General features: G+C 42.1%; 1 protein-coding gene across 1 annotated transcript; it reads right to left on the minus strand.

Annotated features, from left to right (window-relative positions):
- Window positions 1-3,441: 3,441 nt before the first annotated feature.
- On the minus strand, window positions 3,442-37,840 carry AMOT (angiomotin). Its single transcript, XM_009587239.1, has 12 exons — window positions 37,674-37,840; window positions 35,298-36,216; window positions 28,459-28,912; window positions 26,485-26,629; window positions 24,993-25,085; window positions 22,170-22,315; window positions 11,549-11,698; window positions 9,573-9,763; window positions 7,188-7,310; window positions 6,274-6,506; window positions 5,194-5,418; window positions 3,442-4,119 (listed from the first exon to the last, which is right to left on the minus strand). Exons 2-12 carry the CDS (start codon window positions 36,167-36,169, stop codon window positions 4,019-4,021), a joined length of 2,733 nt encoding a protein of 910 aa, XP_009585534.1. The 5' UTR covers window positions 36,170-36,216; window positions 37,674-37,840; the 3' UTR covers window positions 3,442-4,018.
- Between the last annotated feature and the right edge of the window lie 14,231 nt (window positions 37,841-52,071).

Raw genomic sequence — 52,071 nt, forward strand, 5'->3', positions numbered from 1 at the left:
CCCCCCGCCCCCCACCCCTGCCACGGAGCAAAACCATCGGCCGCGGCGTGAAGCAGCACAGTGAATCCCAGGCTAACCTGTGCCAGCCCTCGTGGGGAGGGAGAGAAAACCAAATCACCCCCAGGGTTTTGCTTGCCCTGACTGCACCGAGTTTGTATCGCCACCATTTTATAAGCAATGAAAAAAGCACATCGGCTGGCCACGGTCGTCGGGATTCACTGTACGGGTGAAAAAGCTCACGGGACGCGGTTGTTACACGTCTCACGCGCTGCTGGTCATCGGTGTGGGCTCCTGGAGCAGGAGGTGTCCTTGGAAATGATTCTAGCCTAAAACTCTGCAAGTCCCCTCACTCAGGCAGCCTCAAAAACGAAGCAAAGCTAATGCCATTTTCAGCCTCTCACTCTACAAACTTGCCAACAGAGGCAGAGACCACACAGGAAGAATTTCAGCCCCCTGACAGTACTTGCTGACCTCAGCCACCCTTTGCAGAACTCCTGAGGAGCAATTCACAGATCCCCATGAGTCCTTAGACCACAGACCGAAAATTGCTGCTCTAGACTCCACAAGAGTTGCCAGGTAGGAGCTATTTGAAGTTAATGACATCGGGCCAGATGGGAACAAAAGCCTCTAGATCTCTGGCAGTTCCCTGAACCATCAAATCCCAAAGGAACTGCCCAAGGGAAGGACTTGTGAGTTTGGCCATTCTGTAAGCAGTGAAAAGAAAGAGGAAAAATAACTAAACTTGATTTTCTTGTTTTGCTCTACAAAGAAGAATATGTGGCTTTCTTTATAAAAGCTACAATTCTGCTTCTAATACCCGAGTTTAAGAAAAACTCTTAGTCTAAAATTTTGGTTTGCAAAGAAGGTCATTGCAATCATTGTGTTAAAAATCACTTGCTACTAGAAATAAGCTCTACAGATGGAAAAGGAACTAGGTGTGCAGTTTGTCTCCTTAAAGCGGTTTCTGTTTAAAAACAAAATAAAAATCTGTACAGAGAGACTGAAGACTATAGTACATATCTTCCTCAAAGCAAGCAGCTCTTTTACATTCACATCAGGATGGCTCTGAGGAAGCTCGAGGGAAAGAATACATTCCTGATGGCTCCTGGTTTGTCAGCACAGGAAGATGACCTCAAACTTCTATGTCAAAAGTTTGGGGGGTTTTGCTTTTGGAAGAAATCAAAACTAAAATAGGGCAAAGAACCTGACCTAAACAATGTAAAACTGCACCATCTTCTTCCAAATCTAATTCCACTGGCATAGAACTGCTAAGGCTCCTGCAATCCTGATGGCTTGGACTGTCAGAAACTGCCTGGCTTCCATTTTTGGAGGAGACAGTTGCTGCCCATAATCTGTATTTTATTCACAGAAAGCTATTATGCCCTTTTTTCTTTGTAAAAATAGATTACAGAGGCATTCAGTTTGAAAACAATGAGCTGCAAGGAGGATAAACAACTTATTTTTACCTAGTTCAGCTGAACAGCTAATATCGATTGCAGAAAATCAGTTTTCCAAAACAGTTTTTATCTGTAAAGGATCCAAATTTTCCTAGACGTTTTAGAATTAATGTGAATCAAGTGAGTTGGAACTGTTAATCTAGAACCCTACAGTTGCAAAACATCTTTCCTACTGCTGAGAAGTACTTGTAAAGATGGAATATAATTTTTCCTGACTTTAAAAGAACAGAAAAGCACTCAAACATCTCTCCCCCTCTCACACAGACACTCAATGGCATTTATCTCCCTTATTATTCATTCTAAGCCCAAACCACAAAATACAATACAGGAAATTATGCTGAAATGGCAGAAACATGGACACCTTGAGCTAATGAGAAAAGCTTCTCCTGCATTTCCAACAACTGTGGAGGAGGAAGAGAAATCACTTCAAATCATCCAGAGTGGGCATTACTTCATAGAACGGGATGGAATTAAGCCAAGAGAAATAAATGTAAGACATTCTCAGGGATGAGAACGAAGAGGCTGTGAACAGTTTGTCTATAAAAGGGTGGAGAATTAATTCAGACAGATTATTAGAATACACTTAGGGAAGGTCTACCGCACTGTCCAGAAAGACGTTGTCCCATATGGCAGAGACAGTCAAAGCTTTAAAGTGCAGCTCTGAAGTGTCCTAAGTAGCGGTGATGGAAGGGAGTTTGTGCTGCCTATTAGAGCAGTCACTGGTAAAGCCAGGCTATTTAGACTTAGTTCATATCATACCATATGCATTTTGCCATCTCTAACTTCTGTGGGTCTAGGAATATAGCCTGAAGAACACTAACAAGCAGCAAATCTGCTAGAAATGATGGGAAGTGTTTTCTTTGTTTTTTACATGATTATCACTAGAAGATGAACAGAATCCAACTCACAGCTGATCTTTAGGCACCGCTAAGTCATCCGTGCAGCAGACAGAAGGCACCTCCTTTCACGTCCCAACCCTCCATTGTGAAATTCATGTTGTATCTGTTGATCTGGTAAGGCCGTTTCAATTGGACACTGTATCAGCAGTGTCAACTAAGTAGGAATTGAGGACATTCACTAACTGTTCGATGATTAATTGCTGATTTTCCTTATTTCTGGGGTGAAATGATCTGAAATTAAAATCTGGCTACTCTAATGCTGCACAAAAAGCTGAGGCTAGCCAGGTTCCCAACATGTGACCACTGGCTAATTACATATTTTAACATTCAAGTAAAAAAAAGTAGTTTTTAACAGAAATTAATATTTAAGTGTTTTAATAAATGCAAAGACAGTAACAAAAAATACTCATTTACTTTGATTGGTCTTAATATGTCCTTATAGCATCTGCAACCAAAGCATTGCTGCATCTGTGCTAGTTCCCAAAAATCTGAAACTGAACCTGGTGACTTAAATGTGTAACTTTCTTCTGTAATGCCTCTGGGACTTTCTTTAAGCTGCTCTCTCCAGTTAGATGAAGAAAAAAAATATTTTGGAAGGAAAGAATTTGCCATCTGAAACTTTACACAGAGCTTCTCTTTAAAGCTCTATCTCTGAGGCTTTGCTATATGAAAAAGAACCTAGTATCTCCGAGAAGGAGCAACATAGAAAGTAGAAGGGCATTTGAAATACAGAAAAATCTGCTACAGAGAAAGATCTCCACAGATGCAGTAGATTAAGTTGCTAACACTGAAAAGCAACAGGGCTTGCCACTTGCACTATGGTAAATTTGGAGTAGTTCCACTAAAGCCAATGGAATTACAACGGCAGAAATCTGATCTAACAGATCAGGACTGAGCCTGTAAACGCTCCTTTTTTAATTTACGTAAAACATGAATGCAATATATTATTTACTATCCACTGTATAAATTATTGAAAAAGTACTTAAGTGTAAAAGTGTGGCAAATCTTTCAATGAAACTAAAAATGTGAAATGCGACATTAATCACCGGAGTCATTTTTTTTAATAAAGACATAACACAATTTGAGAAGTAAAAAAAAAGAATGTTACCACACTGAAAATGGAAATCTTTCCAGCTTATGAATGTGAAATACCTATTCTGAGTTGTTATACTGAGTGTAAAGAGAAATATCCCTTGATCACAGCTCAAATTTATAAAAGTTTCTCAGAACACCTCTATTCTAAAACCATTAAGTGATGCTCACAACTAAGTCCCTGGTTCTGATCGTTATAAGGCCATTATGCTCACCTTACTGCCTTCAAGCTAGACATTTAACCAACAGCTGTGAGAGCAGGTACTTCTGTTTAAAAATACTGAAATGAAATATCAGATGTAGTGCACCTAAGTTCTTGTTTTTTCTCCAGATGTCACCAGATCCAGTATTTAAAAAATAAAGGGGGAAACTTTCAAAGAACAAGTGTTACGGGTTTTTTATAATTTAGAACAAATTATAAATTAACCTGTCCATACTTTTGAGACATAATATACAAGAGCAAACAGCTGAGTGTTCTTTTATTACTCAGGTACTACAATTTTTTCCCAAAAAAATGTCTTTTAAAAATTTCTTGCTACTGTATCCCAGCTCAGATCCTGGTACAGTGTTTCAGATGAGGTATTCTACCATCTCTCCGTCTGGGAGGTCCTGCCCCATGGTCTGAACAGGGGCTTTTCTTTCAAGAGTGCTGGAGTGGAAGAGTGGCCCATCTACATGATGAGGAAAAACAAGAGACAGACAATCAAAGCTGTAACTTCAATGAGGTTAGAAAAATGATGTTAACATTTTAAAAGTCATTTACTATCATTGGCCAAAGACAGCTAACAACTCCTTATTTCACTTTAAAAAATTCAATTCTTCATGTATGTAGTCAGACAAATAAAGGTATTTTTATCAAATTCCCTCTGGGTATCTCCCACTGATACACAATGGCATATAAAACTGGAGTGACCGCATTTAAACCAATGTAATCAGTGTAGACTTTCACCACAAAACCTGTTCCCCTGTCTCCCTTGATACCCATTAAACAGCATAGCATGGGCAAGATGCACAGCAGACCAGCCAAATTCACTCTTCCATAAAGAACTACATAATTGTAATGTGTCTGTAAGTAGAAGAGGCAAGGTTGTGTAATCTGCATTGATTTGGCAGAGTGGGCTGGAAAATGAGCAGCCCTTGCCAGCTTGGAGCTCTGTGGGAAGCAAATTCAGCTTCTGTGACAGTCACTGTCAACTGGATCTACTTGTGCCAAGGCTGAAGTCGGTCCTGCAACTGGGACAGTACAGTAACGAGACAGCTCTATCGTGATAGTTACCTTTCCTTCTTCTTCCTCCCCCTTATCTGAGTCCACTTTGCTTTGAATACCCACTAAAATGCAATGGGAGTTTCTACAGCCCATTTTCATACGCTGTTTAGGATGCTACTACAGTGTACTACAACTACTACAGTAGTTGCATGCTACTCGCAATTTACTTCAGAGTAGATGCTACCTCAGAGACTATCCTGTGATTTGCATATACCTGCTCCAATTCTTAAATCTCGCTATACCTCTTTACCCAGCGTGTCCATGCTTATGCTACCACTCTTCAGGCTTTTTTTCCTTCAGAGCGTTTGAGACCCCTCAGAACGTTGTCAAGCTTGCCTCTGAAACCCATCTGCCCTCACAGAAACTAACCCCAGTTTTCCTGAATGGAAAAAGGGACGGCGGGGCCTGCCCCACAGAGCAGAACTGATGGCGAGCCAGTGGTAGGGGCCCCTCTGGGAGAGCAGCTGAGCTTTGTTACCTGTTTTGTCTGCACTGTAGGCCAGGTTGGTACTGGGGAGTCGTCCTGGTGTGGGAGCCGCAGTGGAAGGTGCAGCTTTGCTTTGTTCGTTCCCCCGGTCAGTCTGGGTGCTGCAGTCTCTGCTGCCTGTTTTCGAGTGGGCTGACAGCAACGGTGTGGAAGGAAGGACAGGAGACGGGGTGGAGGGAATGGATTCGGAGCGATATTCTGTTCCCAGCAGAACACCTTTGTGGAAAAAGGGAAGGAAATTTCACAATCCCAGTTAGTTACAAAACTAACTGGTATTAGTCTGCACCCCTCTGTAGTACTTGCTCTAGGATCTGGAAAGCTCTCCATGCTTCAGACAGCACTGATTTACCTTTCTATCACACCTTTCACCACTGGGTGCTGAAGTACCTGAAGAATAGCAGTATCCTCATGTTGCTGCACGCAAAGATACGCAAGTGGGCACTAACACCTTACTTCCCTGTCTCTAAGCAGTGGCCCATCTATGGCCGGGTAAATCTGCACACTCTGAAATCAGCTGCAACAGATTCTCATTTACATTTCAGGGTCTTTTAGTTTCATAGGGAGGGCCTTTGGGCCTAACATCCTCCCAGAAAAAAAGAAAAAAAATCATCTAAGATTTGCATTGTTACAATTCATTTTCTCTGAACAATGGTGTTGAGCCCTTCCAGACAGGAGTCATGTTAGTGCAGGCACAACACTACAGGACAGCAATCTTGATTAGTACCTCTGCTCCTATTCAAGGAGGCTTTACACCTTCAGACAGCTGTAACAACCCAGCTGAAAGCAAGTGCTTGGGAACTCTGAAAACTGTATCTCAAATATCCCTAAACTCAGGTACCAAATTGGGAATAAAGGCTTATATATTTTAATGAGGGAGCCTGAACATCAGAAGTCACTATTTCCCAAAAGTGATTAAAACAAGCAGTTGTTCCAAATGTGTCCCATCTTGCTTTACTGCACGCTAGGCCAGCTGATCTGTCTGTCCAACATACCTTCTTCCTTCTGCTGCTCCTGCCTCCCCTTTAAGCAGTGGCTTGCATATCTGAATTGCCACTGTTATTTAAAAATTACCTAGGCTGCCTTTCCAGCTCTTGTCCTCCCTCTTCTCCTCCAGGATGGGAGTGCTGCTCAGTGTTGACGAGTGGGACAGCAAGCCCGAGCCAGCATTCGAAATGGACATCAGCGACTTGGCGGGTCTCATCGAGGAGAGCTGGTCTGTCTTACCAGGCTCCTTCCGGGAGCGCTGCTGCAGGACTTTGATCATGGCATCCTTCTCAATGATCTGAGCGTGCAGAGTCTTTATCCTTTTTGAGAAGTACAAAGAAGAACAATGTACTTGTACTCCTGTCTCCTTGGACTGAGGCCTCAGTGCCCCCATGGCTGTGACTAGGACTCCCTTAGGCATTTGGGGAGGCAGAGAGAGGATGCCAGTGAGCTTATTGCCCTGAATACTGGCTGCTCACTGGTCCACCAGAGCAGATCATGCATGAGACTTACTGTATATGTGCATGACAGAATGGCACTGAGATACCCACCCACCTTCGGCTACTGGAAGCTGCTCTAAACAGCCATGGAAGGGGCTTTGAGACAAAGCTGAGAGTTATGAGCAGGACATGAGACCAACAGAAAGAAGAGGATTAACACGCTCTGGGGAGTCTGCACTGGACCTAAACCCAGGGAAAACAGTTCTGTGAGACTGTTAAGAGGTGGCTGGAGCCTGGGGACTGATGAATATGCTCTGAAGAGAGAAGATGAACAAGCTAGATGCAAAAAACCTAAGACAAGACTTTTTTGCATTAGCCCTCAGTATCAAGACAGGTTTTGGATTGCTATGTAGATACCTCCTTGGCCAAATAAGCGTCTGGCATCCTACATCATTGCTATTGGTGAAGACACAAGAATTTCTGGTTCTGAGGCGTCTACCCAGACAATTAATTTAAAATCCCTCTCCTAAAGAAGCCAGATAGGACCAAATGGCATTTTACCTTCCCTCCATGTCGAGACATCTCCTGTTGGCAAGCAGGATCTCTTCTTCCTCCTTCTGAATACGAGCTTCCAGCGAGGTGTCATAGCTAGGGTTAGGCGAGTGGCTGATCACTGTCGTGTCCCTGAGAATAAGCAGTAGAGCAGATAAAGGACCAGCTAAGTTTGCTGCTTTCCTCCTAGCAGCACAAAATTATTGCTCAAAAGTAACAAACAAGAATATCCACTTTTTTTGAGTTTAGACTGGCTCAGCGTCTTCCAAAAATCCAATTCCCCGTCCTAATGAAAGAAGGATTACAAAAATATGCAAGTCATTACAACAATAGTCAATCTACTGTCCATCCCAGGCCAGTCTATAATCTAACTGATTCACTGTACTATTGTAAACTGATGAGGCAAATCCAAGGACATGGGGAGGGGGAAGGATGATATAGAACACTCGGCACTTTTCTTCAATTGAAACAGAGCAAACTTCGCTTCAGATATAAAGCTTTTTCCCTTCCCTTTCCAACAGTATTATACAGGAAATCTGAGTATCAAAGGGAACTAGGCATGGAAGTTTCTTAAGCAATCCTAAGCAGCTTGGTCCAAAAAACTTGGAGTGGGCTGAAAACAGTTTTAGACTGATTCCATATAGTGCCTGATGTTAACACTGCGATAGTTGTTCAGTCCACTAACCAAAACATAATGAGTATTTCATTCTACTTGTTGCTGTTCAGTCAGAACAAAATCACTGTGCTACGCTCTGTATCACTGTATAACTCATAACATTAAGAGCATGTTACTAACATAGCTATGCATTAACATAACTAGAAAAAACCAAACGCATAAAAAAATTTGGCGTTACCAAGAGCTCCAATTCATTGTAATAAGAAATCTGTTCTCTCAGACCCAGCAGGTCTAAGAACTGTCTGGTAAATGTACCTTTAACTCTGCAAAAGTTCAGCTCAGAAACAGCAAAGCACCAATGTGAAGGGCATAAGAAGGTCATTCATCAAAGAAACTTAACCTGACCCAGATTCCTGCCTGTGCTGTAAAGCATCCTTCCTGCAACCTCAATTGCCTAAGGGATGCTATTTTCCACTACCAAAGAAAAGGGAAAGAAATTTGTGCACAGTGTAGATGAGGTTGCCACTGAAATTAGTGGAATCCCTCACAGCCTATCTTTTTGAAGGAGATACTATAGGTGCCAACTGCATACAAACTTGCAGAAGTATTGACGCTAATGGAATACTTTCTTTTAGGGGAGAAGCAGCTAGAAGGAAATGGAAAAATGGCTCTTTCCTGACTGGAAGGCATTCTTGTTCATTTAACAAAACCTGAACAGGCCTAACACATCCCCTGTCATTCCATGATAAACAATAGACCAGACCCCTACTTATCAGCACACGCTGAAAATATAACATGGCCTTTAAGGACAAGCAGTAGCAAGAGCCTTTAGAGAATCTCTGGGGAGGCGGAAAACAGTGCACAAGAAGCATCAATACCCTAAAATAACAGCCTGCTTCTGGAGCAAGATAAGATAAGTCTTTAAACGCTAACACAGCAGATCTGCAACTTTACCCCTGTAATTCTAGTATGATCTTACGAGCTAGGAAGCCAGTTGCGATAACATCCCTATTTTAATCTGGTTCATGAAACAATCTAAAATAAAATCTGCTGTCAAGAACCAGCAACTAGTGAGCAATGAAATTATATGTAAGCAATACCTAACGCTAAAGAGTTGCACTCAGTGACAGCTCTTGTTTACCAACTAGTTGAAGCACTTGGGCCTATTTACAGACATAGTAAGTGTTTCTGTACAGTTGCCTTGGAATGTGAGCTTCTTACAAATTTCAGACACCGTTCCCTTCCCACCCCAGAAGCAGTGCTCTCCATACACAGCAGACTGTTTTGAGCAGAATTTCCTAGTAGATGTTTCTGGTTAGTAACCATGCTGAGGACAATACCGCAAAGTAATTTGCAAAAACATTCTGGAGAACAAGTAAGCCATTCAGGGTGAATGATGTGAATCACCAAGCTTACCCCATCTCACATGACTTCAGCGAGGACTGACTCCTGTTTAAAAAAATAAAAAAACAAAACACTCCTCATACATCTATTTTTGAATCAACAGCTTCTAGGAATGGCTCAGAACAATCCTAGTCTGGAAAATGGCTCCTGCATGTGGCGGAATCTTCCCCTGGAAAAATGTTTCTAATTGCTGGCAATTGCACAGTTCCCAGGAAAAGGAGCCAAGCTCCACTTGCATGCAGAAGTCTGAGAGGCCGTTCAGACCACAAGGAGAGGTATCATGGGAGGGTGGTATGACAACTTTCCTTGGTGGGAAATACGACATTCAACTGGAAAAACAAAATAATCCCTGTACTATGAAAAGTCTCATTTACCTCTGAGCAGCCACAGTTGCAGCTGCATCCAAAGCAAACTGTCTCATCACACTCTCCTCCAGGTATTTCTGTTCCCACTTGGTCATGTCAGCTTCCAGAGCAAGAATCCTTTCTTCCTTCTCGCGCAGGAGTTCCATAAGCGCCGTGGCATTGTACTCCGAGACGTTGGCAGCCTGAGATGTACCCTGCCGCTGATTTCCAAAAGCAGAAAAAAAAAAAAGTCGTCTCAGGATGCATCTGTAAGACTCAGGGTTGCTTTGTTTGCTTTTTGACTGAAGGACAGAGGCTGGTCCAGAGCAGCACTGGCTTGACGCAAGAACCCCCCCAGAGTGAAATGCAAGTGGCCTATACCATGTCGGGCAGACTAGGTGATGGTAAATGGTCTCCTTTAGAGCTCAGTCTGAAACATCTGCAGGGGCAGTTCAGCCCCACTCTGTCAAAACCAGGAAACAAGCTCATATAATGCAAGAAAGTCTCCTTCTGTTTTCCAAATGTCGCAGCTCAAAAGTCATAAAACATCGAGCACTGCTCCCAAGAAAGACAGCTTAACTCACAGCACCCATGCTAGAGTGCTTCCTGGTGCCATTCCAGAGCTGGTCGATACTAACAAGCAAATACCTGAGATGGAAAATACTCCTCCTAAGGCCTTTTTCCATGTGCAAAGCCCCACATGTGCATCCAAGACCTAGATCACACTATTCAGTCTGATGTCTACAGCCCATCCATAATGCCTAAAGTGACACAGACTTACTTTCAACACTGTTCCAGCAAAACATTAACTAGTATACAAGAGTTATCACACCTTTCAAAAAAATACATCCAAAATATTTTTAAAGGATTTGGTTATTAAATCAATATGATCAGTGTATACCTGTGGATTAAGTAGCCGGGGATTAAAAACAATTCAGTTCTAAAGCAAGATTTGGAAGACAGGCAGTGTTCCCTTTCAAAACAAGAAAGAGTGGAGATTTGCTGAGCTAATAGTTCAACAGATAAAATGCATAGTTTTATATGGAAGTCTCATCTGAGATTGGCAGGATATTAAAAATAACAAAAAAATAGTTTAAAAGAAAAGAAATTGGGCAGACAAGCTATTTTATGTTCAGCTCAGAATTTTTAACCATGAGAAGAAAGCTATTTTTTTGTGTTGACTCAGGCTTAATGTCAAAAATTGTGGGGTTCAGAAGGTAAGAAAAGTTTATCAAATTACTGTAACTCCTACTAAAACCAATACAAAAATACAAGTAAGATTTAAATATCTGTTCCTATGCAGAGGTGGAAGTTGGGGGATAAACATAACCTGAAACTAAATGCAATTTAGAACACAAGTCTGCATCCTATTTCCAGTAAAATTTACAAACCTGACAGTTCATCTATGTTTGACATAGGTTGAAATAAAACTAAAACTTCACATCCAATTCGTAACACCACTGCACAATCTACTTCTCATTCATTCTTTTCACTGAAAAAGACTCACATTACAATCATAAGAATATACTCTGCGTGAAGCTCCCATCCATTTCCGTCAACTGCATGTATAGAATTTGTTTTGCTGTTTTGGTTTTGTTTGGTTTTTTTAAATGCAAAAGCTTTTTGAAGGGCTTCTTTTCAGGTCAGTTGTTAATGAATTTTATACAAAATCTCAAACTGTGAACAATATTTTAAAAATAATTTAAAAGTAAATATAACCAGGTTACTTAAAGATAGAACACCATCTAGCTATATGGCTATGTCTGAATCTTGTCACGTGATGGATCCCCTATTGCTCTCTTACCTAAATTTTCTGGTTGGAATGAAAGAATTAAATCAAGTAAAAACAATACAACGGCCAGCAAATCCATGATTCTAGCTACCGAAAGAAAAATTTGTTAATTTTACAAGATGGAAAAAACGACTGCCCTTCTTTTATGTGTGGTGTAGGGTATAGTGTACAATCCTACAAGAAACCTAATATGGCACAGGGAAACAGTGGCTACCTGCTGCATCCGGAGAGATTCCAGTTCTCTCTCGAGCCGGGTCCGCAGCCTATGTTCCAGCTGTTCCCGTTTCTCACACGCTGCCTGCAGCTGAACCAAGGCCTGCTGCATCTTCTCCACCTTCTCAACATAGACCTGCTTCTTTTTGAGCTGAAACAAAGGAAGAAAATGCAACGTAAGTTAAATAATGAGAAGTAAGTGAACTTCTGGCTTTGTACACATTGCAGAGCACAGAAACGCCAACGGGAAGAACATGTCCAGATGACTGCTGTCAGTGTGCCTTAGACTCCTACTCTGGACTCCACACTCAGGATGTTACAGGTCTTTCCCACCTCTGCCAGTTTTTTTGTCCTCAGCAACCCCATGGCAATGATGGGGAAACTGAGATAATTATTTGTTGCAAATGATTGAGAGCAGCGATGGGCTAGAAAGGGCATCCGGGTTCATAACAGAGAGTATTTAAGTGACTTGACATGTTACCAAGGTAACCGTAGCAAAGACAGCATTTAAAGCTGGTCCACAAGTTGGGAACACTTTTCAGTGGAATACAAAAATTCCTGGCAGTGTTTTTATGAGATTAAGCAGAAACTGAATCAAAACTTGCAGGATCCTATTCCAGTCCCATAACAATAAAATGATTAATAGGATCAAAGCATACACTACACAGGGCCTGTGCTCTCTCCACACTGCAGCCAGGTTTATTCTAGCAGTCTGGACATTCATCTTGGTCATCTCAGCCCAGTGTGACCTGAGAGGTCCTGCTCCTTTCCTTGCCCCTGCCCTTCCGCCCTCCTCCACTGTTCATCCTGCAAACCAAACTGCTATCCTGCCTCATGATAAGCAATGAAAACTACCGTGCTGAGATCCCCAATAACTGTCTTAGGAAGGTTAATCCACAGTTCAGGCAGAATAAAACCAAGCTAAAATACGAATTAAAAAAAAAGAATAAAACACACCCAGGGCCCAGCTCTATTCTAATATATAGAATACTGCACACCTATGGACATAATTTTCCGTTAAGGAAAAGACTAACAATCACAATTAGCTGGCCTCCTGCAGCAAATCTGGGGCATTGCTTTTTTAGCTATGATCGTCATCATAAACCCTGAAATACAAAAATAGCAGGAAGAAGGCAACTTTTCCCAACAGTCAGAGCCAAAGTCTAGAGAAGCACCACAATGCAAAACACAGACTCCCTTATGCGAGTTCAAAGAGCTACTCTACAGCTTCATGGAAGAAAAGTCCACTGAGGGATATCAGAGACAAAAGACACCACTTTTGGCTCAGGAAGTCCTTCTTGGAAGCGGAAGGTATTCTGGGAAAGTATCGCTGTTTGTTGGCCCCATTCTGATAGTGTTCCCTAGGAATCTGCTGTAAAAGTTTCGGCGGAGACAGGATACTAGGCTCGCTGGGCTTTGATCTGAACAACATGAGCCGTTCCTACATTGCACCTTCCTTCGGAAAAGGTCTTATCATGTGTTTCTTCAAAATTTTGCCTTTTCACACTCCTGTTCCTTGAGGCAATCCAGAGACTGCAACGTGAATAGCAGAGAGAGAAAAATCTCCAAACACTATTAATCCCAGACATGGTATCCTTTTCTTCTCTTCACAAAGTCGGCAGGCATCTAATCTCACAGCATGAATGTTGCTGCCCTAGAGGATTTTCCCCAAACAAGTATTTTATAATAAAAGTTACAATAAATAGTGAGTAATCCAGCCAAAGGCCTTCCCACCAGTGCATGTACAGTAGAAAGGTATTCTTCGATTGCTCAAGATTTCAAGCTTGATTGGAATGGGAGGGACACGAACATTTTAATACAACTTAATATTCCACTGCTGCTCTGCAGAAAATCACTAAAAAGGTTATACTTAATAGACCTTTTTATTCCAGATCATAGTGCTTAATAACACTGATTTAAGCTTTCTCAGACTCCAGTAAAGTGTACATTAATGCACTAATTTTACACTTAGATTAACAGCAGCTCATAATAGTTATGTAACTAGACAAAAATGATAAACTATGAGTCAGCAGCAGAACCTAGAAATGGAGAGCACCCAGTATCTTGGTTTTGCATATGAGCTTACTGACCTGGGCAACAGTAAGGAACAACCTAATAAACCCACTAACAGTGAAATATCATGCATCAAGCTGAACAATAATCTTTTGAAAATCATCCCTTCTCTCCCACTCTTCTACATAAAAAATTAAGGAAGGAAGGACAGACATTTGGTCTCTTATTACCTACCACAAAGCATTTAAATTTCTGAAAAGTTTTTTAACACACAGGTAAAATTCTCCTTGCAAAAGGCAGCTGCTGACAACATTTTACTAGTTTCATAATTAATAAACCTGAGTATGCATATGTGTGGATTAACGTTTTGGCCTGCATTCAAAGAATGCCAAGAACCCAGCCAAAAAAGAATTAGGACACAGAAATTCCACTGAAACGTTCACTTTGAAAGTGCTCCCATCAGCCGAACCTGCAGGTGAAACGTTGCAACACAAGCTGTTGCCCAACTTACCAGCACTGCCTGCACATGCCTAACTCATGCACCAGACCTAAAGTACAGGCATGGCTTGTTCGGTGGCTTTTCATAAAGACAACATTTTTTTCCCCCTTCACAAAATACACTTCATCTTCCAGCATAACAAAGAATTAGGAATGTTAGAAAATTTGGGGGTTGTGTGTGTATATTTTTTAATGGCTTAAACCCAGAATTAATTCAGGAACCCCTCAAATAATTTTCAGTTTTTTGGAACACAGATGTTCAGTAAGCTTTAAAGGCATGTATGTGCTCCAGACAACTCAGCTTTCCTAATGTGTCTTTTGACACAATTATCCTTTATGTATGAGACTGTTTCATTTCATGCACTCGCTGCACTCAGTCAACCCACTGCATATTCTGGCAGTGTCATTCATTTCCAGCTCTGCCATCTCTGCTGCTGCGAGTCTTTGTGAGGAACAATTTACCTTTCTGTGATTCTCCAGGAGTGGTAGTAGTGAAGTCTAATTTTTCTTTTTTTTTTTTTTTTTTTTAAAATCTTTCTGACTTGGATCTGTCCTCTCAATATAAAGAGGACCAGGAACAATTCTTCCAAGCACAGAGGGATTTCATTACCATATATTGAGAGTATAATCATGTTTTCCTAAGACAGGAATTGGAAACAGAGTTTCCTGAGTATTGCCAGGGTGCTGCAGACAAAAGTGAGATGGGAGGAAGAAAAACAGGCAGCATGCTGAGGCTTGTTCTTGGTCATTTGCCATGGATTCCCCACCCTCTCTTCCAGCAAAGAACCAAAATTGGCTGCTCAGTGCCAAGGGCCATAGTAACACCTACCATGGGGGAGATGGCATCAAAGGACACTGGAATTCTCTCCTCTGCAACAGGCCTTGCAGTGAACACGTGCTCTAGATAAGAGTTCTTTCCTGAAGCTTTACAAGGGTGCAGTCACTCCCTTTGGTATATAATTTTAAATAAATTTGACAAGATAGTAATTTTCCTTTTGATGGTACTGCATTTAACTAAGAAGCAAGCTCATGCTCTCATGATGTATTGTAACTGTTTTGCCTTGAAGGGTGCTCTGAAAATGCAGAGCATTTTACTCATAATAATACCTTTATTATAACACCTCTTTAAGATGGTAAGATCTCAAATAACCTCAGTGCACGTCTGGAAGCACAGCAGAGCACTTCAGCATGACTGTATCCCTTCCCAGCGTTTCCTACAACTCATGGCACAACTTGAATCACGTGCATATCTTCTCCAGGTCAACCCCTGACTGCTTTGGAAAACGTCCTAACCAAGTATCAATGGTCAGGCTTTAACTTTATCAACAAGATTTTCTAATTAAACCATTGTAAACAAGAGCAGTCACTCTCCAGTTCACATCCACTATGATGTTTACATAAATCCTGCAACAGGACTGAGGACAAGAAAAATAAAGAAGGCAAGGACTGGCTTGGGAGTCTGCAGAAATCTAGTACACAAAAGTGCAAGCTGATGCAGGGAATACCCCTGAAAGATTCCCTGGCCTCCCGATCAAGTATTTCTGTCATCGTTTTATTTCCTCTATCCCTTGTCAAGATTGCTTTCTGCAGTTGAGAGCCAGCTGGGAGAAGCAGGATACAGTTGGGATTCAGAGGCTTCATTGCTCACAAGAGTCTGGCTGACCTGAAGAGCAATGTGATTCCAAGTTAGAAAGATTTACTGCCTGAAAATGTCTGTACACCGATATCCCCGAACTGCAGGGCTTCCAGCAATGGAAAATGAATCAACCACTCTAAACATACAGGGATGAAATGATTAAACAAATTCACTAAACCTAGAAAACTGAAACTAGTCCTCAGAATCTTTTCACAGGAGAAAAGACTTCCTAAGACAACGTAATGCCTGGCAGCAGGCAACCTGCAGGCTTCTCTGCTACAGAGAGCATTTGCAAGGTCAAGGCCAATCAATGGCCAAGGACAAAGTGTTCCCGTCAGAAATAGGGACATTTGATTATTACTACAACTACCCAGCAGAAAAGGGATTAACATTCTAAAAGCCAAACAAACCCCTTTCCTAGATTTGATTTAGGCTTCGACTAACCGTGCAATCTCTTTCAGCAATTCCAGGTCCTTGCAGAAGAAAGGCTCTGAAGAGGGCGCAGAGGTTTCATGCATAGAACACAGGGAGCAGGGGCATACAGGAATGAGGAATTTTCACTGTCAAGTCACTAGAATCAAGGGAGGTAGAGGCCATAACATCCTCCAGACTGGAGACGCCTCTGCAGGACAAACGCAGCCCTGGACACAGCAGGTGAGGAGAAAGGAAGGATCTTTTGTAAAGAGAATCATCGCTTCCAGATGCGTTACTCAGCAAAGAGTAACTCTTCTGGGGAAGAAGAGAAGACTTCCTGCATAGCTAGCAATGATTCAGAAATTCTCCCAGGCATTTTGACAAACCCAGCCATTACCCTATTCATCTTGGACAGCTCCTATTTCAGCAAATTGGTAACACTCGTCAGCATCTGCTTGTCTCCCACCCACTATTTCTGATGTCTTCAAAGTCCTTTGTTTAATACATTCAGGGTGTTTTCATTACATTCTGGGTTTATCCTAAAGCTGAATCCATTCAGATGCAGCTGAAAATGTGTTTCCCCACAAGAATTTGCCTGCTATGGCAGAAATGTAGTAAAAAAAAAAGACAGCAAGCACGTTTAAACCACCTCTCCCTCTTGCAGTTGGAATATATTCCTCTAGGATGCCTTTGAACCTTCAGTGTGTTTGAATTCAGGCCCAATAAGGCGCCACTGGCCTCAGCAAGAACTCATGCTGAAGCAATTTGGTAACACTATCCTCTTGCTAGGGAATAGTGTTTGTTGCATGGGAATGTCATAATGTCGTCTCTCCATTTGTTTGTGTTAAAATGTTACAACTCTCAAAGCCACCTCCGGAAAATTACTAACAGGCAGAATATGAGAGGTAGCGACACGGCAATAAAAAGCCAGTTCTGCATTGTTACAAGAATGCAGGTCATTAAAAGACACACACACACACTAGTTACAGGGAAGAGAGGGAGTTTCCTCTCCTTTCCACTCTACCCATCCATGAATGATAAGCCATCCAAAAAGTGTCCCCTTTAAAAGCATCTCTGTCCTGAAAGGAGTAGTTATGTAGCTCTGAGAGTCTAAGCTGTGGAGACTAGGAATATCTTTTTATAGACCCAGAGGAGTGACTGGAAAAAAACAGACAAGCCTTCAAGCACACAAACTCTCCTTTGGGTCTCTTCCCTACAAGCCAGAGCTCTGTTCTGAAAGTATCTCAGACACAGCATATAAAGTACAATAGATGTCATTTGGAAATGAACGGTCCTACATTTCCCCACAGACAGAACCCTCAGTGTTATCAGAAATAGCGCGCTATTTCTCTTCACAATAGCTGAGTGGGAAATGAATACAATATCGTAGCTCTGATATCTGGTTTATGTTGAATTCTGATGGCTGAAAGATCTTACAGCTTCTAAATACAAGCCACTTTTAGAAAAGATATTTCATTCAAACTTCTTCCCTTCCCCCAGGCCCCAATTTGCACCCATTAGAGAGGATGTCTGCCTTCTCTTTCCATTGCAAGGTGTGTGCGTGAGGACGGGAGAGAGTAGATATTTATATCTTCTTAGTGGTAGTCACTCTTTTTCAAAGCTGTCTCCTTAAGGCACTCATTAAAACAGTGGCTTGTAAAGTGGTGGAGCAAAGGAGTACAAGTTACACTACTATAAAAAAACCCACAAACTTTTTTTAAGTTGAAGTGTGCTCTTCCATGGTAGGAATTAACCAGGGTAAGCAGAAATGACCACATTCAATAAAAGTTCTGGAAATTCCTTTTTTTTTTAAAAAGTGTAAAAACAGTAGCAATTGTACCCTCCACATCCAGCAGTTTTGGTTAGATGAAGTATTTGGCATCAAACTCCCTCCTGCAATATTATAAGCCTGGTAAGGACTCACAATAAGCCAGCGTTTACCCAGAGTCTCGGGCTGGTCAGGATGGCCCTTTCTGTAAACCCAGCAATTCTGCTTTTGGCCCAGAGCAAAGCGAAGTTTAATCATCTGCTCTGTTTGCTAAAGGCTCTCAAGGTGTATGCTACCAGATGTTGTGAAAGCACGGTAATGCGACTATTTTAAAAGCTCACACATACAGGCCATCTGTGACCAGCTACCAGCTACCCACCTGCTGCACACTGCAGCCATTCAAATGTTTACATCAAAATTGAGACCATCGTGGCAATCTGTGCTCCAAAATGAGAATTCTTCATTGCTTTAGCTGCAAATATTATAACTAACAATTTCTGACTGTGATATATGTTTTTAAGCCAACATGCATTTTATCCCAAATGTGTTCAATTTATCTCAAATTTATTGCATGTAATGAAAATAATCTGAAGTTTAAAAAACAGACTAATACTTCACTAGAAACAATTTTAATAAACTGCTGACATGCATAACTGTGGAATATCTACTAAGGGGAAGAATGAAAATGGGGAAGAGAAAATAGGGGTTAATTACTGGATATCTATGTATAGTAGAGAAGCAGTAAAGTTTAAATATTTAAATATTACATATAAAACATATACATACTTAGCAAGTCTGTTCATAGACATATTTAAGTTTGCTTTAAATACTCATGATCACTCACCCTTTTTAGCACTTTGCAGAAATAAACTCCACACTATCAAAAACTTTAATGGCAGCTTGTTCTAAATTTGAAGAGTCATTTCACCCCTGCTAACAGACCAGGGAAAGTATTCTGCGAATGTCTACTTTTGCTTGCAACTGCTTCACACTATACTTCGGTATCTCCAAGGTCATTCCTTTCTCCATCACATTTAGCATCCCTTTATCTCTTCCTTCCCTCTAACTTGCATACTAAAATGCCATATATACATAAAAGCTCTCAAAGCTCCATAGGAGTAGACAAGTATCTACCTTTTACAGATGGGTGGTTTTGCCCAAACTGGCAATTCAGGCAAAGGATTTTAAAACAAATCTGGAACTTCCAATTCCAATGCAACATTTAAATTCAGCTATAGTGATACATGGCATATAGCTCTCATTAGAACGGAAATATTCTTTTTATAAAGGATCTGGTGAATATAAGGCAGGGTAACTCTGCTTAATAGGAAATCAAAACGGAAGGGGGAAAAAAAAAAAAGGCTGAAAACTTACATTACAGGACGCAACAGCTGAAATATGCACACCCCCCTCAGGCCCTGAGCCAGAGTGGCTGCCAAACCTTAGCATAAGAAACTCCACCCTCTTCTGCAGGACTAGTTTGGGAATTCCTGACAATTACAGGGACTAATATCTCAGATTAAGCTGGCAGGAATAAAAGAAATAATTGACAAATTTTTCATATATCTTGGTCATTGAATGTCACTAACTCAGGCTGACATTTACAGTCCCTTCTAAATGGTGCCCTGAGCACTTAACAGCTTGCTTGGCTGTCTTTCGGAAAGTTACCAAACAGCTCGGGGATTTAAGAAGTTCCCACAATTTAATACTAATGAGGCAACAAATGTTTTATAATCCTAAGTATTTCATTAAAAAGTGATTTGGGAAACCTGCTCTCTACCCCTTCTGTTTCCACTTACTCCCCCTCACCTCTAGGAAAAAGCAGAGTTAATTCCTGCTCCCTCACTGAGACGCTTCCATATTTATCTACAACAGGAAGGGTGGCACTTCCTGCGCACCCTGGGATTTGAGCAAAGGTTGGATGCAAATGACCACAAGCCCTCATGCAATCGAGACCAGGGCATTTCACTCTTTATCAGCACATGTGTGGTTTTCAAGCTATCATGCAATCTAGCCCAGAGTTACTTACCTATTTACTATTCTACCTAGGCAGAAATACTTTGCAACAGCACTGAACCCAATTCTTCTAGTAAAACGAGAGAGGCCTTTTGAAAAGAAAACATACAATTACTATTATCTTTGAAGGCTTCAACTTTACTGTGAGGGAGCCGATATTAGTGCCTACCCAGAGGTTCAACCTAGCCAAGTGCTGTGTGTGCTGGCTGATCACAGCACCTCTATACACGTTGACTGCAAGCACGTGAATAGTTCCAGGGAAGCCACAAGGATGTCCTGTGTACTTAAAGTTAGTCACACATCAGACTTTTAGTGTAATAAGGTGCTGAAATCTGAATGAAAGCCGAAGAGCTCCAATACATTGCAGGATCAAATGACAGAATAGTTTTAGAGCCAAAGAGAATCAAGTCATGTTTAAATTACCCTATAACCTAACGCTCCCTCTCTCCCTGAGCAACAAAGGTGCACGTCAGTCTTGCCAGGAGATGCTGCAATTTTAGTGAAATCAATGGACTTGTCAACTGTGCGCAAGGCTGAATGTGGCCAGTGATATTTAAGCATTCCTCTGACTCTGTTGTTCTTTTTTTATTATTATAATTCGTATGGCACAGAACCTGGTTCCCCAGTGATGGGCCCCAGCCCGGCGATGCTACGTGCTGTACAAATGAAAGCTCCCTTTCCTCAAAGCTCACAGCCTGAGTCTCGGACCAGAGACAACAGGCAGAAACACACACATAGGGCAGGCCAAGTAGACAGTCTCTGGGTTAGCATGAACTGTGGCCTAGCCCCTGCCAACCGTGTTGTGAGCATCACAGCAAGGGATGCTTCAAAGTGGCCTTGCCAGTGTTTGTAGTGAAGGTGAGGACAGTCTGGGAGAAAGCACAGAAGTGCTTGTTTGGGGCGGGGAGGAAGGGGTGGTTGGAAATTGAGGACAAAGGTAGAAGACATCCTCTCAGCAACAAGGGGAGAAGAGAAACAGGGTTAGGTAAACCATGAGGGGCCTGGAAAGCAAAGAGGAACTGCTTGAATTTGATGTGGTGGAGAAAAGAAAGCGAGGTGGAGCACTGGGGAGAAAGGCTAATAAGGCATGATGGCAGGTAACCCTGCAACAACATCCCGAATGAGTAGAGCAGATCCAGGAGGGGACAGACTGAGGGAGGGCTTCCATGAAGCTGAAGAAATTAAAAGAAAGGTACTGCAAGGGGCAAAACTTAAGGACAGCAGGGAAAGAAACAAAGGAAGGTTCAGGGGAAGGGCTACTGAGGCAAATACAGAGCTTAGAAGAGCAGGCTAAAATCAAGAGGCTGCTACATCTGTACCTGGAGAGGAGGAAGGCAGGCAAGATAAGATAGGAGGATGTTCACTTTGTATTTGATCATTCCTCCTCTCTTGGCACAATGGGATCCTGAATCGAGAGAGGAGTAGGAGTCAAGGGAGTGTCTCTGAAGACAGCAAGATGCAGGTGGATATGGGCACTGCTCAACTGAGGGTGATGGTGAGTGTTAGTAGGCAGGAAGATGGCAGAATTGAAGGAGGAGAGAACAAATCTGCAGTGGCGGAAGTGTGCTTGGTCATGAGATTTCCTCCAGAGGCTCTCTATGGAGGAACAGTAGGAGTAAAGGAAGCAGAGGCTGGGATTGGGAAATGGAACCTTTGAGAGGAAAGGAGTAGGCGGGAGGAAAGAGGACGGACACTATGACGCAGAAGGGCAGCGAGGCGAGAGCCATGTGTGAGCGGCAGAGACAAGGCTACAAAAGAAACTGCTGTGAAAGCTGCCCAGCTAAGCAGCTCAAATGCATTATCCCCTCTTGGGAGGAAAGGGAGAGAAAACAACCAAGGTCATGCCCAGCTTATTACGAATGCTGGGAACATACGGTGATCTGCACTGTGCACCATGATACCCTGGTGTAAGTGGAACACCTGGCAAGGGGTCAAGCTGCATTCATTTGATATTAGTTAAAAGTCCATCCAGATCTGTATTTCTGCCAAGTTCAGGAGGTTGCCAGGGCTGGGATTTCAGTTCCAGCCCACTTTATCAGTTGAAACAAAAAGAAAACGAAACATGGCTGCTTAGACGAAAGCACTTCCAAGGAAATACAGATTTGTGGCTTATCTGTGCACAGTTCAGTGATTTAGCTAACCAACACAAAGCTAAGTCGACATAAATAGCTTTGAAGCAAGCAGATTTCCTTATAATTTGCACAAGACAAACTCATTCCCACAGTCACTTTTACTGGAACCCAAGCTACCCTAATTTCTCTCTCCCAGCATCCTTACCTCCTCCTCCAGTTTCACCACCTTGGCCTGAGCATTGTTCAAGGCTTGGTCTCGGATCTCAATGTGTCTTCGTTGGTCCTCGTTGGTGGAGCGTGCAGCAGCCAGTTCTATTTCCAGTTTCTCTTTTTCCCGCTGTGTTTCCTTGTCTACCAAAACAAAGTGAGAGTTATCAATGGACAGCACTTGTCTCTACTCAGCTTTCAGGAGTCTTTCACTCCAGAGGTGAAGGAAAGATTGTACTGGAACTTCTCACAAGAGAGAGAATGCAAATCTAGTGCTAAGGGGGGAGCGGGGAGAAGTACATGGCTTTCAAGGAAGAAAAGGACTTGTAACCCTGAAAAACAAGCATGGTACCTTCAAATAACAACGTGCCACAATGCTAGCGAGAAGGAATAGAACGTGCATCACTCAGTACAGTTAGGTAATTTGCTCTGATTATGCAGATGGTTTGTGAAACTTGGCACCTCTTTACCTCTGAGCTTTCAGCAGTGGAAAACAAACTGGGTGATTTTAATATCCCAGGCTGGGGAGAGGAGATGGCAGACCTCTGTGCCTGAAAAAGTTGTGCTCCTTTTTTTCACGCTGACCCCACAAATAGGAAGGCTGTTCTGCCTGGGGCAGCTGTCCTCCTTCTCAAAATAACCCAGTTGTCCCACTTTTCTGGCAGTATCATCAGAAGAGTCAGAAAAGTGAGCAATGATTACTCCTCAGTCTCCCTCTATGCCCTTAAAAACGACCCTCTGGGCCAGAACTGAGGAGCATGTATCTGCTCTGTCACTGCTCAAAGCAGACCTGCAGTTCAAGAAAGCCTTTTGCCCAGCACTGAGAGTTCATGTCTGATGCTTTAAAGCCACCCCAAGCACAGCAGCTGGTCCTTTACTGCTGCTCTCCAGAAAGAGCTGGACGTAGTGGGAGCAGCTACGCTGCGTGTTTCAGGAACAGGGCAACTGCCTTCATAAAAAAATAAGTAGGATAAAATAATTGGGGACTGGAGAAATTATCACACAGGGGTGTAAAGCAAAGCCACAACATAGAGCTGATGTCCTGTGTATATGTTGTCATTCCCAGCTCAAGCCAACCAGCTACAATGATAACATTAACACACTTGCTGGATACACAACCACAGAATACTCCCTGGAGTGATCTACACCCAGCACTGATGACACCAGAGAAACTGCATTCCAGAAACCAATATCCCACGACAAAGGAATGAGGACAAGGAGTGGAAGGCTTGAAAAACAGGAACTAGACCCTGGGTGTTAGTACAGACTGCATATGGAGTACACAGGCCCGTTTGTGCAAGCATGTGCATAACTATATTTACAGGACCACAATTATTCCCTTTCTTCTGCCAGCAAAGAGCCAGGAGCAAAGCTTTAGCAACACGGAGTAGCTGAAGATTCCCTTCTGCTAGGGAATCAATGCAGCCCACACACAGGTTGCAAAACAAACCTGTCCACCAACAGCACCCAGAACTCTGCGGAGCAAACCCTGACTGCAACTCAGAGCTAGCCTGTGACATAAGACACAAGGACAAAGGCTAATGTCACCACTTGCCTATTGTTCTCCCCATCTCTCCCATCCCAGTATTTCTCCTCCACCCAAGAAATGAGTTGCTGACAGTGTCAGCATGCTAAAATGGATTGCAGAAAATGGGCAGAGATGAGACAGGGTGGCATTATGCCAGCAGGTATCAATCAGCGCCAGCAGTCTGTTTGTTAATCTGTAAATGCCTGCAGCGAGGTTTTGGGAGGTTTTGTTCCAGACTTTTCCCCAAATGAGTACTGCTTCACTTGACAAGTGGCCACAGCACCCCTAGAAACGCTGGGACCAACGAAACGTAGCACTATGGTTTCCATGTTCATCCAAAAGGAGAAATTGAATGTAAGGCCTCACAGCTTTGACCTTCCCATCTCTCTGGGTAAACCTATGAACCTCAAAGTCCACCCAACCAGTTTGAATGCAAGACTAAACTCACAGACTTTCCACTACCACCAGGAGTTTTGAATTCACACCCTGACAGCCATCTGCTTGCAATGAAAGCCAAAAGGAATAAGCTAAAGACAACACAAGAGAGGGATACCAGCATTTGTCAGAGTAGAAGCAGTGTGTGTTACACCACAGAAAATCGCCATTTTGCAATTTTATTGCATTACCTTTTTATACAACAATTGGAGAAAAGTGAGCATTGTCAGAAGGGTGGAGTACACTATGGGATGAGAGAAAGTTGGCTTGCCGCCGTCAGCCTCAAGACATTTCAGTACAAAGGAAAAGCAGCATTTCACATCTGTCATTTTGGTTTGCCTTGTGATAAATCCATTGCTGTGGACAGAATTCATGACCCTTACCCAGCCCAGCGTACTGCAGGCAGCGTTCATCCCCTTTATTTTTGCTGAACTGGATAGGGCAGTGGCAAATTGAAGAGGAAAAAGATAGGAGACTTACCAGGTTCCAGTCCTACTGGCCTTAACTCATGCCAGAACTCTTGTCAGCCTGGAAAGGTTTAATTCCAAAGCTTTCAGGGGACAAAATAGGTGGACAAATTATCCTGTACTTTATGGGGTAAACACTAATTTTACAGTTTAACTGCAAACTACATTTGCTCCAAAATCTCTAATAAATGCCATCAAATGGATTTTACATACTGACAGGAAAGGAATTCTTGAATCCCTCCTCCTTTCTCCACTGCCAGTTTTGAACTATCACTGCCCTGATTTCTGTCCTGGTAGAAAACCAACAGATCCAAACTACGCTAACCTGCTGCACTGTTATCCTTCCCAGGATGACCAGAGCATTTCTACCCATAATGACTGTGTAACTCACTTTGTGCAAAGAGTTGAGAGATGGTTTTGCGATTGTCTTCAGACCCCTCAAATTCCTTCTCCGCAAGCTGCTTGTTGGCTGTCTCCATACGTTCTGCAAAATTTTTCAACAAAAGGAACACTAAATAATTAAAAACTTCCAAGCATTAAGTCACGTCTGCTCAGGACATTTCTAATGCAAACTAGGGGAACAGATCTCCTAATTCTACACACCCAAAAGTAAAAAGCCTATCAGAAGCTGGCACTCACTTTTGAAATGTTTCTAATTATGTCCTTGAGAAAATATTCTCAATGGGACAAAACAGGTTAAATAAAGTTCCAAAGAAATTATTTAAACAATTACAACACATAAGAAGTTTATTTTTTCAATTTTTACAAATGTTAAGACACCTTATTTTTTCCACCCAAATAAATCTCACCATGCAATTAAAAGATTCCCTTATAATTCTCCACTAAATCTTAATAGTTAGAAGATTAAATCACAGTTGTCCAGTTACCTGCCTTTAGGGAAAAGTGTAAAACCCTAAGGACAGCTTAACAAATCTGCTGCTGCAGGATGTTAGAAACTTATATCAGTCTATGAAAATAAGAATGAAATGTTTATGCTGTGTTTTATTATGAATAAGATTATTTAACGCAGGCCTTTGTGTACTGTCCTTCTCGATAGCACTGGGCACTGTATGGCCTCACTTCTTGGATGCAAAACAATTTCTGGGAACACAGTCCTAGTAAGAGACTAGGGGCAGTGAGAGCAGATGACATGTAGGACAATCAGAAGGCTTTCATAAAAAAATTAAACTTACAGTTTAAAAGACTGATTGTGCACCTTTAAACATCTCAAATCACAGATGTTTTTTGCCTTTCAAACCAATGCTTAAACTTTGACCCATGTTAAGGTCAAATACCATTCAACATCACTCTCCACTGCCAGCCGTCGTACTGCCTCAGCCTCTTAGCAAGAACCAGACGCTAATAACATCTCACTCTGGAAAAGGAAGGGAGATCCAAAAAACCAGATGCCTACATTGATAAGGAATGACAAGACTTTCAGGAAGAACAGACAGTCTGCAGTTTGTATGTCAGTGCAAAAGGGTCACTGGACAGGAAATAAAGTGAACATGCCTGGTGTGGGATTAGGCAGTCAGCAAAATGTCTTTCCATTTGTATAAACTGAACAAATTGTACAAATTGTGTCTAGGATATAAGACAAGAGAGAATTCCAGGCTTGCATCTGGTTTATGGTATTTGGCTTATCACATGTTTCTTCTCAATGAGAAACAGGCTGGAAATGAGAGACTACAGCACTCTCCTAAACCTGTCTTTTCCGTACAGACAGCAAGCGCTTAAGATCTCAGACTACTGAATATACCTGAGTATCCTGTCATATTCTAGTCTGTCAACAGACACAGTGAATTCTCCAGCAAAACACCGTCCTGCCAAGTAAGTATAACAATTAAAAAAAAATTGAAAAACAGAAGTTTTACTTCATTCACCTCTTAGATCCCTGTTGAAATCATGAAGCCTACGAATTTCTCCTTCCAGCTTGTTTCTCATGGCCTTTTCCAGGGCATCCCGCTTAGAGGATGATTTCTCCAGGTTTTTGTACGCCTCTGAAACTTGCTGAATTTCTGTTTCCAGCTGCAGTGGAAGTGAAAACAAGCACCTACTATTTTATCACTAACAATTCTTTTCATTCAGTCTCAGAAAGGAGATTACTTTCTCTCAAGTTTTCTTTATTGAAAGAAACCTACACCTATACATTAAGTAAAATGACAGAGTCCCAGGTTTATGACGGATCCTTCTGTATAAAGAATACCAGTGCTTGAAACGAAGATCTCGACTCTCCTTCCAGACTCTAGCTCTGTTTCCCCAATATGATCAGAGCATATATATAGCAAATTGAAGAAGTGCAAATGTCATCTATTTTTTCTAAGACTGAGGCAGTTTGGCACTACTGTTAGTTTGGGCAAAAAGCATTTATATAAATAGCTAATGCGACATCAAGTTGAGTAAGTAAAATAAAACAAGAAAGGCAGACAAAACTATGCTAAAAAATGGTAGCGGCAGATCTTGCATTACTGATGAACTCTGCAGATCTGTAATTGTTATGGTCCAAAATTCACAATAAAACCTCCTGATGTTTTATGTTTACACTTCAACAATTTAGTTGTGCTTTTAAATATTCAATTTACTAAATGGGAAGAGGGAAACATTTGCAGTAAAATATGTTTTATCCTTCCTTCTAGCCTTCAGTGTAAAGCTTCTCTGCTTCTCTGATCACCCAGAGCAAAAGGAGATTCACTTCTAACTCTCCTTACCAGGCATGGCTTTGCATTGCTATGGAAGTATGGATCCACATAATAGCAAACCCCATCAGCACTGTCTACAGCAAGTGATCAACAGGGGGGTGGAGGGAAGTGCATTTTTATCCTTCTTTCATTATCAGGAAGCTGTCAAACATTTCTCTAAAGCATTTCCTGGCCAGGAACCTTCCAAAAGAAATACAAAACGAACATACGTCCCTGGAAAGAGGTAACATAGGGAATAAATGAGTGTGGAAAGCCACACTGGTCACCTGAACTTAAACACGTGTTTTAAGCAGTCACACATTTTTATGGCCTTGGAGACTGCTCAGCACAAAGAGCACAGCAAGGCCCACAAAGTCCTAAATTGCAAGTAGCATCAGCCTTTTCACAGCTGCGAGGCAAAAGCAAAGCTGACCTGCTGCACAGCTTTAAATCATTGGTCATAAGAAGTTATTTCTATGAGGCTGCAATGAAAATACCTCTACACATGCTCATTAATGATGGCTGTCACTGGGACTTTTTTTAAAAACATTTTAGCATCACTTACTCTACTTGTTTCATAAAGCCAAAGGTGGCAAATAGCTTGATCCAAAACAAGATACTAAGTTTTCGTGGAAGTTTCGTGGTATTGAGGGAGTGACAAAAGAAGTGTCAGTCCTGCAGTCCAAGTATCTTTAATGCAGCCATAGCAGCAGTACTTGCCTTGCACACTGTCCCACCAACCAGTTTTGTAGCAATGTCCCCTGTCGTCTCCTTGAGTGACTATGGTCTCATGTCATTCCAAACAGGCCCTTCCTGCAGTCTCTAAAGTCTTTTAGACTGATGGGAAAATGAAGCCTGCTGCTATCCTGGACATAAGACCATTAGCTTTAATTTAACCAAGCAAGCCAAGCAGTCAGTCTCTTCAAGACAGCTGATGAGGATGCTCTTTTGAGCATGGTCAATTAGCTGTCAGAATAAAACTGAAGGCAGAATTCTCTCTTCTGACAAAATTAAGTTGCTGCCCAAAGGGACAGGATACAGACTAATCAATCTGCATATAAAAGACTCTAAAGTAGATAACCAATCCCTTAAGCAAGGAGTGTAACAGTTGCAGATTAGATGATTCAATTATGGGCAATACTAGACACAGGAGAGTGCCTGATATCCAAAAACACCCACCTTCTGCAGCCGGGCTACTTTCTCGTAACATCCATCCAGCTCCTGTCGTAGAGACCGGTTCTCTTCTGACAGGATTTCCACCATCTGCTGGGCCCTGGAAACTATGGCAAAAGGATCTACTTGCATCTGCTGATATGGAGAAGGTATCTGCTGAGCCCGGGACATTACTGAATAGGAATCGCCTTGCTGCTGCTGGGGGCCTAGGAAGGGCTGGCATAGTCGGTACAAATCTCCCTGATGGACTTGGTTTGACAAGAATGGCTGCTGGGTTCGTGGCAGAATGCCAGGATCTCCCTGGCTTGGAGTCAGAGGTTGCTGATGCTGGGAAGGGGACAGCCTGGATGGTGGCGGAGACTGAAGCAAAGTCAAAGATCCCAAGGATGTCAAGGAAGAAGTTGGGCTGTGGTGGTGAGGTGGTCTCTGTTGTAACTGCAGCTGCACATCTGGGTTCTGCCTGGAAAACAGAGAGCAGAAGCTCCAGCAAAATCATGCAGAAGATGGTGCACAAACCCAATGACAAAGCGTGGGATGACGTGCGTAGCTCCTTTGCACAGGTCTTCACACACAAGACTCGTATGTGAGGTTTTCCTCATTTTTATAAGTTTGTTTTAAAAAAATGCTTCAAAATCAAATCATTATCAGAAAATATATTCTAAGTGCACGAAGTTCTTTCCTCTTGAGTCTATTTTGTACAGAAACACTAAGAGAAACTCCATCAACAACTACTGACCAAAATTATTTTTATAACTTTTCTCCACACTTTGTGGATAAAACAGCTAAACTGAGGACTGTTAGGAATGGCCTCTCTTGTTCTGTCCTGAAATGTGCCATCTCTCATGGAGAAAACAATGAATTTTCTTCTGCAATTCAGGATACAGAGTTAGTATGCCAGCACCACTGATTCGAGCTTTCTGAATCAACAAGCTGCAGCCCAGTCAAATAAGACAGTTAAAGGATCTGAAAACCAACCTAAGAGTCAGAAGCAGCCTTTTGTTTCAGAACCACCTTCAGTCCTATGCAGTAGGTAAGTTTACTGCTCCTAACAATAACCTCTATAGGATATCAAAGACAGATCTAGCAATCTGTAACACGCTTGAGTCTATCACAGAGCTAACTCCAAGCTACACCAGCTCACGTTTCCCAGGCACTGGAGATTCCCAGCTCAACTTCTGCTGTATTAGCCAAGTAAGAAACCTCTCTTAGAAGATTGTGTGGATTTATCGTGCTTGGATGGCCTCAGGAGGCAGGTTTTGCTTCCTCCTCCAAAGACATTCAACCTTTAACTCCTCTGGATGTTCTTTATTCTAACAGTTGAAGTCACTCCCTCTCCATGCTGCAGCCAGTCTCTTTTTAAGCACAGACCTCAGCCTGGTGCAGACCCAGTCTGGCAGTTCAACATGTTCTGAAACACTCCTGTTCTTCTGAAAAAATTTCCCACCCTTTGGGATGCAGTTCAACCCTGCAGCTGGAAAAGCACATACTGTTGTTCCACCTGGCCATAGCTGCTACAGAATAGCCCCGTGGTTGTCTGTGTTCACAGGAAGGACCCTACGTGCTTGCTCTGCTGAGCACAGCGTATGTACAAGACAGTCTGCAGCAGAGCTCTCCCACCACACCAGGAGCGTTAGTGGCACGTCAATTGACAACACCAAACATGAAGCTGAACCGGGAACTAAAGGGTTACACAACGGGCTTCTCAGCCGATGTGCAAACACTCAGCATCATCCTTCCTGTTCTCTGTAGAAAGAACCATCAACTCTTCATACCCGTCCAAAGAGGAAACGTCTGCATTACTCACATCTGGCTGGCAGCGCATGTAGGAGTTTGTATGTTCTCAGCCCAGCGCAGGCTTCGCTATTTCAATATCATGCATCTTATGGCTCATTCTCCCTGCTTTCCAGCAGAGATAGTGCATAGAAACCTCCAAGCTGATGCTCAAATTCCTTAACAGGGAAACAAATCTAGCCTTCGCCACTTAGGGAGAAACAAATAATTTTCTCTCTTTCTTACACTCAGGTGACTGCAGTCCCTGTCAGCAACATCATTTCAGGAGCTGTATTTCCCCAGAAATGATCATACGCAGCATGAGGATCTCAGGGGTCATGCAGAAGAGAGACGTGCAATTAATTTGCTCAGGAACGTTCAGTTTAGTAGCAGCAATTTGGTTCCTCCCCTCTTGGGAGGTCAGCTCCACTTATCGTTGCATTTATTTCATGACCTTTATTTGCCAGTTCTCATAATGAAGAATGAGGCAAAACTATCACTTTGCATAAAAAACTTTGCATCTTCAGAAACCACTCGTCTCCTTGAGCTTATTCTTTACCTAACGTCATGCACCTCTGTTTTGATGTTATAATCAATTAGGGAATAACCTTGCTGTGACATTTAATCTATGATGACCTACAGAGGTTAGATCAAGAGAGTTACGTTGCCAGTCTGCCTCATGGATGCAAAAAAACACCTTTTCAATTTTGAACCTCCAAAATACTCTCTTCCAGTCTGAAAACAACCTGGAGCAGTTACTCAGAGAGACTGATTCCGCTGACCTCAGTGTGTTAATATTATAAGCCAAATGAGGACTATTTAGATGCCAATGTTAACAATTTGAGCTATTTGACTAAAAGCATCTCGCTATTCTGCCATCAGAGATGCATGGGCAGAATACTGCCATTTCCGCAGGACTTGAACACTAATGAAAGGAACGCAAAGATGGCCAAAGAAAAACAACAGCAGCAGCTAAATTCTGAAGGGACAGCCTTTGTACTGGCATGCCTGGTAATGACATTTTTTTTTTAAACCTATTGTAAAGAACAGCTCTAGGAAATCATGGCTGAGTATTTCTAAACAAGATACATTTCCAAAATTTCCAGCATCTTGGCACTCACATCCTGAAATTATACCAATCTTGCAGGTTCAAGCTACAACATGAGAGCTGGGAGCCTCTAGTTCTGTTGCATTACCAACAGCATTAGAGCTTCCAAAATGTCACAAGTGCATTTATATTCCCAGCAAAACGAGATAACGCAACTGTGATAATACATCTTATCTTTAAAAAAAAAAAATTCTAAATCCTAGTAACCTCACAGTGACAACTAGACCTTTTAAGTTCTTGTATGCAATCTTTTACATAAACGTTCAAAGAACTTTTTAGCATCCCCACTACTTTAAATTTTGTCTTCTAAAATACTTATATATATTTTGTGGGTTCAAAATACCTGGCTCTGAGATCCCTCAGATTAACATGAGAATTGCGGAATTTATTTCTCTGGTAAACCAATTTTGGACTGAGAGATTCAGAAAGGTAAATGAACACAACTGAACTTTACAAGATTTTTAAGCCAGACTGCAAAATTTTAAGGTACAAATCACTATTGGGGTGACCTAACAGAATTGCTGATAAAAGGGTAGTAGAAACTTCCCTCCGTGAGAGAATCAGTCCTCGGGTAACCCTGCAGTAGTAATCAAAATTATATCCGAACTAACCGCTACATGCAAAAATGCAGAAAGACTCTCAAAATACATGGAAAACAAAATTATGCAATCTCCTTCCATTTGCCTCAGTGTCATAAAGACTGAAAACCCCAAACGCAGGAAAAAAAACTCAGAGCAATAATTCCCACAAGTGTTTAAGTTTGAAAGCGTAACTTTAAGGGCCACTTCATGTTGAAGACTGTATCATGCAAGAATCTCTGCTTCCCTTACAGTCCCTGGCACATATCGGAGAACCACACCACGCGGGCCAAGTACAAACCTGGATTTATGGCTCTGCAACTACAACGGTCACATTAGCTTTTAAGTCATGAAGAAAGAGATATGGAGTAAGGGCAGCTCTGCAAGCAAACCTAGCCATCAGGAGTCCTGAGGCTGCCAGGATTGCAAATATCAAGTCACGCAGAAGATCTGCGGGTAGAGCAACAAAGTAGGGAGGGCAGAAGAATGAAGAGATCAGGAAAGGTCTCTGGCTCGTTAAAATTTTTTCTGCCTTCCCAGCTTCTCCTGCCTGTTTCATGTTTAAGAAGCTACAGGTCCCCTCTCTTCCACAGCCCTCCTGCACAAACTGGGAAACGCTGACTGCAGGAGGGAACAGACTCCGCTTGATTAGACGGCTGAAATCAAACATGCATTTTTGTTCTGCTTCCTAGTCATACCTGATTATCGCTCACTTTGATGCTGCTCAGGGGAACGCAGTGCACAGAAGTGATTTACTAATTATGGGACAAATTCTGCAGACCTCCTTCTCAAAAAGTTTCTGTGAAGTCAATGGGATTAATCACCACAGCAAGAGCTCAGTCATTTGGGCTCTGAACAGGGGATGGCACTTGAATCGGAGAGACAGCCAGCTTCCTCTGCACCCAAAACTGTACCAACACGAGCCCCTTCTCCTCCATCTCTCGCTGTCCTGCCACAGGAGACCTTGCAACCCCACAGGACACTGAGCCCAAGGCACCCGTCTTCTCCTCTTAGACCTGAAGGTTTGTTTTCATCACCAATGCTAAAGTGCAGTTGAGATATTAGGGAAAAAAAAGCAGCCAGCCCTCTTCTGAACTTTCTTTAAAATTTCCAAATAACAGCACAGATGCCTCCAGCATGCCCAGTATTTACATTAAACCAACATCATTACGAACATATACGTGTTCCCAAACTTACACCGCCCAAGAGCAGGTGAGGCAAACTGTTTGCAGACTGGTTTAAACTTACCACACAGCCCATTCCTTTCCCAGACTGGGGAGGGTGAAGCATGAGAATGCTGTGAATTCCCCAATGTTTATCTTGCTCAACGAGTTTTATTTAACCGCATCGTTAGGTCACCCTCAAATTCCCCCGAACAATGAGGGGAAAAACCCGCAGAAAAGGGTGTGGCTTCACGAGCAGAAAGAAGGGGCTTTGTTTCCTTGACGCACAGTTCAAAAAATGCACACATTTACCAATCCAAATTAATCCCGATAAACACAGAGCTGCAGCGCAGGAAAACTGGAGTCTCTGAAAATACTTTACCACTCCAGCGAGGCTGCAAAGACGCTCGTTAGCACTGCCTGGTGCAAGGCAAATGCACTCCCGAAAGTTGTATGCCTTTAAAATCCTCACACCATTACCCAGCTGCACCTTTAGTAACACAGAAGTTTTCTTGTCTAAATGACAGTTTCTCTTAAAGCGTGTGGGAGAGGGAGGGGAATAGAGGACTCGCTCCCTTCCTTTGCTACGCTGCTCTGTAATTTATGGATTAGTCTTGCAATTGTTCTACTGCTACAGCATTTGCTTGCAAAGGAAACCTCCTCTCTGTGCAGCTATTTAGGTTAAAAAGTAACCTCATTAGATTCCCAATGCTTTGAAGACAAATCTCAGTTGCTTCCCCTACTGGAAACCTTGCCAGCTGAACCTTTCTCCTCCCCCCACTTCCCCCCCCATGTTCTTTCAAAGCAGCCAGGATCCATCCAATTCAGACAAAAATCACCCTGTCTAGAGGAGCTGACTGTTGGCGTGTTTTCAAATACCTCTCCCTTAAACAGCAAGCAGGCTACGTCTCAGATTCACTGTATGTAATATTACGAGTATTTCTGATGCAGCATAACCATTAAGGATCTGTTTCCCTTTCCTGTGTGCATAGAGATTTGAGGCCTTTGAATTTTCAAAAACATTTGCAACGAGCTTCTACAATCATTACCCCCCCTAAACCCTTTACTTCCCCTTTTCCTGGCCTCTTTATTATTTATTTAGCCAGATCAAAGGGCCTTTTCATCAGGCTTGTATGCTGCTGAAGTCATTTGAGATCACAAACAATGGTGGACAAACTCTGAAAATAGCTCCTCATAGGACTAAGAAGGTTCTGAGCAGATTCAAATTCCCCAAAGCTCAGACTCTGTTCCCAAATACAGACTGGTTTCTTCTTCATGCTCCCCTCAAAACACAACACAGTATGTGCAAACACAAACGCACAGAGACCTCACCATTTACTTATGTAGCAACGCCCTCCTGTTGCTCCTTTGTATTACCCTTCTAGCTTCAAAATGAGGCCAAAATCATTATACCAAATCCCACCTGGTCTTGGACAGAGATGAGATGGTAAGGAAACAGGTAAAGCAAAGCCGTATATTTAGCCCACCTGAATAAAACTTCATCTTCACCCACATGGACATCAGTGTTTGGCTCAAGCCAAATCTACCTCCTTGTCTAGAGGAAACCAGAACAGGCTGAGATTTCAAATGATGCAAGGAAAATCAGCGAAAGCTAAACAAGCAAGTCTGGGATGAGGCACAAAGCACACTCCATTTTCCACTCCTACACTTTGGTTCATGGAAAATAAAATTTGAAAAACTCTAAAGGAAGCTCAGGTGATTTTTGTCACCTGCACCATTACTGCTTTCATTCACTTTCTCCTTTCTTACATAGCATTTAGATGCAGTTTAAACTAAAAAGAAAAAAACCAATCTTTTGTCTGGGCAGACATAATTAAAGAACAGCTTAAGTCTTGCAATAAGTAACTGCAAGTTTCTACTATGAATCACACCATAACTTTGGCTTTTGTAGCAAACCTTTTGTAAGGCTCTGGAGCCTCAGCATTAAACTTCCCCATGCCATAAAATCAAGCTGGTTTGTTTTGGGATTTTTTTTTTGTGTTTTTTTTTTTTTTTAAAAGAGTCAGGCCTCTCTAGGTAAGCTACTGAAACAGGTTCCAGTTCTTCCAGACACAGTCTGTAGCTGAACACAATATGTCATCTCACATAACAAAGATGGAATCTTTGCTGAAAGAAAACCTGCCTCAGGAGTGAGGGCAATGGACTGAGTTTTATACTCTTTCCTTACGTGGCTGTCATGGAGTTTGTTTTAAGATTCTTGCTTACCTGACTGACCCATACTCAGGGGGATGTTGATACCTCATCATAGGCCCATCAGATCTTCCCTGCTGGCTCATGCGATGATCACTATAGAAATGTCCCGAGTCCTGAGGTTTGCAGTTCATAGACGGGGTGGACACATTTTTGTAAGGATACTCTGGAGGAGGACCCCGCTGCTCCATTCCTTTCATGTTGGGCTGGGAAGGGGGCTGCACTGAGTTCTTGTAGAACTCATTGGAGCCAGAATTTTTATAAGGGTCGCTGGACTGCTGAGGAGAAAGCGGAGAGAGGGGGGAGAGCGGCGCGCTCGTGACAGGCGCGTGGGCCTTGACACCGCTGGTGGCCAAGGACAGCTGCATCAGCCTCTCGCTCAAGGAGCGGACATGCCCTTGCTTGAGGTCCTTAAGTCCTTCATCCTGGTGGACCTTCCCTGGGCTCACCCGCTGAACCGTGGGCCGCCCTTCAGTCCTCATCTTTTGGTTGGTGACCCCTGTTACATAAAACGCTGCCCCGACACTAGCATGCGGCTGGCCCCTGAAATACTGTGACTGGACTTTGGCTTCCTCATAGGTCGGGAGATCCTCACTGTTCTGAAGTCGCGGGGAGAGCTGCTTCTCCATGATGCTGTTGTCCACCTGTATCTCCTGGCCCTGGGGCTCCTGACGGGCAGCATGAGTCACAAGCTGGTGGTCTTGGGAGCTCAGCCCTTCGTTCTGAGATGCTGGACTCCCAGTGCTGTTGAAAGGGGGGGCATTTCCTGTGGCTTGCTGGTGTAAGGCAAGAAGGTTACGGTTGTCATTTGGGTTTCCGTATCTGAGCTGCTCCTGCAGCAGGCGCTGTAAAACTGTCGTAGCTGCTTGCTCTTCTGAATTCCTCATCTCAAACTGTGGTGCCTTTTGGGTGGAATGTAAAAGCTGCCCTTGACCTAAGGAAAGGAGACACGGTTATTAGCGCCTGAGTGGATCAAGCAAGAGACATTCAAGAGCAATGGCTTGAAATACAGAAAAAAAGCAGGTTAGATTACCAAAGGTTCCCATAACAATGGGGGTCATTAAGGCCCTTGACCTAAGAAGGACTTGCATGCCAGGGGGCAAAGCCTCGAAAGGTGATGAAAGGTGACTTGCAAGTTTATAGGAATATCAATCGACTGCAAGCTGAAGGGATGCATGCCGAATACCTCAGACAGCAAGGCTGTTTTCAGGCAGAAAGAAGACCTATAATTCACAGGATGATGGTAAAAATGCCTAAGTCCTGTTTGCTTTACACTTAGGGCTACCAACAGCGAAATACAATTCCCATATTTCCAAGCAGACAAGGATTAAAGGGTGAAATCAACAATTTATCAGTTTTAAGGGAGAGGGGGAAAAAAAAAAAAAAAAAAAAAAAGAGAGAGGCCCATTGAGATAGTATATGGTTCAAAGGAAGTAAAGAAATCTCTTAGCTTAGATCGTTTAAAGCAATTAATGAATACCTCGTTAGCCAGCAGGTTTTTAGAGTTATGAAATACCCAGAATGAGATCAGCACCTAGTCTCCCTGCTGCAGCAAACACTACGTACTGGTGCAAGTGAGGACTCTGTAACTTCCTGCTATACAAAGGCAACCAAATCCTCACGCATCTAAATATCGTCAGCTGAATGCATGCAAATGCAAGAGAAGGAAAATGAGTTGTCTGATCTAAGGAACAGAAAAAGACCTGAGTGGCAGGAAAAAACACTGCGTACCAGTGAGAGAAACACAAAGAGCCAATGTCAAGCACATCCTAAGTACAGATTAAGTCAGTGACCAACGCTGATTACACTTCGCTCAGTCTCCCAGTGGAGTCAGGAATTTGCCATAGAAACTCAAACCCATTGGCCTTGCATGAGTTGAAATATCCAAAATTAATGATACCTTTGAGATATTTAACTAAAAGCAGAGCTACTTTTGAGCTACAACAGTTCAGAATAGAGAATATGCTTTACTTGTTGGATAAGCTGTGGCTTTGCCCTGACAGCAGAACACACGTTGGTATTCTAGCACTTTATTTTGACACCTTTTTTCTGTATAACATTGTCCCTTAGCAAAAGGTAACTTGTTCCCAACAGCTTGTTCCGTGGCAGAACCAGTGATGGACTGCAGAAGTCAAGAGACGTGAAGGGTCTGCTTTGTTCTGTGTCTCCACAGCCACCCAGTTTCCTCCCTCAGGCCAGCCTACCGCAGGAGTCTACCCCTGTAATACAAGGCCTTGATGCATCAGGCAGATAGAACCCTTCTGCAAGCGTTAATGATGAGAAAGTTAAAATCCAACTCATTCCAGGCTGCCTCACCAAACTAGGAATTCAGGCCCTGTTAACTGGCTTGGAACATGATTCTTCTGAAATCCTATTTGAAGTTGCACATACCTATTTCCTTCACTTTGACTTCCTTGGTAAGGAGGAGCAGTTCTGCCACATGGGGCGGACACACACAGCCTTCCTCCCGCAAGTCCAAAATCTCCACTCAGAGATGGCTTCCGTCTCCTCTTCAGTAGGCCAGATCACTTGATACTCTTCTCGCTTCCAAAAGAATTCTGAGGAAAGCATTGAAAACATCATTTTAATCAGCAGAAGAGACAGCAGAAATAATAAACCTTGGCCCATATTTCAGATTTTTCTTTTGTAGCTTCTTGTTTCTCCCAGAGCCCAACAATTTTGATCCCTCTAGGATGAATAAACCCCCCTGTCCCTAACAATCTACTCCAGCTGCTGCTTTAATCATGACAATTTCTGCTCCAAGATTAAATGTTGCCAAGTAATGCTCTGTCCCATCTGTGCCTCCAAGTGAAACAGTGATTAAAACCCGCTAATTCTTTAACTCCATTGTTTTATTTTTTGCTAAGAATGAAAGCTGCAGCACAGATGATGATACACTCTTCTTATGGCTCCTTTTCCAGTGGTGCTGTATATTTCAAACTGTATCATCAGAAATCCTTTGATGAAAGGTGATATGGTTAAACGCTTTACAAACTTCAACAAATTACGCCTCAAAAATGACTGTGAGAATGATCAGTATACGAATATTAGCTTTATTTTACAAACTGGGAAGTGAGGGGAAGAAAAGGACACCAACAAAGTACATGCCAGAAATATACTGCAGAGCATAGCTATAATTCCCAAAACATTCTTTAATTACATTACTTTTCCCTTTCAGAATATAAAGCACTAAAGAAACTTTAACCATTGAGGGGAGAATCAGGACAACATAGAAAAATATGTATTTAGGCGTGTTACTCAAAAAGCAGTTAAATCTACTACTGAAGGTGTCCTAAAGAAAAAGGCAAACAACGCAAAAGAAGTGGAACATACTTGTGCATTCCGTGTGCTTACACTTTAAGGGCAGGCAATTAAAACAGAACTAGTGAAATTAAAAATATTCATTGAGATGTATAATTTAACTTAATTTCCTGGAATGTTGCAAAAAATAAAGTGAACAGATGTAGTGAAGGAATGCAGACGTGGATACTTCTGTCTCTGTCTTATTATGGCACACACCCACACCCAACAAAAATTATCTCAGATCTGCAAGTTAAATACTTGAGGTGTCAACAGCAATTTCAAGGCACATGAACAATATCTAACTAGGGAACAAGGCTGTGTTGTGTGGTATGGTACTTCAAGATGGTGGTTGAAAAAAACATCTAATGTCAAATTCTTAACTGGTGACTTAGCTCGAGAGGGATATATTGAAAACAGCTGCCAGCAAATATGCAGTGAAGAACCTTTAAACCAGGCATTAAGATAGCAGATAACTAGAGCAATTTCTAGCCTCTTTTCCCAGTGTTGCACAACAGAAGTTAAGGGTTCCTTGTCCCCCTCATACCAGTATCATCACTAACTCTTCTTTTTTTCTTTTTTTTTTTTTTTTAACCAAAGTTGCCCTAAGCAACCCTTTTTATTAGAGCATAAAAAGGCTTTTATTATGCAATATGATGCTGCCTTTCCACCCAAAGATTTCTTTTGTCTCAACTGGAAAAATCTAAGAAGGGGGGTGGTGTTTATTTTTTTAATACAAAGATACAACCCAGCTTGAGATTCTGCCTCTCTGCCTTAAAGATTTTCTCAACAGACAAATTCAATCTGTGCATGTTTAACTCCTTCAAACGTTCAAGGAAGTAATTCTGTATGCAACCATTTCACACACAGAGTTTCACTTCACAGGAATACAAGCTTATTCTGCTGATCCGATGAAGGGAGGGCACAGTTCACACTGAAAGTATTTGCTGGAACTGAATACTACTAATTTTAGTGTGGATGTAAACTAGGAATCAGCCTGGAAATCCAAAACAAAAGGTAGACTGAGATACAATATGAAGATATCCTGGCCAACAAATCCATTTTCTTTAAATACCAACTGTTAACATTAAGCCTATTTTTTCCAGGTTTATCCCATTATTTTTAATTAACAAAGAAAATCTTGTGCAACTAACTTGGGTGGCAGCATTCCTGGAATCTGCTTTCTGAGTGAGCTGGAAATGCATGGCAGAACCAGTGAGTTAACTTTTTTATGTAATGAAACACAAAAATGAACAGTACAATCGGTACTGAAGCCCATGTGTTATTTATTTGGACACCAAATTCTATTTGTGTTAGGCTCTTCCAGCAATTTCAGTTTTCAGTGCGCCAAAGATGGAAATCAGTGAGGTGCACTGGAAAAGTTGTTATGACAGAGCTGGAAGGAAATTGGAATAGGTTCTGTAGACATTTTAAACAGACACATTTGGGTGTTTAGCCTAAATCTATTACAATGGATAGGGCTGAATTCAGACTACCAACAACTCTGCAAAACTGTACTGGCTTATGAATTGGATGGTGCACTCTTCGTAACTGCAAAGCCTAGAAACACCTTGCTTTTCAAGTGGAAAATTCAGTTTTAGACCAATTCTGTTCCAAGGAACCACTGTGAGGTAGATCTCCCAGGCCGAACTGATTTCACAGTTTGTTCCTCAGCATTGTAGCTCTATCATCTTATTACCTTATTCTAACTTCTAGTTTGAAATTATTCATGGTAACTTTATATCTGTATGTTCTTGAGTGAAACATCAGAGTCTAGAACTGGTACAACTAACATAGGAATTGCAAATAGTGTTGCATGTAACCGTGCTGAGATCAAGAATGCACATAAAAGGGGAGGTAGCGTAGGTACTATTTAAGGAAGAAAAGACCCATGTTTGCAGGGCATTGTGTAAAAACTCAGTAGCTGAGGCTTCTGTCTTAAACATCTTGTAATTATGCATAGGAATCTTGCCAGTCCCTCGTGAGGAAGAAAGACTAATGAAGAATTTAAAATGATAATACTGCCAGGCTGTAAGGAACCAAAGCAGCACATTTCTGTACAGCATGCAAATATTTTTCAGCATTATAAAAATAAACAAGCTTAGACAAGTGAGCTACTCACCACTGTTTGATGAGTGGCTATAATGCTACAGCTCAATTAACCTGCATGGAGCAATAATAACCTCACAAGCAAAGAGAAGCATCTTTCTTTAGCTTGTGAAACTAAGAGGAATGCAAGAGTCCCTGTGAGGACAGCCTGTATATACTTGCCCAGAATTACTGCTTAGCCAAGAAGCTAATTAGCTTACGCATCAGGTGGGATGGGAACAGGTTCACCACCTCAAAAGGGCTGGAGTACAGTTAAGCACTTTCAGTTTTACTACTAAATTTTGTGTCACTCATACACAAAACAATCCAGTGACAGTGACAGACTTCAAACTCAAGCAATAAATTTTGCTAAGTAATTCCATCTTTTTCTTAAAAGATGTGCATGTGATACTGCTTGTCCTGGTTGGCAACAGATGATGGGATGCTATCAGTTAGATGAAGTCTTAAGTTGTTTTTTTTAGGTGCAAAGTTATCTTCAGACATAACCTGCACACTGTAAGAAAGGAGGGGAACACAAAACAGAGATAGCATAGAAAGGACTGGCTGTGAAGTCCCCAGGCAATTGCAGAGACCAGCTCACATGCTGAGTCACCCACTGTTTAACAGAAATATGCCTTTGCTGCATGGCCTACGCAAAACCCAGCAGGCTGATTGCCAGATCCTGCAAAATTCGCTTAACATGAGTGTCTATAAGACCACTGGAAACGTGGCTATTCTGCACACACACTCACTTTGAAGTGGCTAGGAGCACCAGACTCACAAGGGCGAGGTCCAAAATTATTTAATGAATAGTGCAGGTTATCACTGAATGCTCTTCATTTCATTTCAGCCCTACCCAAGGAGGAGGAAGGGAGAGAATACGCGCTAGGATAGTCCTTGAGAATAAAGGTTCCCAACATCTGGTGCCAACACCCAAACCTGCAAGGCAGCACACAACGAATCCCAGAGTTGTGATAGCATTTTAGCACCTGCTCCTAACCAAAAGTGGGTTTCAGACTCCAACCATAAACACTTCCCCAGCTTTCATTCAACCATCCCGCCCCTGCTTGCCTAGATCTGCTGACTGTGGCTCAGGTGATCCTGGAGGGTGGCACTGAGCAGGTGCATGGAGCAGGGCCAGCATTACTCATCTTCATACCAGAAGGACACAGTCACTGGGCAAACAAGAAAAACTTCCTTCTTTTAACTAAAAACAAGAACAATGTCACCCGGAGGGGTGCAAATAATATGCATAGCGATTATATTAGATCATCAGGCAACTAGCGAGAGGCCACCAGAACGCCCAAAGATTGATCACGGTTCTAGCAACTCTTCAGGCCAAACCGAGTCCACCTTCAGCAAGGACTAGACTGCCTCACCGAGAGCCACTAACCATTCTCCTCCGACGCTCATGGTATTGGGATTTGGGCACAGAACAGCACAAGAAAGCCTGGCAGGCCTGAAGAAAAAGCAGCAAGTTGCTTGGTCTGGCTTGAGATAAATAAGTCAGGACATCAACATAGGAAGACCCCCTCTAAATAATATCTCTAAGGAAAAAACTGAAAAGACCTTACTCGACCTTTGAATTACTGCTCCCTCACTATAAAGTATCAATTTCTTCACATGGAAGTACCTATAATCTTCACCAACATAATTTAGGTTTTATATTACAAAGGAAAAAAAAAAAAAAAGAGAAGAATAAACACTCACAGAGCCTGGTATAAATAGGAATGCTTCCTGGCTTTTAAGCATTTTGATTAAGAATGCTACAGAATTTCAAGTTCCTCCATAAAATTTCAAAAGTCAGAGGGGCAGGAGGATTTATTCTGAAGATACTAGTCTAATAGCAAAACCAGTCCAGGCATATTAATCCAGCTGTTTTTATTGGGAATATTTCTACGTGAATACATCACACCATTCAGTTACTTAAACTGTTATGCAGTACTACCAAGCACTACTCACACATCTGCAGAGAGACAACTCTTTAGTGGCATGTACTGCAATTTCTGCATATTTAATGAAACACTGATTCCAGCACAGGCGGCGGGAGCTCTGCTACTAACTTCATAAAGGTCAAGATCTCACCTTTTAGATGTCGTCTTGATAAAACCTGATCAAGCTTACACAGGTTTAGTCACATCAGATCTCATTTCAGAGGACAGCCTCCCAGAGCAAGATTCATCTGCTTCGAACTTCACAGATTTCCAGTAATTATCCTTGTAAAATTGGGGAATTGTTGCAAACCCAAGCTGCAATTTTAATTCAACATCAAGTTTTGTTTTGTCTTTTAAGAATGCTCCACTTCTTGCTGCTGCTAGCATTCAGGCAGCGCCCTGCTTCTGTCGTCAGCAGCCCCTGTCCCACAACTATCCCAAGTATGCCCCAGCACCATTTTCATTGCATTGTGTGGTTTCTCCATTCCTTCACTGATTTAGTCCAGGCCTCTCCTCGGGGCTCTCAGATAATGAAAAACATGTGAGAGTAAAATGTAATCTTCAAACAGGCAAACCAGTTTCATGTGCATTATCAGAAGGGAGCAAAACGTTGACAGTGCATCATTTGTCCCTACCGATAGGATCAGGCTGTTTTAATTGCTGGTGAGATAAAAAAAAGATTAGAATCACCATCTACATTAAAAATAAAGTCAAAATTCGAATCTAAAAGCTTAAGTCCTGAAAACAATGGAAATACACTCCCCAAACAGATATATGCATTTTATGCTACCTTAAGGTAGTTTTTCCTCGTATGTCAGTTATGACATCCTGAAAATCTCTATCATAAATTGACACAAATAAAAACCGCAGGAGGAGAAGGGTGCAGAGAAAAAAACAATCACTATGGCCTCACTTTAGCATGGAATTTTCTGGCTTTTTCTAGCATTACCACAATTTAAACTATTTTAAGCCCCCATATGGAGGAGCTCTTCTTATTTCACAAAGCAATTTTACAGAATTTAACGGGACTAGTCACAGAATACAGAAAGCAAGCAGGCATGGGCCCTCCTTTTTTCAAAGGGCTGCTTTTTTTTTTTTCTTTATAAAAAGAAACAGTTAAAATACAGTTAACTTTCAATTGTTAGTCAGCCTAACAGAGTTGGCAATGCTCATTCTGAGATGCTGTGGCTCAAGGAAGGGAACAAACCTAATGCATTACACTGGGACAGACCAATATCACAAAGCAAGCCCATTTTGTGATCTCAATGGGTAGCATGGGTTAAAAAGATGGATCTGCATTTTTTTTAAAAAAGCAAAACCCAAGAGAAGATCCAGACCACCAAATTTTTAGAAAGCAAGGATGTTATAAAAGTGGTTTTGGTGTTGTTCTTTTATCATAACCACCTGGGTTTTTCATGTGCACCTTGTAAAAACCTTTAATTACTTGTAAGATGATTAATTAAGCCTCACCACCACACTGGGAGGAAGATATTATTACGACGTTCGTTTTAGTGCAGTGTTGATTGGCTAAGTCCTGGCCTACATGTATGTTTTTGTTGCCACAACTATGTCACTCAGGGATTTGATTTCTTTCAATGTAACTATTCCAGCAACCACTCTAAAGCAGATGCAGTTACACTAGGAAATAATTGTTTTTAGGTATATTACTTGGGAAACCTTGTATAAACCATACCAGCAAAACTTCTTCCTTGCTAATACAAACTTCATCACTAATAGAAAGATTTTCCATAATAAGTGGCGCAGCCGGTATTTTAAGCATAGATCCTGCCTAATTGGTTTGGATCAAGGATGTAGGCATCCCAGAACTTGCGCAAGCAGAAGATAGGGGAACTTTCTGAGTATTTTCTACAGCTGGAGAAGATACATCTGCAAGGTATCCCTAGCAGCTGCAGAAACAAAAAGTTAGAGCCTCACAATATTCCCCTAATGAAGGAAATCTGCATGTTTGTGTTCTGGTGGTGCAGTGTCAGCAACTAATAACATACCACAATCATAAGCACCGATATGTGCTAAAATGAACTTCACTGAATGCGCAGAAACCACAGGTAACACGTTGCTCCTTAAGCACAAATCCAAAATAATTAAACTTGCCACAGCTCTCATTCAGAGCTGTAGTCAATGCCAGCAGTGCTTGCAGCAGGAAATGCACTGAGCTCTCCGCTGCCTGAGGAACAGGGAAGGGATGTGACTGCCAGGGCTTCACTCGGGCTGGACAACCTGCCCTCCTGCGTCTCGCAAGACAACATAGCTGAAGTGCTCCCGCAGAGCCGTCTGCCTCCCACAAGCATCATCTTGGGCCCTGACCTCCGTTTCAGCCTTTTGAGACTGCTCCATGGAAACATCCCTTCAAAATGGCACCTGAGCAGTTTGGGATGGGGCCAGCGGCCTTCCATACAAATTTTCTCTTGCCATCCCTACTTCCCTAAATCAGAAATGCACTGGTCTTTCGCCAGTGGTAAATCCACTCTTCCCCCATGGGTGCTAAGATATTTCTATTAATTTTTCTTCTTTTAAACAAGATCCAAGTGCTCCACACCTGATCCCAACTCGGCAACAGCAAAAGCTGGGTTTTTTCCATGTAACTTTGGAGTACCCTTTTCTGCCTGCTCTCTACAGTTCCCTGATCTTACCCAAAAGAAGGGTGGAATAGACTACATAATTGCTCTCAGTCTCTTCAACCTTTATCATTCTGTGGTAAAAAGTGTTTCAAATTTGGTTTTATCTAATACGAATACCAGCATTCAATTGTGATGATTTCGGTAAACTGCAGATTACCAATTCCTTGTGCACCTCCGCAGGCTATCTTACACTGTTTTTATGTTCTGTGTCTCCAGAAATACGGAGGAGGTTTCAGCTTTGTTTCTTTTTAAAAAGACAATGGGAAAACTATGAAGATATGTTTTCCCACTCTGTTTTTCCCAAGCCCCACAAGAAGATGGGCTAGCCCTAGTATGAAGCAATAAAATTTGTTTCAGCTGGACACAGAACCACCCAAATTAGAACAGCGGGAAAAGTCCACCAAACCCTGAAGTGAACAAAGTCACTGAAATGTGGAATTACTTTCCCCAAGGGTTACAGTAAATAATCCTAAGAGATTAAGTAATTCTTTTAAAAAACGAGTTGTGTAGAGACACAAAGCATTTTAAAGCAAACAAACATTACTGTGATACAACTCTTAGACAAGGTCTTACAAATGCTAATTAATGTATTAAACAAAAACTTAAATTAGCTTAATTCATAGACATTCGTATAAGAGAACTGCTCAACAACATCTTGGTCTACAATTAGACACTGTAAGTGCTTTGCTAATACAAATAAAAGCAAGGCCTTTAAAAACCAATTTTATTAGAACAGTGAACTTTTTTATGGTTTAAACGAAGTCTTCGTTCTGTATTCTAACCAATACTGATGAACCTTATATAGTCCAACAGTAGTTATCAAGGAAAATGACCGAAGACCTCTCCAAACTCCCAAAGATTTTCAAATATTTAGTATTTTAAAAAATAAAAGGTTATTTTAAGCTTAGACACAACCAAACCAGACAACAGTCATTCTGAGAGAGGATGAGAAAGTAAAAAAGCAACAAGTGTGAATGGCAGTATTTATCTCTGAACTCCTTCTGCAGGACCAAGAATGCAGACTGCGTGCCAGTAAAATATGAGACGATTCAGCTATTAGAAACAGGAGAGAACACTCACTTTTCCAGTGCCAACCTAGCAATACGGGAGCTGCACACAACAAAGCATGACACATCGAACAACCACCATGAAGGATGACCACAAATCATGATCCCCAGGCGCTACAGGAGACTCCAACACACATGCTTCCTTCACTTACACTAAGCACCTCACATAACCACTACTGTACTAAGACATGATTTTAAGGCTTTGAGAGCTCTGTTTCCACAGGCCTTTTTATTTTGTTCTCAGTTTTTTGTTTTGTTCACGACTTTTTATTTTCCGTTCCTATTCATTCACCTATTCCTATTCATTCACCAATCTCCTGCTTACATCAAACGTCTGGTTTGCCCTGAATGGCCATTTACACACAGGTAAGTTTCAAATATATTCTCACTTAAAAAATTACATCCAAGGTAAACACAAATTTCATCAACCCTGAAAAACTCCTTTCACTTACAGGTATAGTAGGCAAGTAAGACAAATATTATATTGCATATTTAAAAATGAATTGCTCCTAGGAGCTCCTTTACATTATCATCTCCCAAAGTAGTTGTGATTTTTTTTCTGTCTTGAAGATTACATTTCAAGGCTACTCTGGAGAGCCAAATAACGTGCAAGATTTGAATATTTGCTGACTTCAGCGTTCTCCATACAGTACAGTATTTTCATATGGATACAATTTCAGCACCAGATCTGGTCAAAGCGTGAACCAAATACTTTTGCAAAAGCTGAAGGTATGGCCATAGCATGGAGGCTGCAGTATACAATTCTTCCTGTGGCCGCCACTGCATTCCAGAGCTGTTTGGGAATACACTCTCTCCTGTCTAAAAGGGTTTAACAATTGAGAAGCTCCTGCAGCCAAACTGGACTCATAGGGCAGCTATGTGCCTGTTCTTTCATAAAGACAATGATTTAAAGCCTACAATATGATGATGCCATATATGGGGCACATACACAGAGAACATCAGGCACAAGAGGTAGATGAAAGTCTAATCTAAAAAGTAACCACTCATCAGAAAGTAAGACAAGCAAAGAATTCCTGAAAGCAGAAAATGAGCTTACAGAAATGGATTGTGGCCCAGATTCAACACAACGGACTAAATCATTTTGACAAATCCTCTACTGCTTCCTGAAACTTTATAACCCCAGCAATAGGCAATTTGGAACACTTCTATGAAGAACCAAAAGATCCAAGTCCTTTCTTGTATTTCAGTGGACAGAAGAGGAGAAAGAGACCCTTCAACCTTATTACCAATCACCAAGAATGGCTGTTCTCACACTACTATAAACATTTGGTCTCCATGGAAGGGGGATACCTAGCAGCAAACATTGGCAACGAAGGACATTCCACTCCCACTATATCGTCCACAATAGCAAGGAGGAAAAAAAAAAAAATCCATAAGGCTGTTTTGATTAGGAAACCTTTGAGAAGACTTCTTCAAAAGTAAATGTCTGAAAATACCTTGAAATATGGAAATGTGCAATGACAGTTAGATGGGGGAAAACAGATATCCTACTTTATTCTGAAAGCATTTACACTTCACCCCAAAGTGGGAACATCTAATAATCCAAGAACCTTTTGCCAAGAGCAAGGTCATAGTTTTCTTTTTAATTCAGAACCGAACCTAACACACACCATGTTCTGCACCGAACGGCGAATCTCGTCATTTACAGGTGTTTTAGTTTAATACAAACCCTTAACATGTAAGAACTTTCTTATATTGGGCTTTGTCTTTCCAGGTTACAGTTCTGCAGCTCTTTAAAAGCTGTCAGTGAGAATGAAGCAAGAACTGCAAAATAGAGTTTTGCCCCAAGAGAGGTATCAAGAGATAAATTCATTCACAGCCAAAAGTATTTATACATTAACATACACTTGGACTGTTGATAATTCTAGAATTAAAGACTTACCTCTGTATATACATTAATATGGCAACAACTACACCTACATCAGATTTTGCTCCACGTTAAGAAAATAAAGCCTTTAATGAGCTGAAATTTTACTTCAGCTGTTCATTCATTGTAGCGACAGTGAGCTCTAGCCATGGACCAAGACATATTGTGCTGGGTGCTATACAGAGTTAAATGGTGCGAGTTGTTCCATCGAAAAAACCACCACCAACACCACCACCACCCCCGAAAAAATAAATCACATTACACTCAACTGGAGACAAAAGGAAGGGATAGAAGAGGGAGAAGCATTTATGTTTTGAGAACTCGGGGGTTGCAAATTCTCAATTTCACTGTCATGGTTAGGAAAACGTGGCAGTAAAGCAATGCAACCTTTTTTCTAAATAAACAAAAAGATTGGTCAGTCTGCTGATGAAAGACAGGATAAAGAGAACAAGAGAACTATTAAATTATCTACACTTCTGGGATTCTTGCTATTCTTTTGCAAAGTGAATGGCTTATGCTAATCAGGATGCATCTGAAATACATCATTCAAGCCTTCTTGTACAAATATAGTTCTTATTTATCCAGAAAGATCCCCACCAGCTGGCAATGTTTGCATACAATGTTAAACCCAACTTCAAGAGCCCATGCATTATGAGTCATTTTACATTTAAAAACATTAGTTCTCTTAGCTGTTCTTGAAGATGGTGTATCCCATGAGAAGCATTTTAATGGCATTCAACAATAATACACTATGTTACCATCCTACTTTCTCTAGCACAAAGAAGTTACAAGTTTTCTGTTGTTTGGTGTTTTTTTTTTTCCTAACGGTGCTTTGCCTACAGAACATCTTTGGAGAAGGGACAAAAGGATTTGCACCAATCCCTTCTATATGAATCAAATATTTATGCTATACCCTCTTCAAGCACTTTCATCTAGTAACCTATGGAATGTGATCTCCTGACCTTAACACTCAAGCACATCTAAATCAGCTGCCCTTTGAGCTGTATTACAGACTACAGAGAATTTTTATACATTTATATTACAGGCATATGAAAACCTTATGGCCCAGCCGTGGCATTCTGTGCTACAAAGCATACATTAGTCCAAAGTCGCTCAAGCATACTTCAGGAAAGAGCAATACTTTCATTCTCCCATGTTTATGTCACAATCTGATGTTGTATCACCATAAATAGGTAGAACGATGAACCATGCTATCAGTATATTAACCAGCCATCACAATTTAAATACGTGTCATGCCAAATAATACCAAAATTATGAGGTGTCACCACCACTGCAATCCTATGTCCCACTATACGGCACATTCTGCCTACTCCGCACTGCCCAGCTTCCTTTCTGCCTCCAGCCTCCTCCCCAGGACAGGCAGTGCTACCTGCAAAACATCTCCAGAATCAGAAAGACAATGAGCTTTGGGGAAGACCAGTCACCCCTTTCCCTCCTCTTGGAAACCTACCCTTTCCTCAAGAAAGCACTAGAGCAGAAACTAATCATTCTGCGTTGTGTTTGTGGCTCCTAGGAATGTTTTAAGGATAAGGGGTTGTCTTGCAAATAAGTGTCCCGGAGAAAAAGAGAGGGAGACCAAGTGCCCCAGATGAACCTGCAATGTCAACTATGGGACAAATTTTTCCAGGGTCAGCTTATGACCCTACTCCTAGGAGGACCAGTCACTGAGGTAACCCTGGTGAAAGTCTGACCCAAAGATTTAACAGGATCATGGTCTTGATGATAGGGTTCATGTTTTTGTATCAGCCCTGAAAAACCGACATGATGCTGCCCACCACTCACAGAGGAGCAGCACAAGGGTGTAGGACAAGCTCAAGAAGATGGCTCTTGTGTTCCCACCCTGATTTGGCAGAAAGTCTCAGTCCCCAGAAAAAGTCAAGGGTAGCAGAAAAAAGTGAGACAGCAGCCAAAACCTATGCCATGTCCTCTCCCCCAAGATGGATCCTGGTCAGTCACCTGCCCCAGTCCTCTCGCAAGGTGCCCCGCTGGCTGTTGCACCTCAGCAGAGACTGAGGTGCCCTCAGTTCTCCGAGGGCCCATCAGCTCAGAGCATGCTGACTTGCTGCGCCCCACTAAGGGAGGAACAGGCCACCTTTTCCACTTCTTTTTCCCCCAGAAAAGTGGGAAGGGGAGAGGGGAGGGGGAGGGGAAAAGGGGGGCAGAGGGGGGGAAGAGGAACAGGGACCACAACAGACCAATATTTAGCATTTCCTGTATCATCTACAGGAAAAACCCACGCAGTGGGGAAGAGCATGATGTCAAGGCTGGTTTCACCACGTAAACAGCCAGATCCTCCTGCTGGGGGATGCTGTGTGTTTCCACAGGGAATAGTATAATCCTTCCTGCAAAGAGAAGTCCTACTACCAGCCACACGAAATTCCACAGGTCCTTCCCTTGCACAAAAGACGGGTAGTGATGAAAGTCTGGCCGTGGGGAAGTGGGTATGTGGGTACAGAGCTGGGAGAGAACAAAAATTAGAAATTCACAGCAGTATTATCACTTGTAAAACAGCATACATTCAGCACTTGGCCCCTACAGAAAGAAGTATGCTACAAAATATGTTTCCCTGCACAGAGACTGGGCCTCCATCCAGTTATTATGTGCACATGTCCCTGCTGCGTTTTCAGTCTTACTTTAAAAAAAATTTCAAAACAAAGAAAACATATCCTCATACTCACTCTGTACAGTGCCAAGCATGTTCCTAGCCACGTTCAATAATCTGTTAAGGCGTGTTAATTATGGGTTCAAAACTTTTACACCTTGTGACACAGTAGTAAAGCACGTAATGTAAAACAAATTCCAGTGTGAAACAAGAAATCTCAGCTGATTGCGGAAGCCCTGTTTGCACGCGTGCACACGTAAATGCACATACATGCTTCTCTGTGAAGCATGACGAGCAAAGACAATCCTGACATGTGGATTACAAGCACAATAACTCCGATTATTTTCTCAAAAGAAAAGAGCACCACAAGAAATGCGGCTGCTTTCAAACACAGCTTGACAAACCCACTTCAGCGACTTCCACAGAATTTTACTTTATCCAATTACACACAAGTACATCACTATTAATTTTGGCTATTTACTGCCAGTGGAGAAATGGGTGGATGAGTGTATTTTTTTGCAAGAATTTTGCAAGATGAAGGGTAACCTTTACAGGAGAGAGAAGTGATGGGCAAAAGCTGATAGAGAAGAGAGCCAGTCTAACTCCCAGGTTTAGGCTGCGATGCGCCATGAGCACGTCTCTTACCTACCGATCTGCTGAAGACAAAAGGGTTCTCTTCTTTTCAGAAACTGGACACTTGTAGCTCGTTGGGTCAGTCACACAAAGCTTCCCTGCTGCCAAAGGTATTTTTTTTCCCCTCGGGTTTTTGTTGTTGTTTTTTACCCCAGAGAGTAAAGGGCAGAACAGTGGATTCAGCAGGGGCAAAGGGTGGAATTCGAGACTCAACAGGCGAACTGCAGAGCTCTCTCTAAAAGATGTTGTATTTCAAGGCGCTTTCACTTGCAAATCCTTCTTCATCCTCAGTGTCAATAAAACTGGAGGGGAGGGGGGAGTAAACTTTTTTAACTGCAGAAATAAACCGGACTCCACAAAAAGGGGAACGTGATATCAACTGGATTTGTGGCTCCACTTTTTCTTTTATTAAAAATAAATATACTTTCAGACAGGCAATCAAGATAGACGGGTAAAAATCCAATACAGTCAGACAGGACCTGCCCGCAGCCCTTGGAAGGAGGATAGCGGTATCTCAAGAATGGCAGAATAAACAAAAAGAAGGGAAAGTCTGCGTCCCGGTGGAGGTGGCCCGGCACAGGCTCCGCTGTCAGTGGCAGCGCCCGCGGCCCCGGCAG

The sequence above is a fragment of the Fulmarus glacialis genome, unplaced genomic scaffold (assembly GCF_000690835.1).
Source record: "Fulmarus glacialis isolate BGI_N327 unplaced genomic scaffold, ASM69083v1 scaffold40781, whole genome shotgun sequence".
NCBI lineage: Eukaryota > Metazoa > Chordata > Aves > Procellariiformes > Procellariidae > Fulmarus > Fulmarus glacialis.

Excerpts from the sequence above, each read along its gene's own strand:
- AMOT (XM_009587239.1), bottom strand. The coding sequence starts at position 36,169 with ATGAGGAATTCAGAAGAGCAAGCAGCTACGACAGTTTTACAGCGCCTG. Across the intron at positions 26,630-28,458 it reads AAGTAGCCCGGCTGCAGAAG|CTGGAAACAGAAATTCAGCA; the intron begins GTGGGTGTTTTT and ends CTTCCACTGCAG. Across the intron at positions 22,316-24,992 it reads CTCTCAACTCTTTGCACAAA|ACAAGGAAACACAGCGGGAA; the intron begins GTGAGTTACACA and ends TTGTTTTGGTAG.